Consider the following 60948-nt stretch of genomic DNA (forward strand, 5'->3'; position numbering starts at 1 on the left):
AATTTTTGTTACATTACATGGTGTACATTTTGTGCTGGATACTATTATTTCAATTTCTCAGATGAGGAGACAGGCTCTAAAGCCACCCACACACAGAAGTCAACTCAAAATGGATTAACTACTTAAATATAAAATTCAAAACTATAAAACCACTGGAAGAAAACTTAAGGAAAAATTCTCCCAACATATGTACCAACAATGAAAGGTACTAAGATATGGTGCCAAAAGCCCAAATAACCAAAGTGAAAAGAGATAAACTAATAATGTTCTGTTCAGAAGAAAATCAAATGATTCAGCTGAGAGAGAAAATCATTTGTGGATGTGAGGAAATGTACAAAATAGGTTATCTGATGAGGGGAGGAAAGATAAATAAATAAACAAAAATATCCAGGCACCAGTAGCTCATTGTAATCCTAGCTACTCAGGAAGCTGAGATCTGAGAGAGAATCACTGTTCAAACCCAGCCTGGGCAGGAAAAATCTGTGAAATTCTTATCTCCAGTTAATCACCAAAAAAGCGAGAAGGGATGCTCTGGCTCAACTGGCAGTGTGTTAGCCTTGGCTCAAGTGGCAGAAATATAGCCTTGAACAACAATAACAACAACAAAAAAATCAGATACATCATCCAGGCCCTGAATTCAAGCCCCAGGGTGAGACAAAAACTTACAAACTCTTAAGGAAATACATTGGACAGTATGCAAATGTACACAGACATATTAACTGAAATACCACAGACTCAAATGAGATCTATTTACTTAGAAAAGCAAAATCAAAGTTAAAAACCGGGAAGTGGGTACATGAAAGGCGTGGGGTGCAGTCATGAGAAAAAGGGTAGACAAATGAAGAGAAGAGGGGAACTGGAGAAAAGAGTCCACTGTATCTGCCATAAAATTAAGAAGACTGAGCCAGGCACGGTGGCTCATGCCTGTAATCCTAGCTACCCAGTAGGCTGAGATCCGAGGATCAAGGTTCAAAGCAAAGCAAGCCGGGCACTACAAAGTTGTGAGACTCTTATCTCCAATTGACCTCTAGAAAATGGGAACTGAGGCTAGGCTCAAGGGCAGGGGAGTAGCCTGGAGCTGAAGAGCTCAGGAACAGTTCCCTGGCCCAGAGTTCAAGCCCCATGATGAAGAAGAAGAAGAGGAGGGGGAGGAGGAGGAGGGGGAGGAGGAAGAGGAGGAGGACGAGGAGGACAAGGAGGAGGAGGAGGAGAGGAAGAAGAAGAAGGAGGAGGAGGAGGAGGACGAGGAGGAGGAGGAGGAGGAGGAGAAGGAGGAGGAGGAGGAGGAGAAGAAGAAGAGGAGGAAGAAGAAGAAGACTGAGGAAGAGATAGTTAAAGGAGGGATGGCATTGAAAGAGATGGCATTGATCAAGATAGATTGCATTACTTTGTTAAGTGGCAACTCCTTTGTACAACTCCCTAAATACATTAGTAATATTAGAAAAGAATTCATGCAAATCAGCGAATCAATAGCAAAAATCTAAATAATTGAAAATTTGCAAAGAATAATAGTCAACAAATGTCTAACATATGTAGCAATGATTAAGATAAACATCATAGAGGATTTCTACCCTTGAGCCAAGCCCCACTTCCCATTTTCTAGAGGTTAATTCAGATAAGAGTCTCAGGTCGTTTTGTGCCCACACTGGCTTTGAACCGTGATCCTCAGATCTCAGACTCCTGAGTAGCTAGGACTACAGATGTGAGCCACCTCACCCGGCTTATTTTTTATTTTTCAGGCATTCTTTTCCCCTTTCCCTGAAAAGCTTTAGGTCTCAATTATCTTCACTCTATTCCTTTCCTTCTCTATATACTACCGCCACATTATAATCCATACAGAATCAATAAAGAACAAAGAAAAGATCCTTAAAGCAATCAGGGAGAAGAGAAAAATCACCTATAAAGGAAAATTAATCAAAATAACCACAGATTTCTCTGCAGAGACCATGAAACCAAAAACAGCCTGGAATGATGTATGCCATGTCCTAAAGACAAATAACCACCAACCAAGAACACTGTACCCAGCTAAGCTCTCATTCATAGCTGAGGGAAAAATTAAAAAAAAAAATTCCTTCCATAGCAAGGAAAAACTGAAACAGTGTATATCAACCTAACCAGCATTACAGAAAATTCTTTTTTTCAAATGTTTTATTGTAATTAATGGAAGGCTTACATTATATTCACCAGATAAAAGGTGCAATACTTTACAAATGTTGATACCCTTTCTGATGTCTTAGTCCCCATTTCCCTTCCGCCTCACCCCCACCCCTCATCTTGTTTTCCTCCCATCCCTATCTGACTTCAAATAACCAAATAAACATATATATAATATATCAGATAACAAGATAAAATACAGTAACAATATGAGATAACCAAGGGACAGCAAAAGAGATGAGAGATAACATAGTACATCAAGGACAATAATCACTCATTGTGTGGCTTTTGTTTCTATATCCTGGAGGTCCTCTCATTTAGTGTCATTCTATATGGCCTTATGTATCTAGGTTTTGCTCTATTGTAAATCTCTGCTATGAGAGCCCAAGGTTTCTACTGATTAGGACAAATGAGGGAAACCATTGAGCCTATGTTCCTTTGAGTCTGGCTTACTTCACGTAATATGATTTTTTTCTCTAAGTCTTTCCATTTCCTTACAAATGGTGCAATGTCGTTCTTTCTGACAGCAGCATAGAATTCCATTGTGTACTTCATGTTGATCCACTGATCAACTGAGGGACATCTGGGTTTGTTCCATATCTTTGCTATGGTAAATAGTGCCGCAATGAATATCGTTGTACTAGTGGAGTTAGTATGTCCTTGTTTCTGGACGATTGGGTAAATGCCAAGTAGTAGAATTGCTGGGTCATAGGGGAGTTCTATGTTTAGTCTTTTGAGGAACTGCCATACTGCTTTCCATAGTGGTTGGATGAGTTTGCACTCCCACCAACAGTGTAGTAGTGATCCCTCCTGGCCACATCCCCCCCAGCATCTGTTGTTAGTTTTCTTGATCCTGGCCATTCTAACTAGAGTGACTTGGAATCTTAGAGTTGTTTTGATTTGAATTTCTTTTATGGCCGGAGATGTTGAGCATTTCTTCATGTGTCTATAGGCCATTCTTTTTTCTTCTTCAGAGAAGACTCTCAGTCTTTGGTCCATTTTTTTAGTGGGATGGTTGTTTCTTTGGAGATTAGTTTTGGAGTGATTCAAATTTTTGAACTGTTGACGTATTTTAGATATGAGGCCTTTGTTGAATGGTTAGTGAAGCCTACAGAGTGAAGCCCACTCTGTAGGCTTTCTAGCTAATTTGCTAGCTATGTCCTTTGCCATACAGAAGCTCTGCAGTGTAATGCAATCCCACTTAACCAGACTTTCTCTGATTTGTTGTGTTTCTGGCTCCTCAGTAAGAAAGTTTCAAACTTTTCCAAGGAGACCTAGTGTATCTCCTCTTCCTTCTTATAAAGTTTTCAGTATATCTTCTTTTACCTCCAGGTCTTTGATCCATTTGGAGTTAATCCTGATGTAGGGTGACAAAGAAGGATCCAACTTTAGTTTTCTGCAGGTGCTTAACCAGTTCTGCCAGCACCACTTGTTGAAGAGGCTGTCTTTCTTCCATTCTATTTTTTTTGGCTCCCTTATCAAAAGTTAGATGGCCATTGGTCTGTGGGTTAATATCTGGGTCCTCATTTCTTGTGCCAGTGCCAAGCTGTTTTGTTCACTATAGCTCTTAATAGGGTGTAAAGTTTGGCACTGAAATTCCTCCTGCTCTGTTCTTTCTGCTAAGAAGTGTTTTTGCTATACGGGGTCTTTTATTATTCCATATGAAATTTTGGATTGTCTCTTCTATTTCTTTAAAGAATGACATTTCGATATTGATGGGTATTGCATTGAATTGCATTACAGAAAATTCTCAAACAAACATGATATTGGCAGAGAAATGACACCTAAACAGAATACCAGATAATTAACAGCAAGAATTGGCAAGATACAGCCCCTGTAACAAAATAAATAAAATGGCAGGAATTAACACCTCTCCATCATAACTCTCAATGTCAGTAGGTTTAAATCTCCAATTAAATGACATAGACTGACTAGCTTGATCAAGCAAGATCTAACTCTCTGCTGTCTTGAAGAGACACATCTTGCTGCCAAAACAAACATTCTGAAAGTGAAAGGTTGGAATAAAATCTATCAAGCAAATTGCCCCATTAAGAAGATGGAGTTACCATCCTTATATCAGATTAAATAGACTTCAAACTGAAATTTATGAGAAGAGACAATGTAGGTTATTACATAATGATAATGGGACCTCTTCTTCAGGAAGATTTGACCATTCTAAATATGAACTCCAAGATATGGATTCAAGAGGTTTATCTTTGTGACTATTATTCTTAATGTACTATGTGAAGTTATTTCTTTCCTCTTTTTCTTCCCCCTTATGGTTCATCTCATATTGTTACTGTATCTTTTTTGGTACCTGGTACATTGCATATATATTCGTTTATTTGAAATAGGGAAGGGAAGACGAAAAACAGATGATTGGGAAGAAGAGGGGGGAGGGAAAGTTGGAAGGGGTATCAATGTTCAAGAAGTAATGTACCCACTACCTGACAAATGTAACTGTAACACTTTTATACATCACCCCAACAATAAAATACAATTAAAGGAAAAGATAATTAAATCCCTGGAGAGAAAGCACTGACTACATCTTTGAATCTTTGTGAAACCCTTATATACATATCCATGTCAGCAAAGTAAAAAAATGTTTGTTGTTTGCGTCTCCAGGACAAGATCCATCATGCGTGGATTAACTTCATCTGCATGCACTTTTTCCCATCCTTTCTGCCTTTCACCATGTGGAAATCACACCATAGAACCAACAATCACTTTTCCTTAGTATTTCAAGTAAATCCACCAATAATCGAAAACTTGGGTTTTCTGTGAAACTGTTTTGAGATTTTAGGCTAAAATGAGACTTATGAAGACATTCTCTTAACAACTATTGGTTTGATATTGAATTATCTGAAGGTTGTTTTTTATGTGACATACATTTCATGTTGAAAACTGTTAACTGCAAGAGGGGGGGACTGGAAGATATGATTCTAACCAATATGGTTAGAATCTAACCAATATGGTTAGAATCATCTAAGGACAGTAAAGGTAAGCTTTTCTGTTAATATTTAAATTTATAAAAACACTACTTTCCATATACATTAATCAGTGCATTTCAAATACAGTATCAGAGCCTTTTCAGGCCTATAACTTGCAGTGGATAAACATCACTCATATTATGTGACAGTTGAAAGCTTTTAGGCTCATAGATTGAAGCAATTAGGATTCTGGGGACCTGAATTTTGAAACCATACTAGGAAAAGAGGAAATAATTGAGGCTGTGAAAGAGGCCAAAAGATAGAAGGTAGAACCACTGTTGTTATTGTTTTAAATGTGAAGATGTCATTATATATGGATAGGTGTGTGTGTGTGGTAATAAAAATATGCAAAACAAAATTTCTGCTGAAATACCATTAAAATAATTATAATTATATTGATCATATTCAAAGATACTATTGCAGTATATATGTTCAAACACAAAATATGGGTTTAGAATTTGAATTAAAAGAATACATATGTAAGAAAAACCTGGGACCCTAATCATAGCTCTACTCTTTACTAGTTGCTTGATCTTAGAATATATAATTTTGTGTGTCTCTAATTTTTCATATGTGAAATAAATAAAATTAATAGCACCATCTCCTAAGAAGATGAAATAAGGAGTGCCTGCCAAAACAAAACACACTGAGTTTGAGGTGGCTTTGCCTAGTATTAAGCTTCACTTCTGGCTTTTCTGGAAGTTTAGTGAGGAAAAGAGTTTTATAGACTTTCCTGCCCAAGTTGGTTTTGAACCATTTTCCTCAGATCTCAGCTTCTGAGTAGCTAGGATTATAATCAAAAGCCACCAGTGCCTAGCTAATTATTTTTTCTACTCCCTAAGATTGTGACTCATTTACAAAGTGGGAACAAAACAAGATTGACCACACAAATTGTTATAAGCATTGAATGAAATCCTTTGTGCAGAAGACTTGGTGACATTCCATTCACATGGCAATTAACAGAAAAAGGGATGCATTATTAGCCATTACAGGATAATCAGACACCACAAAAAAGTTATTACACTATCCTATGTTATATAATTCTCAGTTTCTTACTTCATCTCTTCGTTAATGGGGATCTTTTTTCTGCTTTTAATTATCTTACTGATCCCCAGAATACCCTAAGCAAACATAAAAACTTTAAATATCCAAACTTTTCCTCTCCTCCACCCTCTTCATCTTTCTGGCCATATTATCTGTTTCTACCTCTTAAGAATGCAGAGAAGTAAAAAAGAAAAACTAAGCACAGAACTTCCTTTGACCTAGACATACCACACCTGGCTTCTACCCAGAACATTACAAGTCAGGATACAGTAAAGACACTTATACCTGCATGTTCATTGCTGCACTATTCACAATAGCCAAGTTGTAGAAATATTCCAGATGCCCTACACAAAAAAAAAGAATATGGTACCTATACACAATTGCAATTTTACTCATCCATTAGAAAGAATAAGATTATATCATTTGCAGGGAAATGGATGGTCCGTCATAAAAACAAACCATGTCAAGATAAGCCAAGCTCAGAGAGATAAACAGCACTTTTTCTCTTCTATGTGAAAACTAGATCCAAAAACACAACTGGACATGATAACTTATACAGGATTCTAGGCATTCACACACACACACACACACACACACACACACACACACACACAATAAAGGAAGATACTTTGGGGGGAAAGAACCAAAACGCATAATTCCTCTGAACATTTAAAATAGTATTTATCAAAATGAAATCCAGGAAATGCAAACATGGGAGTTTTGTTGGTGGTGGTGGTGATAGGTGTTATTTGTTTCTGCTTTGGGGTGCTTTGTCTTTTGAGGGTATCTCAAGAAAGAGTCTCAATCATCTCAAATGGATCTCTTGCCTTGTGTGTTCATAAAAGTTAAGAAGCAGTTTGGGCAAACTAAAAAAAAAGAGAGAGAAGAAGAAGAATTTACATCACACAATAAAGTTCAGAACATATAACTTATTAGAAGGGAGAAAATCAATAAATTCATGGTTGTGTTCATCATTCTTCAGGTAATGCTGGAATAATGGGGAACAGAAACAATGTGACTGAGTTTTTTCTCCTGGGACTTACAGAGAATCCGAAGATGCAAACCATCATATTCGCTGTGTTTTTTGTCATCTACATCATCTCCCTGGTAGGAAATGTACTCGTTGTGGTCACTATCACCTCCAGCCCACTGTTGGGGTCCCCCATGTACTTTTTCCTGGCCTATCTCTCCTTTATTGACGCATGCTACTCCTCTGTCAGTACCCCTAAACTGATCGTAGATTCACTCCATGAACAGAAAATTATCCTCTTCAGTGAATGTATGACCCAAATCTTTGGGGAGCACTTGTTCGGAGGCGCTGAGATCATCCTGCTGACTGTGATGGCCTATGACCGCTACGTGGCCATCTGTAAGCCACTGCACTACACCAGCATCATGAGCCGGCGTGTGTGTGGCTGTCTGATTGGAGTGGTGTGGGTGGGAGGGTTGCTTCATGCCACCATCCAGATCCTGTTCATCTTCTGGTTACCCTTCTGCGGCCCTAACGTGATAGATCACTTTATGTGCGATCTGAACCCTTTGCTGAATCTGGTCTGCACTGACACTCACACCTTGGGGCTCTTCGTGGCTGCCAACAGTGGTTTCATCTGTCTGTTAAACTTCCTCCTCCTGCTGGTCTCCTATGTGGCCATCCTTCGTGCCCTGAGGAACCACAGTTTGGAAGCCAGGCACAAAGCCCTCTCCACCTGCGGCTCCCACATCACGGTGGTCATCTTATTTTTTGTGCCCTGCATATTTGTGTACATGAGGCCTCCAGCTACCCTGTCCATTGATAAAGCAGTTGCTGTCTTCTATACCATGATAACTCCCATGTTAAATCCCTTAATCTACACCTTAAGGAATGCTCAGATGAAAAATGCCATTAGGAAATTGTGTCATAGGAAAATTATGTCAGCTGACAAGTAAGTGTAATTGGAGTCTAACACTAATCCATTTGAGTCAAAAATCTAGAGTGCTTTCTATTTCAATAAGGCATACACATTAGCTAAAGAATAATTAACCATACAATTAATTGATTTACAGATTCTAGTGTGAGAGAAAAAGAAATATCTCAGGAAAAAAGATCTAACTCATGGCTACTCTGCATACTTGAACATTTCTGTCAAATTTAGACTTACTTTTAACCAGCTTCCTCCTGCTATGAGGAGGAAGATACATATTACTAGTTAATCCGCAATCTTCATAGAAACCCAAAGAGGTAGACACAGCTATGAATCACATTTTACAGATGAAAAAGTGATAATAAAAGAAAAGTAAAATGCAGTTAACAGGCCAGTAGTTGAAACATGACCAGTTTTCCAAGGCCATTTTTATTTTCCTACATAGCCTTCTATGTGATGATGAAAAGAAAGTAAGCTATGATATAGACTCTCAGCATATGAGCAACAGTTTTACCTTAACATCTTCGTTCTCTCAGAAACAATCCTTTTCTTCTGAATATGACCTTTTAATATTTCTCTCTTAAGTGGATACTTTAAAAAAAATATTTACTCTAATAAAGCCTTTAGAATACATGGTTTTAAAGACCTCCAGGATATAGAAACAAAAGCCATATAATGAGTGATTGCTGTCCTTAATGTACTATGCTATCTCTCATCTCTTTTGCTGTCCCTTGCTTATCTCATATGGTTACAGTATTTCATCTTCTTATCTGATATATTGTATATATGTGTATTTGGTTATTTGAAGTAAGATAGGGAAGGGGGGAAACAAGATGCGGGGTAGGGGTGGAGGGAGGGAAATGGGGATCAAGACATGAGAAAGGATATCAATGTTTGTGAAGTAATGCACCTTCTAGCTGGTGAATATAATGTAACCCTTCTATTAATTACAAGAAAAATATGTGGAAGCAAAAAAGAAAAAGAAAACATGGTTCTACTTTGGAAGGGTAAGGTGGAGGGAGGATGGATAATGGGTCTAGGGATGAAGCTGGGATGCATGGAATCATTTCTAAGGTTCTATACTACCCTCTGCTAAGCTCTGTTAATAACAATTAATTGAATACTCCAATATAGCTAGTTTTTAATGTACTATGGGAAGTTATTTCTCTACTCTTTTTTTTCTTTTTCTTTTCCCCTCTATGGTTGCTTTTGTATCTGACTTTAGTACCTAATGTATTGTATGCACGTTTATTTGTTTATTTGAATCAGGGAAGGGAAGGGGAAAACAAGATAATGAGACAAAGGATGAACCAGTGTAAAAGCGATATTCACAAGATGATGTGTTAGAAATGAACTTTACAACTTGGGAGGGGGTAGGAGAAAGGAAAGTGGGGAAAAAAGATTGGGAAGGAGTAACAATGTTCAAGAAGTAATGTGATCACTACCTTACTGATGTATCTGGAACTCCTTTATACATCACCCTGACAATAATTTTTAAATGTTTGCTAGTTATAAACAAAAGAGCTTTACACAAAAGACCTTTTTATTCATTTTTAAATATTAAAGAAGATCCATGGATACCACAAAATTCTGGCTTAAATCACTGGATAAAAGAGGCACTTGGTAAAGATGAGTCAGAAAGATGAGTCGTCCTAGCCAATAGAAAGGTTTTATCCAATCACTTGAAGGCGTGAATGTAACCAAAAGCCTGGATAAAAGATAACTCTTAGGGGCCGGGAGTTTGTCCTAGTGCTTGCCTAGCAGGCACATAAGACCCGGGTTCGATTCCTCAGTACCACATACATAGAAAAAAGCTGCAAGTGGTGCTGAGGTTCAGGTGGTAGAGCTCTAGCCTTGAGAAAGTCCAAGGACAGTGCTCAAGCCCTGAGCTCAAGCCCAGGACTGGCAAAAAAAAAAAAAGATAATTCTTGGAAGTGGAGGGTGTGGCTCAAGTGGCAGAGCACCCATCTTGGGTGATAAAGTTAAGGGACATGCTCAAGCCAATTTCAAGACTCAGTACATGCAGAAAAAGTAATAAAAATAAATAAGTAAATAAATACCTGAAAAATGTAATTTTCTGCCTATGCGGAACATTAGATTTGTCCTGACTTAAGTGTGAACTATAATAGCAGGTCTTTTCATTGGCACTTGCACTGAAACAAATGGCACTTCTTACTTCAGGCCTTAGATTTGGACTAGAACTATAAGGCTGTCTGGCCTAATCATTGGCCAATTGTTGGTTTTGGAAATTCTCAGTGTCCCTAACCACACAAGGAAATGTCTTATAATAATTAAGCATATTTATCACTAAAATAAATTTATTATAATAGTTAAATATATGTATTCCTAAAATAAGTTTAGTACACTAAGTACATATGTTTTATTTATGCAAGTTACTGTGCTCTTTAGTTTCCTTCATGGACCCAATAAGAAATAATAAGTAGGTCAGTAGGTAGGTGGATAGATAGATACATACATAACAATAAATAATATCTCATCCTGGTTCCAGAGTATCTCTTTTTACACACTAAAAATATAACCAATTTTAAACCTATAAATTACCAGGACATCAACCACTTATTTGAAGTCCATTGAGTGAGAAACTTGTTGAAAATAATTCTTCTGAGTCTTCTTTCAAAGCATTGTGTTTCAGTACAGAGTCAATTTTTTTTCATTGTAATGTATACAGGGGTTACAATTATATTAGCCAGCAGAGTCAAAAATTCGAATCTTTGCAACAAAGCCTTCTTTCTCCCTTTATTTAATCAAATCCCCATATCTGTCCCAGTGTATGAAAGGAGAGACACTGCCTCCGTGTTTAGATCTGCTCATAAACCTCTTTCCAAAGCTATCAATTCTTTTGCTATGGAAATGTGTGTGTTATCCAAGTGCGTAAATCCATACTCGTGCTTTCCATAGTGAAGAGTAACTAACTTTATCACCCTTTGCGAAGACATCAGCCAAATGTATGCTTGCTTTCTTCCACTATCCTTTCAAACAGTGATGTTTTTGACCAGTTCTAAAACTTACCTGCAGAGAAGTCATAATACTATAACCTAGACTTTTCTTTTTCCATAATCAGTCACTGAACATTTACTGTCTCAGGGACATTGTTGTTAACTAATAATGATAAACAGTAAGTGTTGGAGAAATAACTGAGACATTTGTAATATTTAGTACACATCTAGGATTCTCCTAGCAGAAGATAGCTCAAAACCTAGATACATAAGGTCATATAGGATGAGACTAAATGAAAGGAACTCTGGGATATGGAAACAAGAGCTTTATCTCATTTAACTGTTGTTCTTAATGTACTATGTTATTTCTCTTCTTTTTTTGCCCATATGGTTAATCTCATATTGTTACAACATCTGACCTGTTACCTGGTATATTATATATACATTTATTTGTTTATTTGAAATAGGAAATGGAAGGGGGAAAACAAGATGATTGGGAGGGGGTGGGGGCAGGGAAACAGGGACCAAAACGTGAGAAGGGGTATCAGTGTGTGAGAAGTACTACACCTGCTACCTGATGAATGTAACGGTAACCCTTCTATACACTATCCAGACAATTAAAAAAAAACTGAGCGACTGAGAACTGAAAAGCTTGAGAGTGCAAGTAGACTATGCAGTTTGGTGAACCGTTGACAAGCTACTGGGGTGACCAAGCAGGGACAGTTGTTGTTCGCCCTCTTTGAGCTAAATCCAGTCCATTGCACTTTTCCTAAGGCTGGTTCAAGTGTATTAAAGATTCTTATTATAACTTCCAATTAGCTTTAAATGCATTGAACAAGCAAAAATATGTCCAGTTACAACCACCATGTGAACAAAGTTTATTAGTAAACACTGAGTAAACACAAACCCAATCCCTAGACTTAGCTACACCATGAATATGTTCTCTTGCTTTGAAAGAAGCCAATGGCCCTTTCTGAGCATCTATTTTCTAATTTTCCAATGAAACTAATGCAATATGTCATTGTAGTTAAGGAGACCCACTTTAGGTAAGGGGGGAAAACAAGATGAGGGGTGGGGGTGGGGGAAAGGGAAATGGGGACCAAGACATGAGAAAGGGTATCAATGTATGTGAAGTAATGCACCTTCTATCTGGTGAATATAATGTAACCCTTCTATTAATTACAATAAAAATATATGATAAAAATAAAAAATAGATGCTAAAAATATATAGAAGCTATTATGGTTTTCTATTATAAAAAAACTCCTACAGATACTTAAATTTTTTATTGTAATTAGTAAAAGGGTTACATGATATTTGCCAGATAGAAGGTGCATTAATTCATATACATTGATACCCTTTCACATGTCTTGGTACCCATTTCCCTCCCCCCTCCCCACACCTCCCACCCGTCTTGGTTTTCCCCCCTTCGCTATCAAATTTCAAATATCCAAATACAAATAAATTCAATATATCAGATAACAAAGTGAGATACTATAACAATATGAGATAACCAAGGGACAGCAAAGGAGATGAGAGACAACATAGTACATTAAGGACAACAATCATTCATTATATGGCTTTTGTTTCAATATCCTGGAGGTCCTTTCAATTAGCTTCACATTATATGGCCTTATGTATCAAGATTTTGCTCTATTGCAGATCTCTGCTAGTAGAGCCCAAGGTTTCTACTGATTATGACGAATGAGGGAAACCATTGAGCCTAAGTTCCTTTGAGTCTGGCTTACTTCACTTAATATGATTTTTTCTAAGTCTTTCCATTTCCTAACAAATGGGGCAATGTCATTCTTTCTGACAGCAGCATAGAATTCCATTGTGTACAAATACCACAACTTGTTGATCCACTCATCAACTGAGGGACATCTAGGTTGGTTCCATATCTTTGCTATGGTACTTAAATTTGACATGAAACTTTCACAGTTAAAGTTTGAAAATGATGTCTTTGGGTGACGAAAGATAGCTACCTTTTCAGACATTCTTCATGATTTATCCCGCACCACTTTCCCAGGCTTTTTCAGTGCAGAAGTCTGCAGATGCTACATCCTGGAGTTCATTCTTTGAGTTCAGGCCATACTCATAGTGGTACTTTACCATAGATGCTAGTTTACAGAATTCTGGGTGATTTCCATTATTTAAAAATTAACTGAAGACTCTGTATACATCCCTAGGTGTATATATGCCACTTATTAGAGAAATAATACATAATTATCAGTAAAAGTTAAGTGTATCAGCAAAAGTATACAATGAAAATTACTGTAGTACCTAATTATTTACAACTATTGTGCTTTTACACACTTTCAAAATTGACATATAACACAATAACTATGATATGATACAGGAACTTCCAAGATGCCCCACAGTAGATGAGTGGATGCAAAGCCTTTGGTACCTATACACAATGGAATTTCACATAAACATAAGAGAGAATAAAGTTATATCATCCGCAGGGAGATGGATAGAACTAGAACAATCCGTGTTAAGTGAAGCAAGCCAAGCTCAGAGAGACAAACAACACATTTTATTCTGACATGCAGAAATTAGATCTAAAATACATTGGAATATGATAAATTATACATAATTCTAGACACACCCAAAGTGAGACCAAAAAAGAGGATAATCTTAGGAGAGAAACACAGAGGTGCAATACTGACATCTTATATTTATGTAAAATTATATATATAATCATATATATTGAAATGAACTCTAAAATATAGAAACAAGAGATCTCCCTGTTTTTGTTTTTTCTTTGAGGACTCCATCTTCTTTTCTTTATGTATGGTATATTTGTGTGTATATCTTCAGGAGGGAGGGAGGAGGTCACAGAATTTGAGGGAAAAAAGGTGAAAAGTGCAGCAGTGGAGCTTACTGGACACTGATAAAAGTGAACTATACAACTCATGTGGAGATGGGAGGGAGGGACTGGGAGGGCATACGGAAAGGGAAAATACTGTTCAAAAGGAAATGTACTCATTACTTGACTGTATTTGAAAACCACTGTAGTTATAATAACAATAAAGTAAATAATAACAAATTTTTGAAAATCAGAAAAGTGGCATATAAAAAACCACCATTGGCCTATAGCCTCTAAATCATGTAGGATTTTCAAGCTTTCTAATTCTGCAAATTAAAATGGATACAGAATGCTATTTCACTGTGGGTTTGGTTTGTAGTATCCATTGTTCAAAAGGGGACAGGATGGGTGTGGTGGCTCAAGCCTGTAATCCTAGCTACTCAGGAGGTTAAGATCTGAGGATCAAGGTTCAAAGCCAGCCAGGACACTAAAGCATGTGAGACTCTTATCTCCAATTAACCACCAGAAAACTGAAAGTGGCCCTGTGGCTCAAGGAGTAGGGTGGTAGCCTTGAGCTGAAGAGCTCAGAAACAATTCCCTGGCCCAGAGTTCAAGTCACACGACCTACAAAACAAAGAGGGGGGCAGGACGTTTGCAGACATATTAAATAAGACTTAAGAAGCTCAAACAGAATGAAATGGCATACTATGTAGTCTACTATGGTAAATGATTTAGCAAAAGCAAAATTAGAAAAAAAATGGAATTTCATCAAGCTAAGAATCTTCAATATAGGGAGGGAAAACTGAACAGAATTGAGACTACAAATAATGGGAGAAAATAGCTATAAAATATATATATAAATGATAAAAGTATAATACCCAAAATATATTTTGAAAAGCTCAAACAATAGCAAAAATAAATAAATGTTTGCCACCAATATTAAAATAGAGAAAAGACCTACACAAACATTTCTCAAGGAACATATAGGAATGGTCAACAAGCATATGGAATAATTCTCCACGTTTCTAATAATCAGGGAAATAAAACTCAAAGTTACAATGACATCACTTCTTACCAGTTATATATAGAGTCTATAAATGAAAACACAAAAGATGATGAGTGTTGGTGAGGACATCATGGAGAGTGGACACTTACAAACTGTTCATGGGAACACAAAACTACAACCATTATGAAAAATGGGGAAGATTCCTAGAAAAACTTGAAACTATCATCTGATTTAGAAATCTTATGCAAGAGTTCCTCAAAAGACTAAACATAGAGCTCCCCTATGACCCAGCAATTCCACTTCTTGGCATTTACCCAATCGTCCAGAAAGAAGGACATACCAACTCCACTAGTACAACGATATTCATTGTGGCACTATTTACCATAGCAAAGATATGGAACAAACCCAGATGTCCCTCAGTTGATGAGTGGGTCAACAAGATGTGGTATTTATACACAATGGAATTCTATGCTGCTGTCAGAAAGAATGACATTGTCCCATTTGTTAGGAAATGGAAAGACTTAGAAAAAATCATATTAAGTGAAGTAAGCCAGATTCAAAGGAACATAGGCTCAATGGTTTCCCTCATTTGTCCTAATCAGTAGAAACCTTGGGCTCTCCTAGCAGAGATTTACAATAGAGCAAAACCTAGATACATAAGGCCATATAGAATGACGCTAAATGAGAGGACCTCCAGGATATAGAAACTAAAACCATATAATGAGTGTTTGTTGTCCTTAATGTACTATGTTGTCTCTCATCTCTTTTGCTGTCCCTTGCTTATCTCATATGGGTACAGTATTTCACCTTGTTATCTGATATATTGTGTATATGCGTATTTGGTTATTTGAAATCAGTTAGGGAAAGGGGGAAAACAAGATGAGGAGCTGGGGTGGGGGGAGGGAAATGGGGACCAAGACATGAGAAAGGATATCAATGTATGTGAAGTAATGCACCCTCTATCTAGTGAATATAATGTAACCCTTCTATTACTTACAATAAAAAGATATGAAAAAAGATATCATGCCAGGGGAGAGATCCAAAGAATATGAAAGCAGTATTTCCTATTAAAACATTAGCTACAATAACCAAAATACAGATTTGACCAAAGATGGATGAATGGACAAAGATTATATTATCAGTATACATGTATAAATGTCCTAGATATCTTGGTGTTAGGTAATAGGTCTTGTTAACTTACATATGATTTCAATTTGGGATAAATATCTTTGGATATTAACTCTAGTTTTATTCCCAGTTGATATGAAATTTCATATTTGTTCATAGCTTTCCCTTCTTGGTACTTACCTGTGCTCATTTATATGCCAAAATCTGACTCCTAGACTCCATCCTTTTTGGTAGTGGGTCAGAGACTAGATCCTTCATATTTGGGCAAAAACTACACTTATCCTGAAGTTTAATAAGAGTTGTAATCAAATCTCTTCTAAAAAGCCACCTCCATATAATGGCTCATCCTTCTGCCTATGTGTCTTCAGTGAAAGTATTAAACAGATATTAGTGTAGACCTCTTAATAAAATTATCAGAAATCATGTTCTTATTCATAATAATCATGTTTTATGATTAAAATTACAGCAATCTGTTACTATACAATTTTACATAGAGTTATAAAATGAGCAAAAGTACATAGAATAAAATCATATCTGGTTTATATTTAAGTTCTATCATAAACATGAGGATTGGTCAAAAAGTACCATACTGAGCTTCAATAGCCCAGAAAATGTGTTATTAGAAGTAAGGATAGCACACCACTGGTGGCTCATGCCTGTAATCCTAGCCATACAATAGGCTGAGATCTGAGGATAGTGGATCAAAGTCATCCTGGGGAGAAATGTCCATGAGAGTCTTATCTCCAATTAGCCAGCAAAAGTCCATAAGTGTAAGTGTAGCTTTAGTGATAGATTGCCAAATTTGAAAGGCAAGCAAGATCAAAGCTCTGAGTTCAAGCCCCAGCATTGGCACAAAGAAAAAAGGTAATAATAAATATGTTCATTATTTGTCTGTTATGAGTTTACCGCCTCAACTCTAAAGACACCTTAATTGATAATTCAGTCTTATCTCTGCTGTATACTGTCTCTGATAAGCTATTAATCTTTGTTAGCATGCATAGCATAAAAAGGGGACAGCTCTTATTGACTTGCTTCCATTTACATTTTGTGTCCAGCAACGTGTATGTTTGGGTGGCTGAGAAAGATGGCAGCCAATGGTATTCGTCTCCATAGGGATTTACTGACCTTTATACGCAACCTTGTTGTCAAGCCAAGCCACAGTTCCTTGCTTTCCAGGTGGGACTCTCCCACCTTGCCACTACAAGACAAGGCTCTTGTGTACTAGCTTTGTTTGTGCATTAGATCTGCCCAAGAACACACAACGAACATCTCCAAAGGACAAAACTACACCATTCCAGTGAAATGGAGAATCTGCACCCAAAAATGTGCATCTTTCTTAGAAATTCATCTTCCAGTCACTGGGCATTCCTTTTATCATTAACCTCCTGACAAAATTAATAACCATATCTAAAACTTTTTCTGTTCTAATCAAGAAATTAAATGGTATGACACCTGGCTAGATCCTGACAGATACAATATGGATAACAATGGCAGCCTCAGAGCCTTCAGATACACCAAGTCTTAAAGTCTTCCTAACTATACTATCAATGTTCAAAAAAGTGAAATAACAAAAAAATATATAGAGGCTAAAGTACAAAATAAAAAAAATCTATCAGATGCATTATTTTCAATAACCAGTTGTAAACAATATCTCAATGATGCATAAAATGATTTTATTATCAATCTACTATTCTAGATTCGGATCTTTTTAGCTTCTAGTGATATTTTAAGCTTCCAGTATATTTTAGATTTCTAGTTAATTTATAATTATTTACTGATTAAGATGTAGTAGGTAGCAGAAAAACTATGAGATGAGAGACAATAAGTCGGGACTGCAGTTCAACGTTATGCCTAAGTAGCTGTCTTCAATTAATAGCCAGCTCCTTATTAAAACAAACATATTTACAAAAGAATGTGGGAGTGTGGCTTAGGAGTTAAAGCACCTGCCTAGCAAGCACATTAGACCTGAGTTCAAATATAAGTACTACCAAATAAATGAGCTTAGTACAGTTGAAGTATTTATACATATGAATGTATAACAAGTATATACGCATATATGAATATATAACAGGTATTCATATATATGAATATATATATATGTATATATATATAACAAGAAGCTTGGATTACCTTAAGCTTTAGTGCAATGTTCAATGATGGCGGCTAATTATTATCTGAAGTCACTTTTTTTCTCAAAAGCTTCCGTATTGCATTTTTTACCTCCGTATTTCTAAAGGAATAGATTAAAGGGTTTAGCATGGGCGCCACCAGAGTATAAAATACAGCAACTCCTTTGTCAATGGTCAAAGTGGTCACTGGGCGCAGATACACAAATATGCAGGGTACAAAAAATAAGACAACTACGATCATGTGAGAGACACAGGTGGAGAGGGCTTTGCTCCTGCCCTCCATACTGTAGTTCTTTAGAGAGCGCAAGATGATCACATACGATCCCATCAAGAGGAGAAAGTTAAACAGGCAGATGAAGCCACTGTTGGCAGCAACGAAGAGACCAAGGGTACTGGTATCCTCACAGACAAGTTCCAACAAAGGGTACAAGTCACACATAAAGTGGTCTATGATGTTGGGGCCACAGAAGGGCAGCCAGACTGTGAAAAGGATCTGAATGGTTGCATGGAGAAAGCCTCCAAACCAGGCCACTCCCACGAGGAGCATGCACAGCTTGGGGTTCATGACGGTGGCGTAGTGCAGAGGCTTGCAGATGGCTACATAGCGGTCATAGGCCATCACCGTCAGCAGAATGATCTCAGTTGCACCAAAAATGTGCTCTGCATAGACCTGAGCCATACACCCAAGAAAGGAGATAGTTTTCTTCTCTTGCAGAGAGTCCACAATCAGCTTAGGAGCTGAGGAAGACGTGTAAATCGTGTCTATCAGGGAAAGGTGACTCAAGAAGAAATACATTGGGGATCCCAGCGCCTGGCTGTGCATAATGGTCACCACGATGAGAAGGTTGCCTGATAGTGTCATTATATACAGGATCAAAAATGTCACAAACACTACTTTCTGCATTTGAGGGTTCTGTGTAAGACCAATTAAAATGAATTCCGTCACATTCCTTTTGTTCTCCATCTGTGTAATAAGGTTGATGTAAAAAGAAAGGGGGAAAAAGCAAGCAAAGAATCATAAAATAATCCAATAGATTGAATACTCAATCATAGTCTATTACGAAAATCTGTTCTCATTTTCTTTTTTTTCCCTTAACCCATCGCAGGGTATGAATTCAAGCCCTGGGCACTCACCCCAAGCCTCATAGTTGCTCAAGGCTATTGCTCTACCAACTGAGCCATAACACCTCTTCTGGCTTTTTCTGAGAAGTTTGTTGGAGATAAGACTCTCACAGCCATTCCTGCCCAGGCTGGCTTTGAGCTACAATCCTCAGATCTCACCCGCCTGAATAGCTAAGCATTACAGGCATGAGCCACCAGCGCCTGGCAAGATATTTCTTTAACAGGAAAAGTAAGATGAATTGTTCCCTTTATGTTTGGGAATAATATATAATAATTTACATGGAAAAGAACACCTGTTCCACAGGACCCTATGAATAGTTGGCCGTGAAGCTTACCTTAGGATCCCCAAACTGAGGATTATGGCCGCCCCTCTAGATAATCCAGTGTGTCAAAGAATCCTTCCAGGGCCAAGTGCCCCGAGAATAAATCTGAGTGCACTCCTAATTGTCAACTCTTCTCTAGAGGTGAAAACCTTTGGGAAAAGCAACAATGGACTAATAAGTTTTCTATCTTCAGCCTGTGCCAAAGATTACATGTTATGATCCAAACTAGACTAGAAAACCCCAACGTGACTCACTAGGTTACATTATTTTATCATTTTATTCTTTAAAAAAATCTTGGAGGAATCTGACTATATTCTCTCCTATAGTTTTCAGATTCCAACTTTTCCTCCACAAACTAGATAGACACAAGCACAAACAAAACCATTTAATCATATATCAAAATTGATGTCTTTGGTATTAGTTGGAAGTTTTCAGCACACAATCAATTTCCTTTTTCTGTCCTGATCCAGGGATCGATAGTGTAACTCATTAGCACTCAAATCCTTTAATGGTCATAATTTTTGCAGAAAAGCAAGAAAAACTTGATCTCCACGCATGGACCTCTAAATCTACAATCTAAGATCCAAAAAGATGAATTTCCTTCTGGATAGAAAAACATCGATATTTATTTAAACTTTACATGTTCAAGTAATTCGAAATGAAACGTTTACTGAAACTCTGCTTTTCCATGGTATGCGAAGCTTGAGTTCTATGTAGAGGTATATTGGTCTACCTCACACTTCCTGTGTAATATTTCTGACTGTTTGCCATATACTTCATACTGCACTAAATTATTTATTTCACCTAATGATGTATTATTTCACCTAATACAATATTATACTATTGGCTCACTGCCTCTCTTGTATGAATGCTAGTCTTGATTCTCTAAGACAGCTGGGTCTGAGCTGAAGGATACAAAAATGCAGTCATCTTTCTCGTACCTGGTCCACCGTAGCACAAACTTTTTGCCTATCTAGAAATTTAATCAAGTTGAAATACACATATTAATTTTGCTATTTAAAAAGCAGTTTATGAATACAGTGCATTTTGAACTGTGTCACTCAATTCTGCACGTTCAACCCTCTTCAACCCACCCATTCCCTGATTTTTTATTTTGTGATATGTACAATGAATTCTTGACTGCATTCTTCTCTTTTTCCCCCTTTTATTCAGTCTGTGCCTTACACTCCCTCCCTCACCTCTTCTAAGTAAGCAACCCTGGCTTACCCCTATAATCATAGCTATTCAGGAAGCTGAGGTCTAAGAACCAGATTTGAAGCCAGCCAGGACAGGAAAGCCAGTGACATTGTTATTCCCAATTAGCTACCAAAAAAACAGAAGTAGAGCTGTAGCTCAAGTGGAAGAGGACTAGCCCCAAACAAATAGCTCAGGGACACCATCTAGGCCCTGAGCTTAGGCCCCAGGACACACACACACACACACACACACACACACACACACACACACACACACTTCAAATTCTATAATTTTGTGTACTATTCTAGTTATAGTCTTATCTCTTCTTATTAGTAAAAGGTGATATTTTCCCTTTTATCCCTAGGAATTATTAAAGTCAGAGTAGTGTTTAGAGAAAATGAATTATTGTACATAAACACATTTAACTAAATCACTCTTCGTAAGCAATTTATGACTCATCCAGTAACTCTACTCTGCATTGAAATGTTAGAAACTGGCTTCTTGCAATTCTATTAATGGCAAATCTTTATATATTGTAGATATAGCCCTATGTATACACAGTTTAAAAGAACAAATATTTCTTTTTCTTTTGTAGTATATATTAAGTCAAACATATCTAAATAACAGGCTAAAATATCTGAATATGGCCAGAAACTAATACTTCTATGATTTTAGTTAGAGTCCTTATGGAAAAATTTGGAAATATGATAAATAATATTAAAAAGCAGCCATTGAAAAAATCAGCAATTGTAGGTAGCTTACAATGGTTGTTCCTCCTGTTAAGGAGAATATCTAATGTATTCAGAAACACAAAGGATTTATTACACATTGCTATTCGAAAGCACTTCATGTAATATAGACTTCAGAAATCTCCACTGACTACACAACATTGCAAGTATACAAAGCTAAGATAATACAGATTTCTTCAAGTGGGTTCACCAAGTGTTTTCCAACTCCCCAGCTCCTTTGTAATTCACATCAAAATTTAAGAAAACTTTTTATGTACCAGAAACTTCTGATTCCTTCCATTCTACCTGTATATGAACAATCTCTTTGAACATCATAATGCATACAATAGGATACTTAAGGCTTTATATATTTAAAAAAAAAAAGAAGGAGGAGGAGAGAAAGCATATCCTGCCAGGTAAGGCTTTACCCTCCCAGGAATTAATTATCTCTAGTCTTAAAAAAAGATCACTATCTTATAAACAGATACTCGGGAATATTTATCTAGAAATAACACATGTTCACCTGATTAGTTCTTCTCCCTGAGTGAAAATGTTTTAAGATTAGAAATATTGATAATATCAGCAATGCTACGGTAAAGGGCTTCTCTCAAAACATCCTTGAGGATTGTGAACCGAAGCATGAGGGATGAGAAATGCTGTGATGACAACCTGAAGTTTCAGTGCAATTAAGTCCCCAGGAAATTTCTCAGTCTGAGGTTAACAAAGAAGTTGAGATATACTGAATCACCACAAGTATACTCAGCACTGCCAGACATAGTCAATCCACGAAAATGAACTTCGGAAGTTGATACACATAAGCAGTGTGGTCATGGAAGAGGCGAGAGAGGCTGAGATCCTAGTGCCAACTTTTCCAAAATACCGATTCTGATTTCTTTGCAGTTGCATCACATTCCACATTGCTCGTGTTTTGTCATTTTTCCTTTTCATTCATCTCAAAATATTCTTAATTTCTTTTGTTATTTCCTCTTTGGCCCATCAGTTATTTAGGAGCATGTGTTGTTTAAATTACAAATTTGTACATTTTGTGCCCATCCACACACATGTTTACCTGTGGTATGCAATTACCTTTTAAGCCAATTAAGAAGGAAACAGGCTTATAAATTTAGATATATATATAATATATTGTCTGAACGGCTCCTATTAGAATTTCTCCTAGAGCACATTGAGCAACAAAACCTCTTTTTGTTTACATATCTTGGAATATTTTAATTTTTCCAACTTGAAAAGATTTTTTTGACAGTACTGGTGTTTGAATTTAAGACTTCATATTTGAGGCAAGCATCCTACCTTGAGTCATATTCCAGCCCATTTTACTTTAGTTTATTTTTCAGATAAGGTCCCAAGCTTTTCTTTCTCAGCCAGCCTCAGGCTGTAATGCTCTTATATCCGCATCCAATGTAGCTGGGATTATATATGTGACCATTATGCCCAGTTTGTTTTTGAAATAGGTCATTAGAAACTTTTCGCCTGGATTGGTATTAAACTGTCATCCTCCCACCTCCTTCTATTGTGCTGCTGGGATTACAAAAATGTGTCACCATACCTGGCCCTTAAGGATGGCTTTGAGAAGAAATTCTTGGTTGACTGTCTTTGAACATTGAGTATGTTGTCATCCAACTGCCTCTTGACCATCACCACTTCGAATGAAAAATAAGTTATCTTCATGAGAATCCCTTCTACAAGTTGTGGTAATTCTATTTTCTTACAATGGATATCATCTCACTGTCTCTGGCCTTGGAAAGGTTTATTGTGGGGAATGGGGAAACCAGGAAAGAGTTAAAAGGTTGGACTTCCATCTAGTCAGTGATCAGAAGGCTGAGAAGTGGACTCTTGAAAGGTCAAAACAGACAAGGCAAGTTTTATGTTTAAGTTGCAATGAACGGGACCCTGATGATACCCAAGTCTCAGCTGTTATGAAGCCTGGACAATGGACATATGTCATGGTTATGGATCTTGAAAATGTCTACCACCTCTCACTTCTCCCTAACTACAGGGAGTTAGTTATTACTACGTACACAAACTACACTAATGATTGTAACACCAAGATAGATCGATATCTTGTTTTCTGCACATACCTACAGTAAGCTTTCCTATGAATAAATAGGCTTGCTTACAGGAGCTCCAGGTTCAAGACCAGTACACACTGGACAACCCCCTCCCCCAGATCATAAATTTTCTTTCCTCTCTGTCTGTTTTTATTTTTTTGGCTATCGTATTCTGTCAAGCTGTCAGGGGTTGCAGTTAGCAACAGATTATGATCACACAGTCACTGATCAATAAAATTTCTATGTTTCAATCTTGGTGAAGTTGTGTATTTTTCTCTAGTCTCAAGGTATTCCTTGAGTAGATTTTAGTACATAGTGTAGTAGCTCTTATTACACTATGATCTGATAGGGTAAAAGAAATTACTTTCACTAATAAGCTTTGTATTATGGCCTACAATTTAGTATCTTTTTCAAAACAGTTCCACAGAAGGTATATTCAAAACCAATTGGGTGAAACATTCCATATGTAGAATTTACAGACTACAACAGAGATTTGTGAAATGTGACATTTCTTTGTTATTATTTTTAATCTGGATGAACTATCTGTTGATGAGAGTGGATATTGAAATCTTATGCTATAGTTGCATCTAGAGATATATCTGCCCCTATTCTGGTTGTGTCTATCAAATGACTTCTGTACTCTAGAGGTGGGAAAACCTGAAAATGGTGCTTGCCAGGCCCGGGAACATAGCCTAGTGGTAGAATGCTCATCTAACATTCATGAAGCCCTGGATTCAATTCCTCAGTCCCACATAAACAGAAAAGGCCAGAAGTAAAAGAACGGCATTGCCCCATTTGTAAGGAAATGGAAAGACTTAGAAAAAATCATATTAAGTGAAGTAAGCCAGACTCAAAGGAACATAGGCTCAATGGTTTCCCTCATTTGTCATAATCAGTAGAAACCTTGGGTTCTCCTAGCAGAGATTTACAGTAGAGCAAAACTTATTTATATAAAGCCATATGTATAGAAACAAAAGCTGTATAATAAGTGATTGTTGTCCTTAATGTACTATATTATCTCTCATCTCTTTTGCTGTCCCTTGGTTATCTCATATTGTTACAGTATTTTACATTGTTATCTGATATATTGTATATAGGCTTATTTGGTTATTTGAAATTGGATAGGGAAGGGGGAAAAACAAGATGAGGGGCAAGGATGGGGAGAGGGAAATGGGGACCATGACATGAGAAAGGGTATCAATGTTTGTGAAGTAATGCACCTTCTGGTGAATATGATGTAACCCTTCTATTAATTACAATAAAAAATATATGAAAAAAAAGAAAAAGCCAGAAGTGGCACTGTGGCTCAAGTGGCAGAGGGATAACCTTGAGCAAAAATTGTGTCCAAGGACAGTGCTCAGGCCCTGAGTTCAAGCCCCAGGACCAGCAAAAAAAGAAAAAAAAAAGTGAGATTTTTAGTCAGACGCAGTGGCTCACATCTGCAATCCTAGCTACTCAGAAATAAACTTAAAACCATTTTTTTATTTAAATGTAGGATGCAAGAAAAATGAACAGAGGCCTGGAGAGAAAAAGCCAACAATGACAGCACTGCCATGTGGTATCAGAGCAGGCAAGCATTATGGAAGAAGGATCTTCACAGGAGAAACCGTTGATTTCAAAGAAATCACAAAAGAATAGTGAAAAAGTCAGCAATGCCTAAGAAAGCCAAACACATAAAGGAAAGTATCTAGAGACACAAGTTCTGGGACATTCTAATGATGGAAGACAAGGGGTGGCAAATGACTACACAGTGATCCAGGAAGCCAGGAGGAAAAACTCAGTGATGAGCAGAGCAATGAAGAGAAGACACTGAGTGAAGCATCCAGAGTAGAAAACGGAAAATAGCAGCCTGTTTGGAGTAGTGCTGGAAGAATAACAGATAATAATAAAGGACAGGTGGCCCAGGAAGAAGTGCACGCATTGGAGATGGAAATTGTTCTTCTTAAGCACAACTATGCATAGGTTTCTGCTCAGTGTGACTCCTAGCCCCAGACAGAATCTTCTACGGCAGTGTGCCATCTTGGGAGTCCCAAGGGAATGCAGTCCATCACAGAAATGTGGTCTGGGGAATCATTGTCCTAACACTTGAAAGCTGAAAGTGATTGTGTTGGTCACTTTCCATCACTGTGACCCAAAGATCTGTCAGAAACAACAAACAGCAAGCACAATAAATTTGCTTTGCTCCCAGTTTCAGCAGTTTCAGTCCATGGTTACTTAGCCCCATGCATGCAGAGAGCAATCTGTCAACAGAAGTATGTGGCAGAGGAGCTAGCTATTTACCACGTGGCAAACAGGAAGCAGTAGTAAGGGCTGAGTATGAGTATGAGTATGAATGTAACTGTAACCCCTCTATACATCACTATGATAATAAAATATTTTTAAAAAATTAATTAAGGGACAGGAGTTTGGCACTTTGTGCTTGCCTAGCATGCACAAAGACCCGAGTTTGGCACTTTGTGCTTGCCTAGCATGCACAAAGACCCAAGTTCAATTCCTCAGTACCTCATCCATTAAAAAAAAAGCTGTAAGTGGTGCTGTGACTCAAGTGGTAGAGCCTTGAGAAAGTCCAATGACAGTGCTCAGATCCTGAATTCAAGCCCCAGGTCTGGCAAAAATTATTTATTTATTTATTATTTATAATAAATTATTTATAATTTATTTATTAATAAAAATTAAGAACTTAAAAACAGAAAAGATAGTTTCTAATCCAAACATAATACGCATGATTTATATTTTTTACACCACAAGTAGTTTGTTTAGCCCATGGATTTTGGTCGTAAGGGTATTATAAGTAGTAGTTTTATGATTTCACCTTTTAGCTGGCTCAATGTTTTCTATAACTCTGTGAGACACGTGTTGTTAGAGTTGTTTATTAGACTGATTGAGTCATGCACCCACATTCCCTTGATTAAAATATTTTGTGCCTCAGGTCTGAGCTCTAAACTTACTCTCTAATCATAACCACAGGGAGGCTGCTAAGCCAGCCTGGTCTAGCCTACTCAGGTCTCCCTATGAACACACACACACACACACACACACACACACACACACACACACACACACACACACACATTTGGTTGTAGACGTCATGGTCACAGGAGAAAGAATGAGACAAGTTGATTTGGCTGCCATCTTGGCTGAAGCTACTAAGTCTAATCCTCTGAGAGGTTAGAGCATACTGTACTCCTTTTTAATTGCATGCTATCCATTAAATACTTCATGAATCCACACATGAAAATGTTGATAAGGATGGATTCTGCAGTTTCCTGACACATAAGTGAAACTAGCCACAGATTACTGATACTTCTTGGTTCTGACTTTTCAACCACATTAGATCCAGAGTTCTAAGAAGCAGAGACACTGTCTCTGGGCTGCACTTACTTAAAAAAATCCTTAACAGGTCTCCTTCAGGAATCTACTGCTCTAGTAACTTTGATGCATTACTTATTTCATGAACCTTAGCATCCTTGATTTTTGTGCTTTAATGTAGTTCACTGCTTCAAGATTTTTCTTTCAGTGAAATCAAATCTCGGACTCAGTGAAGGATTTTGCCTTTTTTATATAGTACACTTAACTGGTCACTTCAACTGGCAATGAGCGATGAAGTGGTTTAGAGAGAGATATCCTCCAGAGGTTAGGATTTGGAGGTTATTTTAACATCAATTTGAACCTGACCTTTAAAAAATTATTTTCTGATCCTATGACTCTAGAAAGCAAAATAAAGCCAGCCTGTGAACTCAGTTTCATTTAGAAGATCTCTGTTATCTATCTGTTACTACTTGAAGAACTTTAATATTCTACTGAAGCTAGAACATGGATACACATGCAAAGCAACATCTAGTGATAGGTCAGTGCTGAAAAATTCTATACAAACTTTTCTCTGTGAACCAGATGGCTTCTTATGGAATGACTTGTTCCCCTCAAACGCATTCTAATGGGTAGGTATATTCTGTGACTTCCTTATGGATATGTGTCCACAACAATTCTAGTCTCCGCAATACAGAAGACTTAGGTTACACATCTGTTTCTACTGCCATTGAGTTTTATGACTAATGACCAGCATACCTAGACAACTAAGAAAAAGTAACTCAAGACATTATAGGTCCAGACTTAATAAGAAAATTAAAGATTTTAATAAATTATATTGGTAACTATAAAAATAAAGCATACATTATAGAAAATCTCACTTCAAAAAAATTCAAACATTTGAAAATGAACTATACAACTTGTCAGAAAGGGGTCAGGAGAGATAAAACTGGGAGAAGATGAGGAGAAAGCTGGCACAGTTTAGAAAGAAATGCACTCATTGCCTGACTTATGTAACAACCCCTCTTACATCACTTTTACAAAAAAAATTTTTAATTCAAGCAGTACTTAAATCCTCGTTAATTACATAATTCAAACAACCATTGTTAATCTTTAGCATACTTTTTAAAAAGACTTTTCTATGGATATCCTACAGATATATGGTGTTTTAGACAATTTTAAACCACAATATATGATCTATTTTATATTTTGCTTTCCACTTGTATAATACTGGAAGAGCATTTCATAGCATTAATCCATTTGACATTTATTTATTTGACTTTTCAGAATTCTAATTCATGTAAACTTTCAAATTTCTTATTCTTTTGCAATTATAAGATATTGTGAAATATAACCTGTTTGTGCAATTTCATCCATATAGTTATTAAACAGAGATACAATAAGATGGAACCAACATATATGTCTATTTATAAAGTTCCTGTTCAATATTTAAATTTTAACATAGGTCATATCAACCCATACACTCCCAAACTGGATCCTATATTCTAATAAATCTTTGCCAACTTTACAGGTTTCAACTGTTCTACTATTTTTTAACTACAGGAACTCTAACCCATAAAATATAAATTTCTAATGTTTATGAGCATTATTTTTATTGCTGTTGCCCTTACTTTTGTAATGATATTTGGAAACATTTTAACTTTTATTGTTATTATAAATATGATGCACTGAGGGGCTGCAGTTAGGTAAAGAGTACATTTCTTTTTGGACCATGTTACCCCTTCCCTTTCTCTATCACAGAACATTTTAACTTCTTTAAAAAAATACTATTTCCAGGGCCAGGAGTTTGGCCTACTTGTAGAGTGCTTGCCTAGAATACATGAATCCCTGGGTTCAATTCCTCAGTATCATATACACAGAAAAAAAAGTGGTCCTGTGGCTCAAAGGGGCAGAGCCATAGCCTTGAGAAAGCCCAAGGACAGTGCTCAGGCCCTGAGTTCAAGCCCCAGGACTGGACAAAAAAAAAACTATTTGCAAAATAAAACATATTTGCATATCTATGTACTTTAACACACTTTTCCTCTGTTGTATACTAGTCTGTTTTTACTTAAAATGCTCTTTTCTAGCTAGAAAGTATATTCCTACCTATTTGTTTTTCTAGCTTTGAAATGATCTATGTTGCATTAGAAGGGCTTAAAATAAACTAGTTTTCCCATTTTTGTCTTTTTGATGATGGTATTGAGAAAAGGGATAACTTCAAAAAAATACCCTATCTAGTTACTAAAAATCTCCTATAAAATGTGTTTAATATTCTTCTAAATATTACTGAAAACAAATATGTTTCTGTGATTTGGTAAGACTTACCTTCTTAATGTATTTATCTGTAGTCATTAGTTTTGCTTGCATTTTTTATTGCATTTTTTTTTTGCCAATCCTGGGCTTGAGCCCTGTCCTTGGACTTTCTCAAGGCTAGAGCTCTACCACTTGAGCCTCAGCACCACTTCCAGCTTTTTTCTATTCATGTCGTACCAAGGAATCGAACCCAGGTCTTCGTGCATGCTAGGCAAGCATTCTACCACTAGGCCAAACTCCCGGCCCATTTTATTGCATTTTTATAATACTGAGAAGCAGCTTCTACATTTATGTCAAGTCAGATTTTCTATTGCCTAACATATTTATTTCTATATTCAACCACCCTTCTGAAAATACTGAGCTGTTTTTATTTCTAAAGTTGAATAGTTGTATCATTTTTCTCTATTAATATTACAAGTAAATATTAATATTACAAGTAAATATTCAAGGGATAAGAATGGTGACAGGAATTTTTTTTTGTTTCTGCATCAAGAGTCTGGAGAACTATATGCTTTACCTTCTGAATATAAATTTTAACACAAGTTATAACAATATCCTTGAATTCCTCTATCTTGTAGCTACAGAAGACATGTTCATTCTTTCTCTGCCCCTCTGTCACCAACACACACACACACACACACACACACACACACACACACGAAGCCACACATTCTGTCCAATTACAGTTGTTTCTTTAGCTTACATGTAACCTGTCTTTAAGAAAATCCAAAGAGGGGGCTGGAGTTTGGCCTAGTGGTAGAATGCTTGCCTAGTATGCATGAAGACCCAGGTTCAATTCCTCGGCACCCCACATATATAGAAGAAGCCCGAAGTGGTGCTGTGGCTCAAGTGGTAGAGTGCTAACCTTAAGAAAGCCCAAGGACAGTGCTCAGGCTCTGAGTTCAAACCCCAGGACTGGGAAGAAAGAAAGAAAGTCCAAAGAATTCAACAAATCTTACCTAAACTAAGTTTTTAAAACCAGAATGTTCCAAATCTAATCATCACTGAAGTTTTCCAAATGGTGAGTTCTTAAGTTTCACATAACCGTGAGAAATGTGATATGGCTTCACATTGTCTGTTTCATTCTTTTGCTTCTTCCAGAGATGTTTAATTGTAACTATCGTTGTGTGTGTGTGTGTGTGTGTGTGTGTGTGTGTGTGTGTAATCCAGAGCTGTTTGATTATAATTCTTACATATATATATATATATTACTTACCACAAAAGTTTCTAAACTTTTTAGATCAAGTCTAATGTTTCACCAAGATTCTCAGAATGATATTTGACTTATTCATTGAAAAAAGAAAATTATTTTCTTGAATGGATGCATGACTCTGCTCTTTGCAGAACATTTCTTTGGGGGTGTAGAGACTGTCCTGAGGCAGAGATGGCCTGCATTGACCTACTATTTGGCTTCTGTGAACCCCTAAATCATGTGATCACATCAAACAAGCACATATGACTTTATTGGTTGTGACACAGCTCACAAATTTAACCACCCACGTATATCTTACCACAGGCTCAAAATATTTATTCAGTTTAGCTGATTCTGAAACAGGACTACATCTAATGTAATTTTAAATTAAAGTTGTTCTAAGTATTAATTGAATGACTAGGTAGTAAATAGAAATCAAGGTGGAGTATCAAGCATTCAAGCTTCTTCCTTTTTTTCTTACTGTTTCAATGGGAAGAATACAAATGTCAGCTAAAAGGAGGATATCCACCCATGTACAAGTAAAGGAAAGTCGTGTCAACATCATAAAATCATGCTTTTGTATAATATGTAAAATATCCAAGCACACGTGTCTGTGATATATGTGCGTTTGTATGTGTGTATGTGTGTATGTAAGACTGGTGATCCAATAACTTTTAAGTGTTGGATTTTTCTGCTTGGGATTTCCATCAGTGTCACAGAAAACAATCCTGACAGAAATTGTCTGTCTTGAATTCAACCCTTATGTTATCCACAGATAAACCAGTAATCCAGATGCCAAAATCTACTCATGATGGAGCAAGTGAGAAACGTGACAGAATTTATCCTGCTTGGCCTGACCCAGAACCCAAACCTACAGAAACTCTTATTTGTTGTATTTTTCCTTATCTACTTTCTCACTCTCGTAGGCAACCTGCTTATTGTTATAACAATCTCCACCAGTCCAACCCTGGACTACCCCATGTATTTTTTTCTGTCCTTCTTATCCTTCATAGACAGCTGCTGTTCTTCAACCATGGCTCCCAAAATGATACTAGACCTACTCAGTGAAAACAAAACCATCTCCTTTGGTGGCTGCATGACTCAGCTCTTCGCCGAACATTTCTTTGGGGGAGTTGAGATCATTCTATTGACTGTGATGGCCTATGACCGCTATGTGGCCATCTGCAAACCTCTACACTACATGATTACAATGAATAAGCAAGTGTGTAATGTCCTGGTGTCCATGGCCTGGGCTGGAGGACTTGTCCATGCTCTGATTCAAATTCTTTTTGTGGTCTGGTTGCCCTTCTGTGGCCCAAATGTCATTGACCATTTCATCTGTGACCTTTTCCCTCTCCTCAAGCTCTCTTGCCTTGATACTCGTATCTTCGGACTCTTCGTGGCTGCCAACAGCGGGCTGATGTGTATGCTCATTTTTTCTATTCTTATCACTTCCTATGTCCTCGTTCTTTGCTCTCTGAAGACTCACAGCACTGAAGAACAGCGAAAAGCTCTCTCTACCTGCGCCTCCCATATTACAGTGGTTGTCCTGTTCTTTGTACCCTGTATCTTTGTGTACCTTCGGCCCATGATCACCTTCCCTATAGACAAGGCAGTGGCTGTATTTTATACTGTGATAACACCCATGCTAAATCCTTTAATCTATACCCTTCGAAACAAAGAGGTGAAAAATGCCATGAGAAAGCTCTGGAGTCGAAGAGACCTCCAAAGCCAAAAATAATCTTTCACATGAATAGAGAAGACACAGATAAAATCTATTTGTTTTTTTTTTACCAAGTGCAACTAATGGAAATGACTCAGAAGTTACAATACACATTTCTCATCATTTACAAGTGAGTGACCAAAAGCTAATTGCTCATCACCACAAAATATCATAATATAATTTTTAAAATCCTTAATTTATATATTTACCCTAGAACAAATTTTTACTGAGATTTCAGTACAAATTATAATAGGATAAGTAATTGCAATGTTTAAGCTTAAAAAGTCTAATAGAGAAATATTTTGTGGAAATTCATAGTTTTAATCCAGGGATGAAATCCAGGGAAACTTATTATGAGAAAAAGATAAAAACCAGAAAGGAAGGGGTTTTGAGAAACAAGTCATTTAAGGCCAGGCTCATCCCAAAATGAATACTGTGTTCTGTACACCTCCAGAAGAGGTTTTCTTCTTCCCTGAATAAACTACTTTCTCCTCTCTCTCTGCTTCCTAAATATAAAATTCTTCTAGGTAGAGCTATAGTGCAACGTTGGATGTAATTCCTCGTGTAGTAAAAATGGTGAGGGGGACTCTTTACCTATTTATATATATATTTTTAAGGCCTAGAAAGCTGGGCGCGTTGGCTCATGCCTTTAATCCTAGCTACTCAGGAGGCTGAGATCTGAGGATCAAGGTTCAAAGCCAGCCTGGACATTAAAGATCATGAGACTCTTATCTCCAATTAATCACTACAAAAGGGGAAGAGGGGCTGTGGCTCTAGGGGTAGGGCAGTAGCCTTGAGCTGAAGAGCTTAGGGACAGAGCCCAGGCCCAGAGTCCAAGCCCCACAACCCACAAAAAGGAAAAAGGTTTTAATCTGAGCTACTTGTGAGGCTTAGAGTGGAGGGTCATGGTTAGATTTCATGCCAAGCAGAAAAGTTCACAAAACCCTATCTCAAAATAACCAGCAAAAAAACATGACTGGTTAGATGGCAGAGTGCTAGACTAGCAAGCACAAGAACCTAAATTCAAACCCCAATACCAAAATTAACTAACAAATTAAAATACCATCTTAAGTGTCACCTCACCATCAAAATGGCATGTTCTGACCATTCAATTCCTTGGATAATAAGGGCAAAGGTAGCTGGCACCAGAGAAAGTTGATCATATCTCAGTAAGACCAAAAATTTCTTTTTTTCTGTACAGATCTGATTTTATTGTAATATTTTTGAGAGGGTAGGGAATTGAGTCAGGCTCGTCTCAGCCTCAACCCTTCCTTCTTTTCAGATTTCCACATTTCTGGAAATAAAGGAGTGAGCCACCATGCTCAAGCTAGTCAACTATTAAATATTATGGTGAGTCAAATACACATTTGTCTCCTTATTATAGACATGCTAATGTAAGACCAGAACATTTCTGTACATTCAGATTGGAGTGAAGAGACACAGAACAATGAAGGCAGAATTAACTGAGATTTGGACCCCACAAAATTTAAGGATCCAAATTTGGAAACAAGAAAAAGAAAAAAAAATAGAAAAAGAAAGCTTAGATCAAGGACATAACAAAAGCCTTGCAAATCTTAACAAATGTATGTCTCACTTCATGAAGACTGTAAACTGAAATTCACCTTTTGAATTCAACGTTCTCTCATTTTAAAATTTTTATCAACAATAATTGGACAAAATAAAGCCGTTCATTGTCTTCCTCGCCTCCAACAAATAACTTTCTGGTATTTGTTCCTGTGTACAAATATCAATTTGAATAACTTTTTTTTCCCCAGTCCTGGGCTTGAGCTCAGGGCCTGAGCACTGCCCTTGGACTTTCTCAAGGCTAGAGCTCTACCACTTGAGCCTCAGCACCATTTCTGGCTTTTTTTCTATGTATGTGGTACCGAGGAATCGAACCCAGGTCTTTGTGCATGCTAAGCAAAGCACTCTACCACTAGGCCAAACTCCTGGCCCTCAATTTGAATAGCTATCTATGCTCAAGAAAACTTTATAAGTGCCACAGAAGAGAGCTAATAGCACTTGGAATTGGCACAGAAATAAAAGATTTATGGAGAAAACAAGAAAGAAATATGATGTGACTTTATTCATTAATTACAATGATATTGTGTCATTGTAAAGAATGGAAAAACCTGGCAAAAATTGTTATATGAAGTAAGACAGTCCCTGAGAGATAAATGATGCATGGTTTCTTGTTTTGTTTTGTTTTGTTTTTAAATTGTCCTGGTAATTTATAGAGGGGTTACAGTTAGGTAGTAGGTGCATTACTTCTCACACATTGATACCCCCTCTCATGTTTTTGTTCCCATTTCATCCCCTCCCAAACGTCTTGTTTTCCTCCCTTCCCTTTCCTATTTCAAATAAACAAATGTATATATAATATACCAGGTAACAAAATCAGAGACAGTAACAATAAAGCATGTATGGCTTCTGGGTATGTGGAAGCTAGATTTAGCTTACAAAGTCCAAGTAAATACATTGAGTAGCATGCAAGTGTACAAATGTATCAACTGAAGATTCAGGGCAGGTATCAAATAGGGTAGTTCCTCACAAAGGTAAAATGAATATTGAGAAAAATAAAGCTCCTGAAGCACGTACTCAAATGGAGTGGGTTTGGAACCAAAGGGACCAATGTATCCTATTCTCTCATTTTCTCTGTGTCTTAACCTCCCAACCCCCTCCCAGACAAGTTGTACAGTTCGTTTTCAACATACTATCTGGTATCACTGCTGCATTAGTTCACTCTTCATCCTACCATTTTTGGGCTTCCCCTTATCTCTCCAAAAGGGATAAACGTATTTATAGGACTTATCTTTTAGACTTACTTTAAATTTTTTTCATCATAAAGGGAAGTTAAATCTTGTCCAAAGAGATTTTGCATGGAAATGACCAATGTGGTTTGTTATTTTTATTTAGTGTATTATGCTTTTTGATTTGCATATAATGAACCATCTCTGCAGCCCTTTGATGAATCTGCCTCAGTCACGATCGATGACTTTTGATGCTATTAGATTTAGTTTGGTAGCATTTTGTTAAGAAATTTTGCAAGTATACTCATATGGATTTTTATTTGGTTGTTTGATTGCTTAAAGCTTTTTTTTTGGTTGGGTTTGTTGGGGGTTTTTTACACTGTTTTGTTTTTGCATTATTTGTTCAGCTAGTTTTGAACAGGGATCCATCCTCTCAGTCTTAGTTGTCTCAGGAGAAAGGGTGTCAAGTATGAGCCACCAGTAATTTGGCTAAATTACCTTGCTTTCAATAGCAAGGAATCCAGACCATCCAAACTGGTTAAAGTGATCAATTAACAAAAAATACTTTTATAGTCTCCTAGGGCAACCAAGCACATAATCTTGAGTACTGGGGTTTCCATTTTTCAGAGAAACCATGCCAAATAGGTAAATCATGTTTTCAGAGAAAACTTCATTAACTAAACTCAGTCCTATGCTTAAAATGACATCATGACCTAGACCAAGATCAACAATGCCACAGTTAGATTTTTTTTTTAAATGCCTTCTGGAGGCTGGGAGTTTGGCCTAGTGGTAGAGTGCTTGCCTAGCATGCATGAAGACCCAGGTTCAATTCCTTGGTACCATATACATAGAAAAAAGCTGAAAGTGGTCCTATGGCTCAATTGGTAGAGTCCTAGCCTTGAAAAAAGTCCAAGGACAGTGCTCAGGCCCTGAGTTCAAGCCCCACAACTGGAAAAATAAATTTTTTAAATGCCTTCAAAGGACATTCCTGAAATTATACTACTCAAGTCTTATCCTAAACTACAGCTGCTCAATTATCCCACCTCAACTGCTTCTCTGACATTAGCCATTAATGGTGTTTGTGTGGAACCACTGGGAGTAAGGCAAGGACCTTCGTGTTGTCTTGGCAAAGATTTCAACAGAGCCAATTATGATCCCTGTGAGTAATACACGGTCAGTGAATAGCTAAACCCTGCACTCAATAGTAGTGTATTTAAATACTTCTCTGGAGTCAGTGAAAAAGGAATTGGAAAGAAGGACCTGTGAGTAAATGACAAGCAGAAGAGTGAGCCAACAAAAAAAAGATTTGCTTGGGACACAGTAAGCAAACAGTGGGAAGAAGAAATCAAGTGTTTTAAGGAGATCTTCAGGTAGGATTCAAAGAAATTCTCTCTCCATATTGTTTATGGTCTCTTAAGAAGCAAAAGTTTGATTAAATTGAGAAAATGATATCTAACCAAGTAGATTTTATGTCTATTAACTTATTTTTTAAGTTGAAACGCATCATTGAATATTTTTGAACAATATTGATTATAAAGGTGATATACAGAATAGAGTTAATAAGTCAGATGGGTACATTCCTTTCTGTATTGCCTTCCCAGTTCCACTCACAAGTTGTATGTCAGTTTCCATGTCGTATCTATAATATTGTTGAATACTTTTCCTGTTTATATGTTGTCATTCAATTAATTTCAAATTGCAATGAATGCTTAACTTCAATTTTTTTTGAAATTTCACTTATAGCTTCATAGAAAAGAATGGAAGTAAGAATAAAGCTTTAGAGTCAGCAGAGAAGTGATGGGAATCAAATAAATTAAAACCTTCTTATTGAAGAATATTACAGAAAATAATTTTTCCTGAAAGTTCACAGAATATACTGAAAGCCTTGCTGCATTTGCTCACATGGGAAAAAAGGAATGACTACACTGAATCTCAGAAAAGGAATTCTACAATGAAATAGACTCAGGTCAGTAAAAATGAAATATGTTTCCCAAAATTTTAGGTGTGTTAACAGGATTTGTTCATTTCTTTCCCCAAAGAAGTTTTTGTTGTTATATACTTGATTCAAATTTAGTATTTTAATATAAAAATGAGTTTGAACAAATAACAAGTAAAATATTAATATGAATAGAAAATATAAAGCACTGTGCTCTAAATGACTAAAGCACATACTGTTAAAATGACTAAAATCACTACAAAGACAGTACTAAACATAACTGTGCCACTAGATATATTAATTCTGTACAGTTTCACATGGGAAGGTTTCAAGTTTTTCACCTTGAATGATTACTATGTCGTAATAATGGAGTTTAAATTTGTAAATGAAATTCACTTAAGTGATTGATTATAGAGTCAATGTCTAAAGGAGCCGAGAATAAAAAAAACTCAAGGAACATATTTTCTGAAAGCAAAATATATTTTTCTTCAATGTTATTAAAACAATGGAATTGTGATGTGCATTTCTATGTCCATAAATAGTCTTTGGAAGATTATGAGATTATGGTGTTTTGGAAGAATTGTGGTAAAATGAGAAAAGAAAGGCAGATAAAGTTTAAATATTTCATATTCTTATACCAACAACATGGATTCACAAAAATATAAATATAAACAATCCAGTAAAAAATAATTTAAATGTTATTATTTTTACCAATAAATAAGGAAACTTTAAATACAGCAAAAGGAAATATTTTCAATCTTTAATCTGATCCTAAAAGTTTTGGGTCATGGGGCTTGAGCTTGGCCTAGGCACTGCCCTCAGCTCTTCAGCACAAGGCTACCACCTTACCTTGAGCCAAGTCCCACTTCCTGTTTTCTACAGGATAATTGGAGATAAGAGTATCAGGTCCTTTTGTGCCCAGGCTGGCTTTGAACATTGATCAGCCTCCCGAGTAGCTAGGACTATAGGCATAAGCCACAGTACCCAGCTTAATCCTAAACTTTCTGTATTATGAATAGGAAATTCACAGTAACTTCATGCCTTATTTAATGCCATTTTAAAAGGGGCAGTGGAAATTGTACCACATCCAGAATATAATCTATATATAACCAAAGTATAAGTAACAGGAAGTTTTATTTTATGAAATGCTGTGAAAAACTTATACAGAGCTGTGCACAATTTCCATATTTATGCAGAACTGTGCACAACCTAAGATATAGAAAGAAAAACAAAAGCCTTTATTAGGCTTGCTCCTGTAGAGCGAGGTGAAATAGGTAAACATATAAATGAATAAAGCCCCATGAGCAATAATAATAACTACATGTGTTCAGAAAGGATGAAACTCAATCTACAACGATATCTCCTTATCTAGAATGGTACGAATTTACATGTTGAAAAGAAATTATACATCACAGAACACAACTGGTTCAAATTGAACAAAATTGGAAAATTTATTATCAGAGAAGAACTGACTAACAAAATACTTATAAACATGGACATGAGAGGAGATATTATGAGCTCAAAGTCACTGATATTGAGGGCATCTGCAAATAAATCACAATTACAATCTATTTTGAGATTGTTTTTACATCAAGATGAAACTCTGGACATTGGTCATAAGTCAACATCTGTAAAATCGTGAAACTATATTGTATTCTTTCTAAGGTGTTATCAACATTCCATTAAAATGAACCCTGTGTTAACATGAATGGCAAAATAGCACAAATACGTAAAGATAAGGCCCCATAAATTTTATAGACAAGAAACAAACAGATAACGAAGTATTTGTCTATTAACCTCAAGATACATGACTGAGGAGTAGTATGATTCTTTTTTAGGGTGGACAATAAACACAAAAAAAATTCACAGAAAGGATGAACAATGTGACAGAATTCATCCTGCTGGGCCTCACTGAAGACCCACAACTCCAGAAGCTCTTGTGTGCCGTGTGTTTAATCACCTATTTGGCCACACTGGCAGGAAACACATTCATCTCAGTCACCATCTTCATCAGCCCAGCCCTGGGGTGCCCCATGTACTTTTTCCTGGCCTTCTTGTCCCTTGTAGATGCTCTCTACTCTACTTCCATTGCTCCCAAAATGATTGTGGACTTGGCATCTGAGAAGAACACCATATCCTTCAGTGGCTGCATGACCCAGCTCTTTGCTGAACACTTCTTTGCTGCAGCAGAGATCATCTTGCTCATTGCCATGGCCTTTGACCGCTACGTGGCCATCTGCAAGCCCCTGCACTACACCAGCACCATGAGCCGGCCGGTGTGCTCTTCTCTGGTGGAGGCAGCTGCAATCTTGGGATTTATTCATGGAGGGATACAGGTGTTGTTTATTGCCAAGTTGCCCTTCTGTGGCCCCAATGTCATTGACCACTTTATGTGTGATTTAATACCACTGCTGAAGTTGGCCTGCACTGATACCCACACTTCGGGGCCTTTGATTGCTGCCAACAGTGGGTCACTGTGTTTGATCACTTTCACTATGCTGCTTGTTTCCTATGTGAACATCCTGTACTCCCTGAGGAACCACAGTTCTGAGGGACGCCGCAAAGCCCTGTCCACCTGTGCCTCTCATATCACTGTGGTGATCTTATTCTTCATACCCTGTTCATACCTGTACCTAAGGCCCATGGTCTCCTTCCCCGCTGACAAACCTGTGACTGTGTTTTGCACTCTAGTAACACCTTTGTTGAACCCTTTAATCTACACCCTCAGGAATGAGGAAGTGAAAAGAGCTATGAAGAAGCTCTGGAGTCAAATAGTGAAAACTGACAATATGTAAATCTCTTGGATTTCTGTGTTTTGAAATGCAGTGACATGTTATAGAAACTCAATCTCCCTAAATATTGAATAAAATTAAAATAGTGATCCTAAGCAGATACTCTGAAAACTTTACAAGAAGGAATAGGAGATACACTAGGTCTCCTTGGCACAGGTCGAAACTTTCTTAATAAGGACCAACAAACACAACATATCAGAGAAAGTCTGGATAAATGTGACTCCATTAAACTGCAGAGCTTCTGTAAGGCAAAGGACATAGCTAGCAGACATAGCTAGACAGCCTACAGAGTGGGAGAAGATCTTCACTAACCATACAACAGACAAAGGCCTCATATCTAAAATATATCAACAGCTCAAAAAATTGAATCACTCCAAAACTAATCTCCAAAGAAACAACCATCCCATTAAAAGATGGGCCAAAGACTTAAAGAGTCTTCTCTGAAGAAGAAAAAAGAATGGCCTCTAGACACATGAAGAAATGCTCGACATCACTGGCCATAAAAGAAATGCAAATCAAAACAACTCTAAGATTCCACCTCACTCCAGTTAGAATGGCCAGGATCAAGAAATCTAATAACAACAGATGCTGGAGGGGATGTGGCCAGGAGGGATCACTATTACACTGTTGATGGGAGTGCAAACTCGTTCAGCCTCTATGGAAATCAGTATGGCAGTTCCTCAAGTCTAAACATAGAGCTCCCCTATAACCCAGCAATTCTACTACTTGGCATTTACCCAAAAGTCCAGAAACAAGGACATACTAAATCCACTAGCACAACAATGTTCATTGCAGCAGCATTTATCATAGCAAACATATTGAACCAACCCAGATATCCCTCAGTTGATGAGTGGATCAACAAGATGTGTTATTCATATATAATGGAATTCTATGCTGCTCTCAGAAAGAACAACATTGCCCCATTTGTACGAAAATGGAAAAACTTAGAAAAAATCATATTAAGTGAAGTAAACCAGACTCAAAGGAACATAGGCCCAATAGTCTCCCTCATTTGTCATGATCAGTAGAAACCTTGGGCTTTCCTAGCAGAGATTCACAATAGAACAAAACCTAGAAACATTAGGCCAAATAGTATGACACTAAATGTAAGGACCTCCAGGACATAAAAACAAAAGCCATATAATGAGTGATTGTTGTCCTTAATGTACTATGTTCTCTCTCATCTCTTTTGCTATCCTTTGGTTATCTCATATTGTTACCATATTTCACCTTGTTATCTGATATATTTTATATGTGCTTAATTGATCATTTGAAATTGGATAGGGAAGGGGGGAAATCAAGATTAGCGGCGGGAGGGGGCAGGGAAATGGGGACAATGTCATGAGAAAGGGTATCAATATTTGTGAAGTAATGTACCCTCTATCTAGTGAATATAATGTAACTCTTCTATTAATTATAATAAAAAAGAAAAAAACTTGGGTAGAATGCTTGTAGCAAACCTATAGTGTAGGTATTTTGAATTGATCTCAGAGGAAAGAGAATTCAATGAAGACATGCGTGAGCCTGGATCTGAATCTGTGTCTGTGTGATTCTTATACACACAATGATGTGTGTCCACCACACCACGTAACTCTATGTATCTTTCCATGACATGGCCTTGTTATGTTGGAATTATGTGTATACATCTGTTTCTTCCATTATACTGAAATAGCCTTGAGTGTAAACTGAAGCAGACACTGGTGACCACATCTGTAAGCCTACCTAATAGGAAGATGAGAGCTGAGAATCAAGATTTGAAGTCAGACCCAGCAGAAAGGTCTGCTAGACTTTTAACCCCCAATTAACCAGAAAAAAAGCCAGAAGTAGAGGATTGGCCCAAATTGCAGAGCACTTGAGTGAAAAAGCTGTTAGATTGCAAAATCTTGAGGTCAAGGTCCAATACACGATTACATACATAAGAAGCAGAAATAATAGAGTGTGAACAGAGCTGCAAATTATATAACTCAGTTTTATCTACATAGTGTTATTCTCTAAAAGTTGATTCAGTGATAAATAATATATTCAGTACAATTTTGTTGACATTTTAGATAAAAGAGATTTTGTAGAATATTTTCCTAGTAAAACAAAATGTAAAAGTTAGAACTGATGCCTTTTCTTGTTTTTTTCCTCAATTATAGAATTTTGTATAAAAAATTTTCTAACAAAGTAGGACTGCTCTTAAATTTTATCATTTTAAAAAATGCCCTTTCTAAGGGTATCAATGTATGTGAACTAATGCACCCTCTGTCTGGTAATATAATGTAACTCTTCTATTAAATAAAAATATATGAAGAAAAAAACTAGATATATAAGGCCATATAGAATGACGCTAAGTGAAATGACCTCCAGGATATAGAAACCAATGCCATATAATGAGTGATTGTTGTCCTTAATGTACTATGTTATCTCTCATCTCTTTTGCTGTATCTTGGCTATCTCATATTGTTACAGTATTTCACCTTGTTATCTGACATATTGATTATATGCGTATTTGGTTATTTGAAATGGGATAGGGAAAGGGGGAAAATAAGATGAGGGGCAGGGATGGAGGGAGGCAAATGGGGACAAAAACATGAGAAGGGGTGTCAAAGTTTGTGAAGCAATGCACCTTCTATCTGGTGAATATAATGTAACCCTTCTATTAATTACAATAAAAATATATGGGAAAAAATTTAAAATATCTGCCCCCAATATTTATTTAACATAATAATTACAATTGTTTATAAACTACAGACTGAAAATATGCATGTTTAATCACATGAATTGGATAAGCATTTCCATCTCCTTAAATATCTATTATTATTTCTATGTCAGGAATATTTAATTTCTTCTGTTCTGATAGTCATATAAAACATCTCTTCATGCATTACTGCATTGTAGGATATAAGAAATATTCTTCCTATGGAAATTTATTTTGGTGCCCAGTATAACAACCTACATTTACTCATCTTCTTATGTCCTTCCTAATTTCTTCAGACCAAATTGAATTTTCAACTTTTATGAGATCTAATTATTATTTTACTTTTTCTATCAATAATAAAATGCAGCAATTGTCTTCTTTGCCTGACTTACTTCCTTTAGATACTGTCTTTTTCATTTCTTCTTTCTTTCACTTTTTTTCTTTTGGTTTATCACCAGTTGTCACTGAATTTGATTTTAGTATTCCATGTCTTGTATATACATTTATCTGAATTAGGGAACTGAGGGGAACAACAAAATGGTGATACCAAGGACAAAGGGCAAACCAATGCAACAGCAATACTCACAAGACAATAGGTTGGAAATGAACTTCACAAACTGGGAGGGGATAAGGGAAGAGAGGGAAAATGTGAGAAAAAACAAGGGAGGAAGTAAAAATGTTTGACAAGAAATGCATTCATTTCCTACCATATGTAACTATAAGCCCTCTACACATCACCTTGAAAAATTAAATTAAATTAAAAATATGTTTTTAAAGATAGTGCCCTCTACTTCTAGTCAGGTTTCCACAAAACACTGGCTTCTAATCTTTGAATAGCTAAATATTGGATCATTTAAACATATCACATGTTCTTAATACACCCATTTATTGATGAATACAGCAATTGTTACTAAGAGCACATGTAAAGTACTGGACTCATACATGCAATAAGACCCAGATAGAATGCTGCTAAATATATCTCAGAGGTCCATGTACTGTTAAATTATTTCAAATCATAAGAAGGAGAACTATTGGGAAGATCCAGTTCATATCATATTTTAGCAAAGCATTCAAAAATGTAATTTTTAATATTTTGGAAGGAATGGCCCCATGAGTCGGATGGATAAAGGGCTTGTAGAAGTCCAGTTGTTGTCTCAACTATAGATGGAAACCAATCAACAAAATTCTTGGCACTTACTATTTACCATAGCAAAGATAAAACCATCCCAGATGCCCCTCAGTAGATGATTGGATCAACAAGATGTGGTATTTATTCACAATGGAATTCTATGCTGCTGTCAGAAAGAACGCCATTGTCCCATTTGTAAGGAAATGGAAAGACTTGGAAAAAATCATATTAAGTGAAATAAACCAGACTCAAAGAAACATAGGCTCAATGGTTTCCCTCATTTGTCATAATTAGTATAAACCTTGGACTCTCCTACCAGAAGTTTACGATAGAGCAAACCTAGATACAATAGGTCATATAGTATGACACGAAATTAAAAGACCTCCAGGATATGGAAACAAGAGCCATAAAATGTGTGATTGGGGTTCTAAATGTACTATGTTATTTCTCATCTCTTTTGTTGTCCTTGGTTATTCTCATATTACCTTGTTATCTGGTATATTGTATATAATGTCATTTGTTTATTTGAAATAGGAGAGGCAAGGGGGGAAACAAGATTAGAGGAGGGGTTGGGGGAAGGAAATGGGGACAAAAACATGAGAAAGGAACCACAAGGGCATCAAATTGGAACTGATTACTAGCCAATCTCCACCAACGAAAAGCATATAACTCATGGAATTGAACTACATATTGTTGAATCACCAATGGGTCATCAAGAACAGAAATTCAACAGTTTCTGAAATTTAACAAAAAGTAGCACACAAAATACCAGCTCCTTTAGGACACAGCAAGGCAGTACTCAGAGGAAAATTTACATTTCTGAGTGCTTACATTAACAAACTGGAAAAATTGCAAACCAACAATTTAATGTCCTACCTTAAGCTCTTGGAAAAAGAGCAATAAACCTACCCTAATCCCAGCAGAAGGAAGCAACTTATTAAAATCAAAGCAGAACTAAATGAATTGGAGTCCAAAAAAACTATAGAAAGAATCAACAAAGCAAGGAGTTGGCTCTTTGAAAAAATTAACAAAATTGACATACCCTTAGCAAATCTTACCAAGAAAAAAGAAGGGAGCACACCCAAATAAACAAAATCACAGATGAAAATGGTAATATCACAACAGAAATTACCAAGATCCAGAACATCACAGGGGAATACTTTTCAAACTTTTATGCCAACAAATTTGAGAATCTAGAAGAAATGGATGAATTCCTAGCCAATATTAACATACACACACTGAACCAAGAAGAACTAACCCAACTAAACAGACCTATTTCTAGCACTGAAATAGAAATGGCAATAAGAGAACTTCCACCTAAAAAAAGCCCAGGGCCAGATGGATTCACAGCTGAATTCTATAAGGTCTTCAAAGCAGAGCTCACACCAATACTCCTCAAGCTATTCAACGAACTTGAAAACAAAAACTCTTTGCCAAACTCATTCTATGAAGCCACTATAACCCTCATCCCCAAACCAGACACAGATTCATCAAAGAAAGAGAACTACAGACCCATTTCTTTGATGAATATTGATGCAAAAATTCTCAACAAAATAATGGCCAACCATCTTCAGCAACTCATCCCAAAATTATACACTATGATCAAACAGGATTCATCACAGAGATGCAAATCTAGTTCAACATACGCAAATCAATGAATATAATTCAACACATCAACAGGAGCAAGGACAAGAATCACATCATTGTCTCAACAGATACAGAAAGGCATTTGACAATATCCAACACCCATTTATGCTAAAAGCTCTGGAGAAGCTAGGAATCCACAGAAGATTCTTCAGTATAATAAAGGCTGTGTATGACACACCCACAGCTAGCATTATACTTGATGGAAAAAAGCTAAAGCCATTTCCTCTAACTTTACCATAGCATTGGAATTCCTAGCCAGAGCAATAAGGCAAGAAGCAAGCATAAAGGGGATCCAAATAGGGAACAAGGAAGTAAAACTTTCCCTCTTTGCAGATGACATGATTCTCTATTTAAAGAATCCTAGAGAGTCCACTCCCAAACTCCTTGAGCTGATTCAAAACTTTGGCAAGGTAGCAGGATATAAAATTAACCCTCAAAAATCAACCGCCTTCCTATATGCAAACAATAAGAGGAACGAGGCAACAATCAGAAAAGCAACTCCTTTCTCAATAGCCTTGAAGAAAATAAAGAATAGGTAGGAATTAACTTAATTAAGTATGCAAAGGACCTTTTTGATGAAAACTTTAAAACCCTGAAAAAAAAAAGTAAAGCAGAACTGAGGAAATGGAAAAACCTCCCATGCTCCAGGATTGGAAGAATTAACATCATGAAAATGGCAATCTTGCCAAGGGCTATCTACAAATTGAACACAATACCCATCAACATCCCAATCTCATTCTTTAAAGAAATAGAAGAGGCAATCTAAAATTTCATATGGAATAATAAAAGACCCCGTATAGCAAAAACACTTCTGAGCAAAAAGAACAGCGCAGGAGGAATTTCAATATCAAAGTGTAAACTCTATTACAGAGCTATAGTGACCAAAACAGCTTGGTACTGGCACAAGAACAGGCCTGAAGACCAATGGAATAGAACTGAAGACCCAGATATTAACCCATAGACCTATGGTCACCTAATCTTTGATAAGGGAGCCAAAAAAATAGAATGGAAGAAAGACAGCCTCTTCAACAAGTGGTGTTGGCAGAAATGGTTAAGCACCTGCAGAAAACTAAAATTGGATCCTTCTCTGTCACCCTGCACTAGGATTAACTCCAAATGGATCAAAGACCTCGAAGTAAATGCCGATACACTGAAAACTTTACTAGAAGGAATAGGAGATACACTAGGTCTCCTTGGCACAGGTCGAAACTTTCTTAATAAGGACCAAGAATCACAACATATCGGAGAAAGTCTGTATAAATATGACTCCATTAAACTGCAGAGCTTCTGTAAGGCAAAGGACATAGCTAGCAAATTAATTAGACAGCCTACAGAGTGGGAGAAGATCTTCACTAACCATACAACAGACAAAGGCCTCATATCTAAAATATATCAACAGCTCAAAAAAATTGAATCACTCCAAAACTAATCTCCAAAGAAACAACCATCCCATTAAAAGATGGGCCAAAGACTTAAAGAGAGTCTTCTCTGAAGAAGAAAAAAGAATGGCCTCTAGACACATGAAGAAATGCTCGACATCACTGGCCATAAAAGAAATGCAAATCAAAACAACTCTAAGATTCCACCTCACTCCAGTTAGAATGGCCAGGATCAAGAAATCTAATAACAACAGATGCTGGAGGGGATGTGGCCAGGAGGGATCACTACTACACTGTTGGTGGGAGTACAAACTCATTCAACCACTATGGAAAGCAGTATGGTGATTCCTCAAAAGTCTAAACATAGAGCTCCCCTATAACCCAACAATTCTACTACTTGGCATTTACCTAACCGACCAGAAACAAGTACATACTAAATCCACTAGCACAACAATGTTCATTGCAGCAAAAATATGGAACCAACCCAGATGTCCCTCAGTTGATGAGTGGATCAACAAGATGTGGTATTTGTACACAATGGAATTCTATGCTGCTTTCAGAAAGAATGACATCACCCCATTTGTATGGAAATGGAATGACTTAGAAAAAAAATCATATTAAGTGAAGTAAGCCAGACTCAAAGGAACATACGCTCAATGGTTTCCCTCATTTGTCAGAATCAGTAGAAACCTTGGGCTCTCCTAGCAGAGATTTGCAATAGAGCAAAACCTAAATACATAAGGCTATACAGTATGACGCTAAATGAAAGGACCTCTAGGATATAGAAACAAAAGCCATATAATGAGTGATTGTTGTCCTTAATGTACTATGTCATCTCTCATCTCTTTTGCTGTCCTTGGTTATCTCATATTGTTACAGTATTTCACCTGATTATTTCATATGTCGTATATATGTGTATTTGGTTATTTGAAGTCAGATAGGGAGGGAAGAAAAACAAGATGAGGAGTGGTGGTGGGGAGAGGGAAACGGGGACCAAGACATGAAAAAGAATATCAATGTATGTGAAGTAATACATCCACTTTCTGGTGAATATAATGTAGCCCTTCTATTAATTACAATAAAAAATATATGGAGGGCTGGGAATCTGGCCTAGTGTAGACTGCTTCCCTAGCATGCATAAAGACCCAGGTTTGATTCCTCAGTACCACATACATAGAAAAAAGCTGGAAGTGGTGCTGTGGCTCAAGTGGTAGAGCTCTAGCCTTGAGAAATTCCAAGGACAGTGCTCAGACCCTGAGCTGAAGCCCAGGACTGGCAAATATATATATGAGAAAAAAGACATGATGGTAGCAATGCCTTTAACAACTCCAGAACAGACCTGTGCAGGAAACAACAATCCCCTACATTGGGGATAAGCTAAGAAGATATAGAGCTGTTGAGACTCACCAGAAGAGATGTAGAAGAGGCACTTCTGAGGCACTGAGAAAAATCTATACAAATGTCTCCTGTCTGAGGAAGCAGACAGACAACACCACGCCTGGCAACTTAGATTCCTAGCTAGAGGCCTATAGCAACCCTACTAAGCGGCCAAACTAAGTTTGGTTTTCAGAGTGATATAAATTCTCTAATAGTGACTTAGGCTTAAAACCAAACCATATTCTCAATAATGTCCACTTAAGGAGAAGAAAAAAAAATCTCTCAAGAAGTTTTCAAATTACATTCTTCAAGTCTTATCCTAAATCATAGCCAAGACACATGCTTTAACTTAATTCTAACAACATTTCAAAACTGGTCATTAGTGATATTTTTTCCATACCATCCATGCTCATTGCTGCACTTTTCACAATAGCCAAGTTAGGGGAACAGCCCAGATGTCATACAACACATGAATGGATCAAAAACATATGCTAGCTGTCTATACACAATGCAATTGTACATAGCCATCAAAAAGTATCAGATTATGTCATTCCGGGGGGTATTGGATGGACCTGGAACAAACCATGTTAAATGAGATAAACCAAGCTCAGAGAGACAAACAGCTCATGATTTCTCTTCAATGCAGAGCTAGATATAAATACACTGGAACTTGACAAGTTGTACAGTCCGCTAGGCCTTCACACATTATGACACCAAAGGAAAATACTTTGGGGGAGGGAACACAAAGCTTCAATGTCTATGTGCTTCTGAACACACAAAAGAATATTTATTGAAATAAACCAAAGAAACAAAAACGGAAATTTTTTCTTTCTGTTGGTATTCATTTCTTTTCCTCTTATTTGTTCATGTATTGATTTGTGGAAGAGAACAGGAGCACAATAATGGAGGAGCAGAGGATGAAGAAATGCAGCAGTGGTGCTCTCTACACACTGAGGGGAAAATGAAGTATACAGCTGGAGAGTGGGTATGGGAGTGAAAAACAAGGAGGCAGGGATGGAAGGGTAACATCGTCCACAAAGAAATACACTCATTACCTCACTTATGTAACTGGAACTCCTCTGTTACATCACCTTTAAGATAACAATAAAAAATAAAATTTAAATGAGAAAAAACTGTTCACTAATGATGTTTATTCAGACCACCTGGGGAAAAAAAGATAAAACACACTGACTTCTGTTTCACAAGAATTGTGCCAAAAGCTAATTACTATCCTCTGGGTAATTCAGAAGCTAAAGCATGACCAAATCTGTATGGTTTGGGTGACTGCTCTCGAGTCAGTAAAGAAAGAATGACAAAGAAGAAAGCATCTGTGAGTAAATCAGGCAATAAAGCCAGAAAATAACAAGAGGAGACTACTCGAGCTTGGTGTGCCAATAGGAAAATAGAGTAGAAACAAGAACTTGGATGATGAGTGACATGTTATGTCTCCACATGTTTCCCTGGCATTACAAGGCAAAGACATTTTGGCCAAATTGACTGTAAAACCAAGCCTGACACTGTTGATGTATTTCACTTCTGTATTTGAAAGTAGAATATATTGTTTGCTCTATTTGGACAATGGGGCTTAAGTCCCACTAGTTTTGCTTGAAATTGAGCATAATTAAAGGGTGTCAGGATAATCATCATTTAGAAAGAATACCTTATACTTTCATTGGGAACCAGGAAAGTAAGTAGATGCTGAGTTGTAGGTCAGTTTCCCAAATAGCATACTTGTTAGGATGCAAACAAACATACTAAAAGTGGAAAACACACAAGCAAAAGTAATAAAACTGGACAGTTGTCTAAGAGATAATAATTCCAGCCTCTTCCCTTTTACTTCATTGAATCCATCTAGCATGGATTTTTTAAAGAAGAAGAAATAAATGACTGCACTCATTCTGAAAACAGGGACTTTCATAATCAACTCTACCCAGGTCAGTAAAAATTACATATTTGTCCAAAATTGTAAGATTATTTAAAGCAAAATTTTTCTAAAATAACTTTTATAGTCGGATGTATAACTTAAAAACATACTATGCCAAAAATGAATTTGAATATGATAATGAGAATATATCCATAGGAAACATTTCATCTAATTCAAGTCAAATGCTATTTGAAAGTTTTGATACTTTTTAGATATTGTGATTAATCTTTATATATATTAAGAACACTGACTTTTTGTGATTTCCCAGCTGCCACTCAATTTATCTGAATTTATTTCTCTTAATTTATTTATTTTGTAATTTAAATTAACAAAGAATGACAAATCACAAAGACCAACCACAGGCTGCAAAAAAAGAAACACACAACTCAGAGAATGAAAGCCAAAAATGCCCACATATTCTACTGACTTTCATTGATGTTGTGAGTTCTGACTAGAGACTTTGTCTCTGGCAATTGTCTTTAGCAAATTATGGGCTATGTTTTTGGTTCAGAGATTGGAAAAAGCAGGACAGAAAATAAATAATGTAGCTCATCTTCTTTGCATTAGAAATATACTTCACTATTGAACATCCACACTAAGCTCAGTCAAAAAATATGTAATTAATTCATTCAAGAGCTCTAAAAGAAGATCAAGAAAGACTAAAAGCTTATCTTATAAAAATTAATTAACGACACAAGTGAAGGTTGTGTTGTCTCAGCCTTCCCAAGCGTAAGTGTTTCATGTCCACAGGAATGTCAGAGTACCTGATGTCTCATTTGATTCCTTTTGTAAAATGTAAGTGGAGATATTTATGTAAAGATTACAGGGTATAAACCTAGAGTTGATCAAAAGTCAATTGCAAGGAAAATGAATTTATAAAATAATATGAACATATACAGGGAATCTGTATCACTTATATCTTAACCTCTGAAATTACAAAAGGAAAAAGCATGAAATCCAGAGCCATGGGGAGCAGAGCAGTTAGAAGAGCTTTAACCAGTGACTTTTTTTGGGGGGAGGAGTGAGGGCATAAGCTTTGAACTCGGCCTGGGCACTGTCCCTGACCTCTTTAGCTCAGGGCTACCACCCTACCCTTAAGCCAAGCCCCACTTCCCGTTTTCTAGAGGTTAACTGGAGATAAGTGTCTCAGGTCCTTTTGTGCCCAGACTGGCTTTGAACTTTGATCCTCAGATCTCAGCCTCCTGAGTAGCTAGGTTTACAGGTGTGTGCCACCATGCCTGGCAACCAGTAATTTTTTTACTAACAGGAGTTTCTGGACTTTAGAAAGCAAGAATCTCCAAGTGTAGTATCATTTGCACAAGTGTGTACTTTCATGTGAGAGAAAGAAAACAAATATCAATGAACAATGCCATCTTCAATTCAACAAAAGTGAATGCTCAATTTTAGATACATAATAGATTACAAGAGAAAATTACGTTCATATACCTACAACTGGGTATAATACAGGGTATTATAACTTCAAAGTCCTTGATATTTATGGTACTAGATGCCACTCCACATATAAAATTAAGCAAAGTTTGAGATGGTTAAGAGAAAGAAATTTAGGAAGTCAGCCATAGCCCATAGCCTAATGCATATTAATGTACTATGTTACATATAAGATATATTCAGCAATTAATTAAAATGAATTAGAATAGATTATCCTCCTGTTTTTCCTCACACTGATCTGTCTAATGGCACAGGTGAAGAAAAATATCAGAGACAGAACAAATCAAGTGACAAAGTATTTTTGTACTGAATTCTACCACACAGCACTGAGCAGTACCATTTACTTTAGGTGGACCACAGAAACCAAGATACATTAGTACAATGAACAACGTGACAGAATTCATCCTGCTGGGCCTCACTCAAGACCCACAACTCCAGAAGCTCTTGTGTGCTGTGTGTTTAATCACCTACTTGGCCACACTGGCAGGAAACACATTCATCTCAGTCACCATCTTCATCAGCCCAGCCCTGGGGTGCCCCATGTACTTTTTCCTGGCCTTCTTGTCCCTTGTAGATGCTCTCTACTCTACTTCCATTGCTCCCAAAATGATTGTGGACTTGGCGTCTGAGAAGAACACCATATCCTTCAATGGCTGCATGACCCAGGTCTTTGCTGAACACTTCTTTGCTGCAACAGAGATCACCTTGCTCATTGCCATGGCCTTTGACCGCTACGTGGCCATCTGCAAGCCCCTGCACTACACCAGCACCATGAGCCGGCCGGTGTGCTCTTCTCTGGTGGGGGCAGCTGCAATCTTGGGGTTCATTCATGGAGGGATACAGGTGTTGTTTATTGCCAAGTTGCCCTTCTGTGGCCCCAATGTCATTGATCACTTCATATGTGATTTATTGCCACTGCTGAAGTTGGCCTGCACCGATACCCACACTTTGGGGCCTTTGATTACTGCCAACAGTGGGTCACAGTGTTTGATCACTTTCATTATGCTGCTTGCTTCCTATGTGAACATCCTGTACTCCTTGAGGAACCACAGTTCTGAGGGACGCCGCAAAGCCCTGTCCACCTGTGCCTCTCACATCACTGTGGTGATCTTATTCTTCGTACCTTGTTCATATGTGTACCTAAGGCCCATGGTCTCCTTCCCTACAGACAAAGCAGTGCATGTGTTTTGCACTCTAGTAACACCTATGTTGAACCCTTTAATCTACACCCTCAGGAATGAGGAAATGAAAAGGGCTATGAAGAAGCTCTGGGTCAAATAATGAAAGACAGTGAAATGTAAATCTTACATTTTAGCATGTGGAAATAGAATGACATTTTATGGAATCTCATTATTTCTCATCATTAATTAAAATTACAAGTTATCCATTCAACTCCAAATTTTAATTTTTACACTAAATATTGAAAGCATCTGTTTTATCACATGATAGTAATAAGAATTTCTATTCCTATAACTGTCTATTATTAGTATATCAAGAATTTTTTAGTCACAAAAAATGAAATTTATTTACGTTATCCTTCATACACAAATAGTCCATGTATTTAACAATGCACAGTACTTATAGATTGTTTTCTAGCTTATGGTACTGTAGTCTGCTTGTATGACATTCCTTTAACCTGAATTCAGCCTTTAACCTAAATTTAGTCAAATGTGTTATTCATTTTAAATTGTGACTGAGCTTTTATATGCCCATAGATTCCTGGCTGGCAGTTCAAGATTTATCAGGAATCTTTCATCACCTCTATTCTGTCACCTATAAAATATAGGACATATTTCTATGCATTTCTGTGTTGTAGAATATTAGAAATTTTCTTCATATTGAAATGTATTCTGGTACCCAGCATCACAACCTATCTCTGTTTGTCTTTTTATGTCCTTCCTAACTTATTGAGACCAAAAGTGAATTTTAAACATTTGTGAGATCAAATGTATTGTGTTTGTTTCTATGTATAAGAAAATTGCAGGTAGACAGGCTGATATATATATGACAGCTTAGATTCCTAATCTCCTAAAAAGCAGTTTATATGTCTTGGTAGTTTATATTATCTTGGTAGTTAGAATCCTTCTATCTAAATCACTTCATGAACAACAATAAAACATTCTCCAAATTTCCTGCACTTAAGTACTCAAAGCAATGGGGCTATTTAAGGAAGTCTGGTTTTCCGAGCAATATCCATTGTCTAACTCTGACTTATGTTATAAACCACACCGTGTCCTCAACAATGTCACAATTAAAGGAAAGAAAAACGCGCTTCTGATAACCAGAGGAGCTGGGAAGGAAGTCCTGCCCCACCCTGATATCATGGCTGGGCACCAGGCCAAGCATAGTGGGACATGCTGATAATCCCAGTTGAAAGAAAATCAAAGGTAAACTGTTCACAGCTAAATAATTGTTTTCAGTTGCATATGTTAGGAAAATCAGAAGACACGAAGCCCCACAGTGATGTCACTGCTGGGCCCTGGGGCATCTGTATATATGGGCTGGTGATTCAGAGGAAACACTCTCATCAAGTGAGGAAGCTCCTGAAGGAGCATAGTGCTGAGGCAAGCAGGGAGAAGAGAATGGCGACAGGTCTGCAGTGAGGTGAGAAGCCTGTGGACAGACCTGCTGAGAAGCAAGGGGCCTGCAGTGTCTTGAAAAGCCAGTGTAGAGGGAACAGGCTGGTGAAGACAGGAGTGAGCAGAGGCCTTTCAGAGAGGAGAGTCCTGTGGAGAAGAGAGGGGAGGGGAAGAAAACTTGCCCCCTTGGAGGCTGCAGCTGCTCCTGTTCTGAGGTAGAGCAGGACAAAATAGTTGCAGACTGACTCTTAAAACTTTTCTTTTTCATCTTTAACTGTGCCACCCTGGATTTTATCACTCTCAGATCATTTCACTGTCAAGAAGTCTCAAAACTATATTATTCAAGTCTTATCCTAAATCATAGCCAAGACATATGCTTTAACTTCATTCTAACATTTCAAAACCTGGTCATTAGTGATATTTTTTTCATATCATCCATGCTCATTGCTGCACTTTTCACAATAGCCAAGTTAGGGGAACAGCCCAGATGTCATACAACACATGAATGGATCAAAAACATGTGCTAGCTGTCTAAACACAATGGAATTGTACATAGCCATCAAAAAGTATCAGAATATATCATTCTGGGGGTATTGGATGGACCTAGAACAAACCATGTTAAATGAGATAAACCAAGCTCAGAGAGACAAATAGCTCATGATTTCTCTTCAGTGTGGAGCTAGATATAAATACACTGGAATTTGACAAGTTGTACAGTCCTCTAGGCATTCACACACAGTGACACCAAAGGAAAATATTCTTGGGGAGGGAACACAAAGCTTCAATGTCTATGTGCTTCTGAACACACAAAAGAATATTCATTGAAATGACAGCAGAATCTTTCTTTGTGTTGGTTTTCATTACTTTACATCTTGTTTGCTCATTTATTTGATTTTTGGAGAAGAACAGAAATGGAGGAACAACATATAAATAAATGCAGCAGTGGCACTCTCTAGACACTAGGGTGAAAATGAACTATATCAATTGATGGAGGGGATGGAAGGGAAAAACAGGGACAGATTGAGTAAAGGGGTGGCATTGCCCACAAGAAATATAATCATTACCTCACTTATGTAACCAGAGCTCCGCTGTTACATCACCTTTATTATAACAATAAAAGATAAAATGCAAAATAACAGGCCACTAACCACATGTTTCATGGGGTTTACAAGGCAAAAACACTTTGCCCAAATTAACTGTAAAATCAAGCCTGACAATGATTTATTTCATTCTATATTTGAAAATTGAATATATTAATGTTGCTCATCTGAATAATGGGGCTTTAGTCCTATTTTAGCTGGAAATTGAGCATAATTAAAGGGTGTCAGGACAACATTTATATAGAAAGAATTTCTAATATTTTTATTGGAAAACAGGAAAGTAAGTAAATGTTCAGTTGTAGAACAATCAGGGTTTCCTAAATAGCGTACTTGTTGTGACAAAGAAAAGCACACAAACACACTAACAATGGGAATCACACAAGCAGAAGTAATTAAAATTGGATGATTTTGTCACTATGGAAAGCAATATGGCAGTTCCTCAAAAGACTAAACATAGAGCTCCCCTATGACCCAGCAATTCCACTACTTGGCATTTACCCAACCGACCAGAAACAAGTACATATTAAATCCACTAGCACAACAATGTTCATTGCAGCACTATTTACCATAGCAAAGATATGGAACCAAACCAGATGTCCCTCAGTTGATGAGTGGGTCAACAAGATGTGGTATTTATACACAATGGAATTCTATGCTGCTGTCAGAAAGAACGACATCAGCCCATTTGTAAGGAAATGGAAAGACTTAGAAAAAAATCAAATTAGGTGAAGTAAGCCAGACTCAAAGGAACATAGGCTCAATGGTCTCCTTCATTTGTCATAATCAGTAGAAACCTTGGGCTCTCCTAGCAGAGATTTACAATAGAACAAAACTTAGATACATAAGGCCATATAGGATGACACTAAATGTAAGGACCTCCAGGATATAGAAACAAAGGCCATATAATGAGTGACTGTTGTCCTTAATGTACTATGTTATCACTCATCTCTTTTGCCATCCCTTGGTTACAATTTTTCACCTTGTTATCTGATATATTTTATATGTGCTTAATTGGTTATTTGAAATTGGATAGGGAAGGGGAGATATCAAGACAAGCCGGAGGGGGAGGGAAATGGGGACCTTGTCATGAGAAAGGGGATCAATGTTTGTGAAGTTATGCACCTTCTATCTGGTGAATATAATGTAACCCTCTATTAATCACAATTAAAAAATTAATTAATTAAAAAAATTGGATGGTTGTCTAGAGAGATAATAATTCTAGCATCTTCACCTTTTACCTAGTGTAGATTGTTCAGATTGGAAGAAATGAATGATAGCACTCATTCTGAAAATTGGGAATTCCATAATCAACTGTACCCACGTCAGTAGAAACCACATTTGCCCAAAATTTTAAGATTATTTTGGGCAATTTGTGCCTGCAATAACTTTTGTAGTTGCATGTATGACTTAAAAGTTTATGTTATGCTAAAAATGAAGTTAAGTATGATAATATAAAAATAACCTAGAAAACACTTCATCTAAGTATATTTTTCATGTATACTTACAATTGATCACCACATGTAACTTAATGACAAAGCTTACATGTGCATATGCAGGAATGTCAGTCTTTGTGTTGGTTTAAGTTTCAATATCATTCTCCAAGATTAAAATTCAGAATAAAAATTAATTCCCAAATTATTACTTATCATAGTTTTTTGGACTTTTCTGTTACCCTGTCTATATAAAATACAAATTAAGATTTAATATCAGTAAATTTTATTATACTTGTTTTAAGTTAGTTTGATCAGGTTTTTTGAGACAGTGTTTCACTAAGCCCAGGCTGTCCCTGAACTCAAGTCATCCTGCCTCAGACTCACACTGGCTACCGTATTGGCTTTTAAGAAAATTTCCTCAGTGTTCAACAATAATTGCAAATGTTATTAAAGGGTATGTTTAACTTACTGCAGAGAAATGTGGTAAAAAGATGGTTTTATAGATAAAAATATTTAATAAGTACCCTTTTTAAAAACCAAAAAAAACCCATTTCATCTAATTCAAGTCAAATGATCTTTGTGGTTAATCTTTAAGCACACTGATTCCATACATTTTGGTAATTTCTTTAGTAATTCTGTGACCAACATTTTTTGCCTTTTTTGGGGGGGATCTCCAAGGTGCCACTCTGAACTTATCTATGGTGAATTAAATTCACCAAGAATGATGAACCACAAATGCCATCCAGAGAAGACAAAAACAGAACACAACACAAAGAATGATAGCCAAAAATGCCCACATATTCTACTACTTTCATTAATGTTGTGAGTTCTGACTAGAGACTTTGTCTCTGGAAAATTTCTCTTTTGCAAATTATGTACTATGATTTGGGGAAGAGAATGGAAAAAGGAGAAGGAGAGAGAATAAATAATGTAACTCATATACTTTGTATTAAGAATATGCCTCACTATTGAAAATCCACCTTAAGCTCAGTCAAAAATATGTACTTAATTCATTCAAGAGATCTAAAAAGAGATCAAGAAAAACTGAAATCTCATCTTACTCAAATGAATGAATGGCACAGATGAAGGTGTTTTATCCTCAGCCTTCCCAAACATAGATGTTTCGTGTCCACAGAAATGTTAGAGTACCTAATGTCACATTTGATTCCTTGTGTAAAATGTAAGTGCAGATGTTTATGTAACGATTACAGGGCATAAACCTATAGTGGATCAAAGGTCAATAGCAAGGAAAAGGAAATTGTAAAATAATATGAACATAAACAGGGACTCTGTATCATTTATATCTCCCTGATATTATAAAGGGAAAGAGCATGAAACCCAGAATCATATGGAGCCAGACATAACACACAGGCAGTTAGAAGAGCTGTAACCATTGACTTTTAATAACAGGAGTTTCTGAACTTCAGAAAGGAAGAATCTCCAAGTGTAGCATCATTTGCACAAGTGTGTGCTTTCATGTGAGAGAAAGCACAAGTACCACCTTTGTTGAACCCATTAATCCACACCCTCAGGAATGAGGAAATGAAAAAGGCTCAGACGAAGCTCTGGGCTCAAATAATAACAGCTGATGGTTATATGACTCTCATGATTTCTCTACTTGGAGCTATAGTAATATTTTATAGAAACTCAATCTTCATAACTATGATCAAATTTAAATAGCTATCCTTTCTGCTCCAAATTTTTACTTGATAGAATATTTCTACTCATTTATAGACTACAGACTGATTACATGTAAACCAGAAGTGTAATGACATGAAATTAATATGCATTTCTGTCTCCTTAACCACCTATTATTTCTGTGTCAGAAATCTTTAATCTCCTTTGTTCTGTTCTTTGTAACATGTAAAATACATTTTTATGCCTTACTGTACTGTAGAACATTAGAACTTTTCTTCCTATGGAAATGTATTTTGGTGCCCAGTATGACAACCTCTCTCTATTTGTTTTTTATGTCCTTCCTATCTTCAGACAAAAATTGGAGTTTCAACTTTCATGAAATCTAATTATTTGAGGGTTTTTTTCAATAAGAAAATACAGCATTTGTCTTTCTTTGCCTGACTTGCTTTCTTTAGCTAGTACCTTCTATTTCTGTTCAGATTGCCACAAAGTACTGTATTCAAATTTTTGTACACCTAACTATTGCATAATGAAACTTACCCAATGTCTTTAATGCATCCATCTATTGCTGGACACAACAATTTTTATGAAGAGCACATTATGGACCTGGATTGGCATACTCATTAAGATGCAGATGGAATACTTCCAGAAGTGCACAATGTATCTCAGAGGTCCATGTACTGTTTAGCTTTTTAATCATAAGAAGAAGAAATATTGGGACGATCCAGTTCATATTCATATTCTTAGCAAAGCACTCATAAAATGTAATTTTAAATATTTTTATAAGTTAAGCCCCCATTAGTAGAATGGACAGAGGGCTTATAGAAGTCTAACTGGTGTCTTAACTGTAGATGTGAAACCAATCAACAAAACTTCTTGGCACTTTTCATAATTACCACAGCAGCAAAAATTAGGTTTTATTCTTAGAGAGGAAAGAAACTGACATATGGAAGGGCTGTAGTCTGGTATGGAGTATCCTCAACAAGTACACTCGAAAAATTTACTCCCAATTTCCCAAGTTTCAAAGGTTTACAGATGTTCTTCTGTTGGAGCAACAGACAATTTTTCTTTAAGAAGTTTGCAAAACACTAATTCCTCTCTAACATTATAGTAATATCATCTTCTTGCCTGAATCACGGGAAGAAAGTATTGCCACATATTTTCATAAAAATTGACTTTTCCAATGAGCTCTCCACCAAACCATATACTATATAATCATCAGAAAATGGAATGGGAGCCCACTGGTTACCCAGTGGCTCACACCCGTAGTCTAAGGCACTGGTGAGACTAGATCTGAGGAACACAAATAAAATCGTGCCAGGGCAGAAAAGTTCAATACGACTCTTACCTCCAACTAGGAAGCAAAAAGCCAGAAATGGAGCTGTGGTTCCAGTTGTGAAACACTAGCCTCAGGCAAAAAAAGCTCAGGGACAGCACCCAGGCCGAGCTTAGGCCCCAGGACTGGCACACACACACACACACACACACACACACACACACACACACACACACACGCAAACACGCAAAATGGAGCAAAAGAAATTAAAATAACTCAATGTAAACATATAAATGATAAAAAGTCAAAACCATTCAAAAATTGACAAGGGGCTGGGAGTTTGGCCTAGTTGTAAGCATGTACGAAGACCCAGGTTTGATTCCTCGGTACCACATACATAGAAAAAAGCCTGAAGTGGTGCTGTGGCTCAAGTGGTAGAGCTCAAGCCTGGAGAAAGTCCAAGGACAGTGCTCAGTTTCTAAGCTCAAGCCCAGAACTGGCAAAAAAAAAATGTATAGTATGCAACTTGCATCCTACACTCGAAAAAGTACTGCACGGATCCCATCTCACCTGCACATCTAAAACTAATCACTAATGTCATTTATGTGTACCATTTGGGAACACAGAAAAACACTGATTATTGTCTTCATTATTATTTCAGTACAAATAATTAGTAATCCTCTAGGGACTTGAGGGGCCCAAGGATAACCAAAGCCCTCACACTGGAAAGTGTACTTAAGCATTTCTCTGGAACAATGCTTAAAGGACAGGAACAGAGGCATGGAACAAGATGAAGATTTTGGAGACACTACTCTAGAGTTTAGTTGGTGGGTTTTGGAAGGAGATCTTGAGAGAAAAATACTATCTTTCCACATTGTGCGTTAAGAAAAAATATTTGGCAAAACTGATTAAAGAAAGAATTCAACAAAGTTAACTTCATTTACTTATACCTCTAACATTTGAATATATTGTTTTCAGAATTAGTTAAATAGGAATTCGTTTTGCATTTTTTTACTTCAGATTAGTGATGGATAGACCTACGGTTAGCCAGACTGACAAATGACTTTGTTAGTCTTTTACAAGAAAACAGACAATTGTACAAGTTAAAGCCTAGAACAGTCAAGGTTTGCTAGCTGCAAGACTAGCAATTAGAACTGACTGACAATTAGAACCACAGGAGCAAAAATGTCCAAACTGAAGAATTCTATAAAGAAATAACGTTTCCAGTGCCCTTGAATCTCATGGACTCCATGCATTTGTCCAGAGAAGAAGACAGCAAAAACAGCACTCGATCTAAAAACAAAGAATTCCACTATCAACTACACCCAGGTCAGTGAAAACTTCATCTTTTTCACAAATTCACAAACAAATTTAGACAATGTACTTTTTCTGTAACAATTTTAGAGTTCCATATATGATTTCAATATGAGTATCCTTACTATGAAAATTAATTTGGACACACTAACATGTAAAATATCAACAGAAAGCATTATTTCTAATTTGTTAAATCAGATGCTGCTAAAATAACGTGGGGTCTTTTAAAATATATTTCAGTAAGACTTGGGTATGTCTTACTACACGTACTGATTCTATGCATTTCTATTTGTAATAAAATTAAGGGAGGGTTGTATTTTTGTGATTCCCATGCTGTCCTTCTGATGATTTAATTTACAGAGTGAATTAAAAAATGAATTATGAATATAGCTGTAACCCCTCTATACATTATCCTGACAAGAAAAAAAATGAAAAATGAAACTTGAAGCACAGAAT

At 36.8% G+C, this 60948-nt stretch overlaps 5 protein-coding genes across 7 annotated transcripts; 4 read left to right on the top strand and 1 right to left on the bottom strand.

The window, feature by feature from the left end:
• Nucleotides 1-7184: 7184 nt before the first annotated feature.
• On the top strand, nucleotides 7185-11229 carry LOC150052849 (olfactory receptor 4C46-like). Of its 2 annotated transcripts, XM_090347690.1 has the most exons (2): nucleotides 7185-8082; nucleotides 11195-11229. In XM_090347690.1, the coding sequence occupies exons 1-2, from the start codon at nucleotides 7185-7187 to the stop codon at nucleotides 11227-11229; spliced, it is 933 nt and encodes a 310-aa protein (XP_090203816.1). The 2 variants fall into 2 exon arrangements, with proteins under 2 accessions (XP_090203816.1, XP_090203817.1); XM_090347691.1 differs by lacking the exon at nucleotides 11195-11229 and having other exon boundaries at nucleotides 7185-8114.
• A 6924-nt stretch (nucleotides 11230-18153) lies between these two features.
• LOC150052850 (olfactory receptor 4C12) lies at nucleotides 18154-19086 on the bottom strand. The gene has a single exon (XM_090347692.1). It carries the CDS (start codon nucleotides 19081-19083, stop codon nucleotides 18154-18156), a length of 930 nt encoding a protein of 309 aa, XP_090203818.1. The 5' UTR covers nucleotides 19084-19086.
• Nucleotides 19087-31171: 12085 nt separating this feature from the next.
• Nucleotides 31172-32107, top strand: LOC150052851 (olfactory receptor 4C5-like). The gene has a single exon (XM_090347693.1). The coding sequence runs from the start codon at nucleotides 31175-31177 to the stop codon at nucleotides 32105-32107; it is 933 nt and encodes a 310-aa protein (XP_090203819.1). The 5' UTR covers nucleotides 31172-31174.
• Nucleotides 32108-37262: 5155 nt separating this feature from the next.
• Nucleotides 37263-39570, top strand: LOC150052852 (olfactory receptor 4C45-like). Of its 2 annotated transcripts, XM_090348888.1 has the most exons (2): nucleotides 37263-37288; nucleotides 38649-39570. In XM_090348888.1, the coding sequence occupies exons 1-2, from the start codon at nucleotides 37281-37283 to the stop codon at nucleotides 39568-39570; spliced, it is 930 nt and encodes a 309-aa protein (XP_090205014.1). In that variant the 5' UTR covers nucleotides 37263-37280. The 2 variants fall into 2 exon arrangements, with proteins under 2 accessions (XP_090205014.1, XP_090205015.1); XM_090348889.1 differs by lacking the exon at nucleotides 37263-37288 and having other exon boundaries at nucleotides 38647-39570.
• An 11960-nt stretch (nucleotides 39571-51530) lies between these two features.
• On the top strand, nucleotides 51531-52433 carry LOC150052853 (olfactory receptor 4C45-like). The gene has a single exon (XM_090348891.1). It carries the CDS (start codon nucleotides 51534-51536, stop codon nucleotides 52431-52433), a length of 900 nt encoding a protein of 299 aa, XP_090205017.1. The 5' UTR covers nucleotides 51531-51533.
• The last annotated feature ends 8515 nt before the right edge of the window (nucleotides 52434-60948 follow it).

This window comes from Megascapheus bottae, chromosome 16 (genome assembly GCF_031878675.1).
Source record: "Megascapheus bottae isolate mThoBot1 chromosome 16, mThoBot2.hap1, whole genome shotgun sequence".
Lineage (NCBI taxonomy): Eukaryota > Metazoa > Chordata > Mammalia > Rodentia > Geomyidae > Megascapheus > Megascapheus bottae.

Bases quoted from the DNA above. Each gene is read 5' to 3' on its own strand.
- LOC150052849 (XM_090347690.1), top strand. From the start codon at position 7,185: ATGGGGAACAGAAACAATGTGACTGAGTTTTTTCTCCTGGGACTTACA. The intron at 8,083-11,194 runs GTCATAGGAAAA...TTACTGTCTCAG, and splicing joins AAATGCCATTAGGAAATTGT to GGACATTGTTGTTAACTAAT.
- LOC150052850 (XM_090347692.1), bottom strand. From the start codon at position 19,083: ATGGAGAACAAAAGGAATGTGACGGAATTCATTTTAATTGGTCTTACA.
- LOC150052851 (XM_090347693.1), top strand. From the start codon at position 31,175: ATGATGGAGCAAGTGAGAAACGTGACAGAATTTATCCTGCTTGGCCTG.
- LOC150052853 (XM_090348891.1), top strand. From the start codon at position 51,534: ATGAACAACGTGACAGAATTCATCCTGCTGGGCCTCACTCAAGACCCA.